The following is a 51,974-nucleotide window of genomic DNA, read 5'->3' on the forward strand; positions in this document are numbered from 1 at the left end:
GGGGGTGCCCCGAACAATCCTATTCGGTAAGGATTCACAGAGTTACCGATGGGCCAGGCACCACATCCGGCCCCCAGATGCCTCTGAGACGTCTCCCAGGGCTGCGGTCGGGAGTGAGAGCCCGTCGGCTCCTCCGCGGTCCGCCCGATACAGATCTAGTCAGCCAACTAGTACAGAGTCAGTCGCAAGCGCAAACACAGAAACACCGAAACACGGATACACTGAAACACTGATATTCAGGGGAAACAATCGCTGGCCAGCTTACCTCCCGGTGGTGGGTCGGTGATCCCTGGACAGGAGTCTCCAGATCTCGGTGGGACCTCCAAATGAAAGACCCCAGTGCTGGGCAGTCTTTCAGGCTGAGGAGACCCTCCCAAGGAACAGCGAGTCACTCTTCGGATGCAAATAGCAAGAGGCTTTATTTAATACACAGGTACCTGGGGCGGTTTAGTCTCTCGGAAGACAAGCGCGCGCCTGCAGACTGGGGGAAGGTCTTTTTATAGGAAAGAGGGCAGCAGAAGCAGATTACAGAAGCAAATGCATCGTTAGTGGTCAGTTGGAATGGGGCAAGGGGCACAGGTGGTTTTTCCTCTCCCAGCACAGATGTATGGGAACAGACATCCTGTTAATTGATGTCCTGTCCTAATCTATGGATATAAAGATCCTGTTTTGCAGCCAGGGACCCTGACCTTACTCTGCACTTACAGTCGTTCGTCAAAAGCTTTGTGAAATGACGTTACAGCAGATAAGCTGGGATCTTTCATAGGGGGAGTTGTCTTCTTCTGTGAATTACTGACATTCTAAGTTGGGCACATGTGCTGACTATAGGCATCCCGTTTCCCTAAGCAAACGGGATGTTCTCATTAGAGCAGGCCAGCTGCGGGTTCCTTATCGCTTGGGGCCAGGTGGCTGACCGGCTGACCGCAGATATCTTGCCTGGCTTCTCCGCCCTTGCTTTCAAGTCGAACTTCCCTGCTCTAATTACTTGCGTTGCTCCAAAGTTTAAGCCTTGCAAAATGGCATTACTGCTGCTTAGTGCGTGGGGGTCTTTCACTGGCACCCAGGAAAGTGTAGTAGGCTCCAGGAGCCAGAGAGGCTGAGAAGACACCAAGTTGTAGAGAAAAGACAAAATGGCTAGAGCAAGTGGAGGGGGAAAATAGCTGAGGAGATGGACTCTAAAATTTGGAGTCAAATATTGTGGGTGACAGAAGCCAGGAGAAAAAAATGACCTTAGGAGAGCCAAATCAGAAACTTGGTTCAGTTAGGAGAGGCTGAGCTGCTTGGGAGGGGGCACATATGTGCCCCTCCTGGGTTTAGTCACCAGATGAATTAAATAAGGACATAAACACTACAAGGTATGGTTGAAAACTTTCTTATTGTGGATATAAGGGAAAGCACAGTCAGAATCAGAAGCATCTGGAAAAGTCCAGAGCAGGGAAAGTGATAGACAGAACAAGGCCAGCAAATTGAAGCAGGCCATGGAGTGAGGGTGTGGGCAAAGGAAACCAAAAGAGGAGACAACAGAGAGGGGGCCATGGGAGGAAGGAGAGAGAGGAAGAGGGAGAGAGGGAAGAGAGGGAGGAGAGGGAGAGGGAGGAAGGAGAGGGAGAGGGAGGAAGGAGAGGGAGAGAGAGGGAAAGGGAGAGAGGAAACGAGAGGGAGGGAGGGAGGGAGGGAGGGGGGGAGGGAGGGGGGGGCAAAATAGGGTTAGAGAGGGAAGCATGTGAGCAGAATTTAGGAAAGGAGGCAGGTAAGAAGAGCTGAGAACCACCAGTACGGAGAGTCTGGAGGCCAGTATGTGCTTTGGTATGCTAATTGGCACCACACATAGCCTTTTGTCCCTTGTAGTGGTGAGGCAATGGCTCCTTTGGTAAACAGGTGCCAAAATATGGGGTGTGGAGTTTCTTTTGGCCCTGACAGTGTGACGATTAAGAATGTCTTAAAGAAGTGTGCTGTGGACTGCCATGAACATCTTTGGCTGCTGTTTCCTAGACTTAAGAACTATTTTCCTGGAGCTGGCTGCAGGATAAACTGCATCTTCATCACCAAACAGGCAGTGATCTTGGCCAAGTTACTTGCCTCCCTAATTCATTCTACAAACAAGACCTGAATCCGGGCTGCTGGGAGCAGAGACACGGGTTTGCAAAGGTTGGGTGTGGTGGGATCTGATCCTAAACGGTATGTTTGTTTCAGAAAGACGGACTCCACAAAGTGTTTAGTTCAAAGGTAAATTCTGAATAAATGCAATTATTAGAGTTTGCCCCTTTCCTTGCGAAATATTGGTAAACTCTCAATAAAAGTGAGTTATTCTACTAAGGTTTGCTGTCTAAAGGCAGCTTTCGAGTGGAAAGGATCCAACACCCATTCTCGGAGAAGCCGGGGCATTTCCAGGGACACACAAACTGTTCACCTAAACTCCTTTGCTGAGCTGTTGTTAATCCCACCAAGCAAGAGTAAGACCTCTACCTCGACTAGTCTGGGAGTGACTCCTCAGAGAGAATCTCGCCACAAAGTCAGGTCGCCCCACTGCCGCCTGGCCGAGATGGAGGTGGGGAGTAAGAGCCAGTACTGAAGAGACCCCGTGACTCAGGCATGGCCCACGCCCTTCAGGTTCCCGCCCTGCCTCACAGCCCCCGCAGAGCGCAGCCTGCCCAGGTAACAATGGCGCTCCTAAGGGCGGGGCCGGTAGAGGAAGGCTGAGCTGGGATCTGAGCAGGTCGGGCCGGGACTGAGGGCGAGGCCACGTGACGCAAGCCCCGCCCCTTCCGTCCTGCCGCTCCCACCCGGGGGAGCCAAAAGATGTCGTCTGCTCCGCTAAAGGCGGCCTTAGTAGGCCGGACCCGCGCCTCCAGCCTGCGAGCAGAGGGCGGAGGCGAGGTCGGGCTGGCGAGTCACGTGTCGCCGGCCCCGCCCACTAGGAGGCCTTCGTGGGGCCTCTGGTGCGGCGACAGCGGAAGTGACCACACGGCGTACTTTGCTGCGTGCGGCTACGTGGCGGAGCCGGCGGAAGTGGTTTCTTCCCTGGACCTGAGTGTTTGTGTTTTGGTTCGGGAAGGAGCTCGGCGGCGAGGGGAGGAGACGGAGGGAGGAGGAGGAAGAAGTCGGAACTCGAGCGCGGCGACGGCGGAGGAGGAGGACCGACGGAGGCGGAGCGGAGAGGCGGAGACGCGGCCCGGCAGGGGCGACTCGGGGCGCCCACCCCGCGCCGGCCAGTGTGAGAAGCAGCGAGCAGGCGACGCGGCTGCAGCTGCGGCGCCTCCGACCTCTGCGCCGTGCGTGGCCTCGCTGCCGGGAGCCCCAGGTGAGCCGCCGTCGGGGTCGCCCGGCCTTTGCGGGGCCTCAGCTCCAGACTCATCCTGCCGGCGGCTCCGAGCCTGGGATGCGGACACCCGCCGAGGGAGTGGCGGTGGCACCCTCTTCCCAAGATGGCGCCGTCGGCCGCGGCGGTGTCCGGCCCGGTTCCGGGGTCTCCCTCCTGGCCGGGCCGCGGCGGGGTTGAGAGGGTGGCTTAGGAGCACGGGCCCTGGGCCCGGTCGGGCTGCTGGGCCCGGCACCCCGACTTGGTTCTCGGGTGCTCCGGGAATCCAGGCCTACAGCAGGTGGGGTTGGGGAGCTCCGCCTACCTCTGACTGGCTTGGTCGAGCTTTGCGAATGGTGGGATCCTCCTGTCTCTTCCGTGGGAGGCGGTGAACCGAGGCCGCGGGGTTCCCTGCAAGCAGGTTAACATCCTGACACTTTGAGAAGTTTAAAGCTCTGACTGTCGCGCTTTGCATGTTTAGTTTTGCCTTACTGAAGTGGATTCAAAGTGCTGAATCAGTTGCCTTGCAGGTAACTAACCAAACAACAAAATCCCTATGTGTACGTCTCTCGGGACACTCAGGACTGCTCAGATCATTCTTAACGTAAAATGTGAACCCGTAGGGTTGTGAGCAAAGTACGCACAACAGTACCCGGCACAATTGAAGGACTCGGTAACTTTTTTAAGTAGAAGATAAGAACTGCATAAAATAATTATTTTTCGAGATATAATATGCAAGAGGTTTGTGCTGCCGGATAAGAAGTACAAGCAATAAGTACAAAGGGTTGTAAGTAGCGCGCCGAGGTGTGTGTGTGTGTGTTGCCGGGGGTTGAACTCAACCTGTGTGCTCAGGAGGAGCTCCCGTGAGCTACTCCCAGCCCTTGCACTTAATTTTTAGCATTAATACCGTGGTCAATGTGTGTATGTTTATAATTTGGCTTATTTCCTGTTTGAGGTCTTTGGAAGTAAAGATTCAGTAGCTTTGAACTTTAAAAGGCGCTGAATATGGAGGCACCCATCTGTCATCCCAGCATTCTGGAAGCTGAGGTAGGAGGATCCGGAGTTCCAGGCTATCCCTAACTTGCCCCTGTGCTTGCCTAGGCTACAAGATATAAGACTGTGTCTCAAAAAAGACGGGGTGGGAGGGGAGGAAATACTTCACAAAACAAAACTAAATACGAACTTTTGTTCAGTTTTTCTGTGAGAATCTGATGTTGCCCTGAAAATTTGGAAGCAGCAAGGACATTCGGAACAAGTTTTGCCCTGTATTTATTGTTTTGTAGGTAAGGAACTATTGGGAAATATTTAAGCTGAAAATGTATCTGGACATGTGTTGGGTGCATGACAGTCTATTGATCTACATCATTATCTCATCAAGAAGCCATTTAAATTGCCGATTTCAAACACCGTGTACTTAGAAGGCGCTGTATTACAAACTACATCTGTTGTCTTAATTTTCACAGTAACTATGCAATGGTAGAATATAATGGATATCAAGATTTGGAAAGTAAAACTTTGCTCTGGCAGAAATTGGCATAGCCAGGTTTAGACTTCAAAATCTGGTTTTGTGGGTTAGAAGAAATGGGAGCTATATTTATTTATTTTGAGACAAGCTCTCGCTGTGTAGCTCTGGATGACTTGAAACATGCATGTAGACCAGGCTGACCTGGAACTCAACAGAGATTCATCCATCTTCCTCTGGACCCAAGGTGATGGCATTAACAATCTTGAACTGCCAAGTCTTTGGGGGGTGGGGTTCGAGACAGGGTTTTCCTGTGTGGCTTAACTGTCTCAGAACTTGCTCTATAGGCCAGACGGACCTCAAACTCAGAGATATGCCTGCCCAATGCTGGGATTAAAGTAGTACACCACCCCCGGCCAACAACCATGTCTATTAGGGGGGAGGGGGACAAGGCTTTGATATCTCTGATGGACATGTTTTTATCTCTGCTTCCCAAGTGCTAGGACCACAGGCAAGCTCCATCATGCCAGGCTGGAATGGTAGTTTTGTGTTCTCTTGGTTAGAAGCAGCTTAAATATCTTTTCATCTGTAAATGTGTCAGTATTTATTGGTAGATATGCCATTATCAAGAGTGTTCCATGTAACAACTCAAATTTTATGGGGAGTACAAATTTCTTACCTGAAGTATAAATTAAATGTAGCTGCTTTGGGGCAGAGAATTTGGTGGGGGGGGGGATCCTTGATGAGTTTTGTTGTTAATAAACTTATAAGTCATATTTATTTTAGTTTGGATGTATGTGTATGTATACCTGTGTGAAGGTGAACATTTGTGTGGAGATCAAATGGACAATCTCAGGTCTTGGTCCTTACCTTTTCACCATACGTGGTTCCCAGAATCCAAACCCGTGCTTGCACTGCAAGTGCCTTACTCGGTGATTTTTTTTTCTCCCTTTTTCTGAAACAAGGACTTTATGTAGCCCAGGCTAACCTCAGGAACACTTCACAGCCCCTCTTCCTCCAGGTTCCTGGGTACTGGTATTGCCCCATCCAGGTTCCATATATTGATAAAAAAAAAGTTTGGACTAAACTATCAAAGTTGACTTGTAAGTGAACTGAAAAGGTTGTTTTAAAGATTTGCCAGTTCTACCAAGATTCAAAAAACTGGGTGTCTTGGTGCAGATCTTAAGAACTTGAAGTGGGAAGATCACCATCCTGTGCCACTTTCTCTAAAGAGGAGGAGAGGAGATTGTCACTCAGGCTTTTTCCAAATGCAATGTTAAACAGATAATACATATATTATTAGCCTAAAAACTACCCTCCAAAATTGCTGTAAGGAAATAACTCACGCCTAATCTTACCAGATAGAGAAATCCTTATCAGTCAGGCACATAAACTTGGGAGTTAAAAAATACTTGGTGTTTGGGAATTACGATTAAGTGAAAAATATATCACTTAATGGAGGCCTTCAAATATTTAAATTTGATGATTTGTTCTAAAAGCTTCTCATTTACTAGCATAATTTTCTGCAAAATCAATTTAATCCAAATAGTATGACATTAGAACCTGATTTTTTCTTTATTTTTAAAGATTTTTGTTGTTTTAGTTAATATGTCTGTTGGTGTGTGCATGTGAATGCCAGTGCCCAAGAAGGGCAGAGGAGGATGTCAGATCTCCCAGACTGGTATTACAGGTGGTTGTGAATCACCCTACAAGCTGAGCTCCTGTCACCTAGAATAGCAGTGCTCAGACTAAACTGCCATCTCTCAGCGCCCAAAGCCCTGATTCTTATTGACCTCTCAAATTGCTCTGTAACGTCAATGGAGTTACTTAACATTTCAGTACCTGTTTCCTCATTTATAAGAGTACTTGATACTGTTGAGTGGATGTATTAAGTATTTAAAATACTAATTGGCATAAAAGTCAAGTCTTTTTTAATTTTTATTTGTTTGTTTGTTTTGGACCTAGAGCCTTCTACTTGTTGGGCAAGCACTCTACTAGTCTTCAACCCCAAAGTCAAATTGTTGAAGGTTAGTTGTTTTGCTTTGCAGTCAGGTCTTACATGTTGTCTGTGGCTTTGAGCTCCTGCTTCAGCCTTCCCAAGGTTGGAATTGACGTTGCTACTACACCCCGCTAAATGCTTGCCTCTTTTTTTTTTTATTAAGTTGTTGTTGTTAACATACAAAGAGGTGGGTTACAGGTAATGTTTTCATTTGTGTCATTCTTCCCTGTTCTCTCTCATACCCTTCCTCTCTATAGATTGTCTCCTTTCTGCTTTCATGACTTACAGATATATAAATTCTATTACTTTCTCTTCTTCCAAGCGTTCTCGTTTCTTCGACTCCCCCAAAATAGGGTTTCTCTGTGGAACAGTCCTAGCTGTCCTAGAACTTACTCTGTAGACCAGGCTGGCCTCAAACTCACTGAGATCCACCCACCTCTGCCTTGCCTCCCAAGTGCTGGAATTAAAGTCATGAGCCATCACTGTCCAGCTCTCTTTTTCTTTAGACTTTTCACCCTTCTTTTGAAGGTTAATTTGAGGTGATTTTAGGCTCAAATCTTATGATACTATTTCCCTTGAAAAGTGATGAAACTAAATGACATTGGCTGTCTACTTGGTCATTTCAGTACTCTTGTATTAAACTGACTAAAAGTGACTAATACTGATTTACTTAGTTTTGATTTGCTTATTTAATTGTTATTTGTGTCTCCACAGGTATTTTCTCCAGAAAGAAAACAAAATTGATACCTTGCATCCTGGAAGTTCATTTAGAAATTTGAAATTAGGGACTTCTTTCAAATTTAGACATGGCTAATCGAGGAGCAACAAGACCCAATGGGCCAAATACTGGGAATAAAATATGCCAGTTCAAACTGGTACTTCTAGGAGAGTCTGCTGTTGGCAAATCAAGCCTGGTGCTTCGCTTTGTGAAGGGCCAATTTCATGAATTTCAAGAGAGTACCATTGGGGGTGAGATTCTTCTTTTCCTTTTTTTAATCATTTACATTAATAAATGTTCGTTCTAAATGTGATTTTGAATAACTAATTAGATCATGCAGGGAAGAAAAAACTTTCAGCAGAACTTGGACTTTAAAATATACTTTAATTTGGTGTTTTATTTTATTTGTAAACAAGGTATTGTACCCTAAGCTATCTGAAATTTTTATAAACTTACTCTTCTGCCTCCTCATTATTTGGATTACAGGTGTACACTACCAGGCCAGCATGGTTTGGGGGCTTAAACAATATTTAATGTGGAAAAACTTAAAACAAACTAGATGGGGTGGTTGGCACAAGCTTAGCATTCCAGAACCTGAAGAGGGAGGACTGTGAGTTTCAAACCAGTGGCTGTGACATAGTGAGAGCCTATCTCAAAAAAGGAAAACAAAACACAGAATTGAAACATCTTGTTTATTTAAGTAGGAAAGTCTTCTTTTCAAAGACAAGGTCTTGCCCTGATTCTCATACTGCCCATGAACTCTTAGTGATCCTACTTGCTTTAGCCAACAAGTGCTGGAGTTTCAGGTCTAGTCACCGTGCCTCACCTGTTTTGTTTGTGAGATAGGGTCTCAAACCTAACAAGACTTTATTTCATAGGCTTTTTTTTTAGGGGTGGGCTGGGGCAGGGGGACATTTGTAAAATAGGTTTCCTAGGCTGACCTAGAACTGAGCTAGGTAGTTGTGGAAGACTTTAAATGTTTGCCTATCTCCTGAATGTAGAGATTACAGGTAGGCCACTGTACCCTATGTTTGTGGTTGTGGGGATTTTATGTGTGATAGAAAAGCATACTACCAACTAAGGTACGTGTGTCTCAAAGCCTGAGTCTTTTTTTGTTGTTGTTGTTGCTTTTTTTTTTATTGAGAAAAGAAGAAAAAAAACATAAACAAAAAACCAAGTTTCCACCTCCTCCCAGCCTCCCATTTCCCTCCCCCTCCTCCCACCCCCTCCCCCTCCTCCCACCCCCTCCCCCTCCTCCCACCCCCTCCCCCTCCTCCCACCCTTCTCCCCCTCCCCCCACTCCTCTCCTCCTCCCTCTCCAGTCCACAGAGCAGTCCTGGTTCCCTGCCCTGTGGTAAGTCCTAGGTCCTCCCCTCTCCGTCCATATCTAGGAAGGTGAACATCCATACTGGCTAGGCTCCCACAAAGCCAGCACATTAAGTAGGATCAAAACCCCGTGCCATTGTCCTTGGTGTCTCATCAGCCCTCATTGTTCGCCATGTTCAGAGAGTCCGGTTTTATCCCATGCTTTTTCAGTCACAGTCCAGCTGGCCTTGGTGAGCTCCCAGTAGATCAGCTCCACTGTCTCAGTGGGTGGGTGCACGCCTCGTGGTCCCGACTTCTTTGCTCATGTTCTCCCTCCTTCTGCTCCTCATTGGGGCCTTGGGAGCTCAGTCCAGTGTTCCTGTGTGGGTCTCTGTTTCTATCGCCTCAGTCATTTTTAACACAATGTTTTTATCTTAAATCCTTCCTCTAGCAAATACTCCTTTTGTTAGGTTAGGGAAGTCACATGTTTATTTTCCTCTTACGTGAAACAGAAATAACAGTGCCTTGCCTGAAATGAAAACAGATGTCTTAATTAATGTCTTAAGTGGCAAGAGAATAAATGCTTAATAAGTGCATTTAAACACCAATCTAGCTTTTTTGCTGAGTCATTTCTAGCATTGTTGATATGTTATATAATAATATTTTGGGTGATAGCTGCTTAGTAGTTGATTTAGGATATTAAAGTTTTGTTTAAGTAGGGCCTGCAGAGATGGCTAAACAGTTAGGAGTACTGGTTTCTCTTACAGCCCAGACTTTCTTTACTTAGGGTAGTGGTTCTCACCCTATAGGTCGAAACCCCATCAGGGGTCAAATGATCCTTTCAGAAGGGTCAGATATATGATAGTTTCATTGAAATTTATAATAGTAGCAAAATTACAGTTACAAAGTGGTAACAAAATAATTTTTTGGTGGGTAGGGGTCACCACAACATGAGGAACTGTATTAAAGGATCATAGCGTTAGGAATAGGAAGGTTAAGACCAACTGACTTAGACAGTAAAGTGTCTTACTAAAATTTATAGTTGCTAGGCAGGGGCAGGTGCATCCCTTTAATCCTAGCATGAAAAGGCAGGGGCAGTGCATCCCTCTGAATTGGGAGGTGAAAGCAAGAGAATTGAAGTTCAGGCTATGAGTGTGACGCTAGCCAGCTTTGCATGAGATAGTGTGTCAAAATACAGTAGTACCATTAACAATGTGAGTGTGGCGTGTAGTCACACACCTTTAAATCCCAGCCATCAGAAGGCAAGCCACCACTGCATACTGAGACCATCTTACTTAGGGTTTTAATTCCCTCAGTAAAATATCAAGATCAAAAAGTTGGGGAGAAAAGGGTTTATTTGGCTTACATATTTCTGTTCATCGCTAAAGGAAGTCAGGACAGGAACTCAAACTGAGACTATAGTGTGTACCAGTACCATATCCTAGTTTTATTTAAAGCTACTTTTTAAGAAAATGGTAAAAGATACCAATGTGGGAAATGGGGTTATTATTTGAAACAAGGGTAGGTCACTGGCCGTGAATTCCAGGTCCTCTTGAGAGCTGGACCTGATTCATTTTATTGTTTTGCTTTCTGAAAAAAGATGCTTTTTTTCACTGTTTTTGTTGTTGCTGTTTGGTTTCTTATTTAGACTTTGAGATGCTGTCTATCTGTAGCCCAGGCAGCTTTTGATTTGCAGTGATCTTCCTGTCTCAGCTTCCGTGAGTGCTGAGACCATAGGTATGAGCCATCACAAATAATTTCTTGTGCTTTTTACTACAAAGATAAAGTTAGTGTACAGTGTCCATTGGTTTTAAGTGAAAGGATATTATCTTTATGAATAGTAGTATTTTCTCTTAGGACATTTATATCTGTGTGTTTGTAGGTTGTATTAGATGTTGGTAAAAATTTGAATTTTCATACTAGTTTGTGCACTTAAGAACTAAGGAGTTGATGTTTCAGTAATTGTATTATCAGTCCTCACTCTGTATAATTGAAATATCATTGTTGAGTAGGATTGATTGTAATTCTATGTCCTTTATAAATACATGGGCCCTGTTTACACATTTTATAAATGAGAGTATTGAATTGGATAAGGATTTCTAAAGAACACCTTTTATTGATGTTTTATTTTGCTTACAGTACTGGAGATTGAACGTAGAACCTCATGCCTTCTAGGCTGGTGCTCCACCGATGTGCTACATCTCCAACCCCAGGTGTTTGTTTAAATTGCTTATGATGGTGCACACTTTTAATTCCTGCAGTTGGGAAGCAGAAGCAGGCATATCTGAGTTTGGGACCAGATTGGTCTGCATAGTGAATTCCAGGATAGCCAGGGTTACACATTAAGACCCTGTATCAAAAAAACAAAAAAAAAAAATATGGGGCTATATTGCCTAGCATTCATAAGGTCTTAGTTTCAATACTCCCCCCCTTCCCCGTACCCCAGAAGATGGTCACATGCATATACACACCTAGTATGGTCAAGATTATTTAATGCAAAGAATCTTTATGAATCATGATTGTTCATTTTTTCCCTGTCTCAATTTTGTTAGAGTTAGGTTGGTGCTGTTAAAGTATTTGAAGCTGCCTAAATTGACTAAGGAGCTCTGAGCTAATGAACTTTGTTCACTTGACTGTTGTGTTGTATATTAGGCATAGTTGGTTGTCTGAAATTCATTACCTATCTCCAAACACTGTTCTACTTGAAATCACTTGTGATCTACCTGTTTTAGCTGAATATAATGGTTCATACCTATAATCCAAGCACTTGGGAGTTGGCAGAGAGGACAAGTTCAATACAAGCTTCAAGTATGTAGTAAGTATGAGGTCATGTCTCTATAAAAGGAAGTAATAATTCAGGAAACTTTTTGTGATTGGTATGTTTTTGAGATGAGGTCTCTTGTAGCCCAAGCTGCCTTTGAATTCACTATATAGTGATGACTGTTCCTTCTGTTTTTACCTTCCCAATGCGAGAATTATAGGCCAGTGAGCCTGGAGTATGTGGTGCAGAGGACTTAACCATGGATTACTACCACCTAAGCTACATTCTTGGCTCAGTTTGAGAAGTTTATGCTTTTTTTTTTTTTCGTATGTGTCAGTGTGGGTGCTCTGTTTTGGAGAGGGACTAATTTGGGGAATCAGCTCCTTTCTTTTGCTGTGTATTCTAGGGATGGAACTCCAGTCATCAGGCTTGTATGTATGGCAAACACCCACAACCATTTTGCTGGCACAGGTTTTTGTTTTTAAGTTATCAACTAGCTTGATGTAAGCATAAAGTCTAGCTACTTAATAGCTAATCCATCAAGAAGAGATTTTGATTTTTCAAGACAGGGTGTCTGTGTTACAGCTCTAACTATCCTGGAAATCACCTTGTAGACCAGGCTGGCCTAGAACTCATAGTGATCCGGTAGCCTCTGCTTCCCAAGCACTAGGATTAAAGGTATATGCCACCACAGCCTGGCTCAAAAAGAGATTTTTATTGGTATTGCATACTGGACTTTTTTTTTTTTTTGTATTGTTAACATTAAGGATTGAGCCTAGAGCCTTACTACTAAGGAGTGACGAGAACTGAACAAGTGCTCTGTCACTGAGTTACAACCTAGACAGTGTTTTTTCTCATTTTCATTCTGAGACAGGGTCTCCTTCAATTGTTCTGGCTGTCTTTCAACTCACTGTCTCAGAGCAGGACTTGAATTTTGAATCTTCCTCCAAAGTAACTGAGGGTTTTTTTTTTTTTTTTTTTTTAGATCTGGTCATATATTGGACTTTACAGATAATCCCGGTATTTTACAAACCTCTCTCTGCCTCTCTCTCTGCCTCTCCCTCCTTCCCTTTAATTTTTGAGACAGTCTTGCTGTGTAATCCAGGCTGGTCTTCATATCACAATTCTCTTGCTTCAACTCCTACTACTGAAATGACAGGGCACTGGGATGGAGGTTATGTTTGAAAAAATAAAACAACATAAAATAACAGGAGTATATTTGGGGACTTAATTGCATTTGTATCTAATTTTTAAGTTTCAGAAAGATACTACTTTACAGAAACGATTTATTGAGACAGGGTACCCCACTCATCCCATGTGCACTCATGGTATTTAATTTAGACTACGTATTTCCAGGTTTCGTCAGTACATTAGCATGGTTGTATAAAAACATTAATAGTTGAGGGAAGCACGGCAGTAACTTAAATAGTTTGTGTAAGGTTTTTGCGGTTGACTCAGAGCAGGTCCTTCTGTGCAACCATTGTTATATAAGTGTGCACATGCATCTTTTGTTGTTTTTGTTTTGTTTTTTGCAAGAAGTTGAGACTAGAAAATCAGTACACATAACAAGCATTGTGCTGTGTAATTGAATAATTGGAAGTTACTGACTCCTCTTTTATGTATCAGTTAAAGAAAATAATGTGAAGGTATTTTCAAATGCTTTGTCTTAGAAAAAGGAGGTGAGAAGGCTGGGTGCAGTGGCATATGCCTTTAATCCCAGCACTCTGAAGGCAGAGACAGACTCATCTCCAGGCCAGCCAAGACTGCATAATGACACCCTTTCTTAAGAAACGGGGGGGGGGGGGGGGGTAAGATAATAGTAAGATTTCCAGTGGGTCTCTGAGATACCACTTTATTGTCCTCCAGGGCCACTCTTTTCCTGCTCATCTCCATTTTGCAATTCTTACAGCTGTACATTATTTTACAAATTATGGTTGCATATGTTGGGATTAGAGAATGATTTGCAGGAGTTGTTCTCCTACCACCAAGTGGGTCCTTGGAATTTGGACTCAGTTGTAGCAAGCTGGCTTTTTATGTTTATTTCAGCCTAGGTTTTCCCTTAAAAGAGCTGAGTTGAAGCGTGAGTGTTATGAAAGTACCAGGTGGAAGGAAGATAGAGCTCAAGTTACAGTGTCAGTGCCAGTCATGGTGTAAGAAAAATGTAACGTAACACCATTGCTGGTAGGCCTCCTGGCACAGACAGTCTTCACTGTGAAGTCTTAGCAGAAGAACTTTCTTAGTTTTCTTTAGAACGGTCTATGACTGTTCCATCTTCTTTGTTAAATGCTAAAATTTATCAGTGTTTTTTTTATCGTACTTTTCTTTACTGTCTTGCCATCTCATTTTTGTGGTTTCTTGTTTTTTTCTTAGCTACCTTTACACTCACACGCACCTTCTCAGTGCTAGGGACCAAACCTAACATAGTGTTTATAAGTTACGCAAAGCACTCTGCTACTGAGTGAGCTATGTCCCCAGCTCCAGTCTCCAGTGTTAGCCCTGCTTTTCTGTTTGCAGTTTCAGGTTACAATCCAGTAGTAGATGTCATCTTCATATGTTTGTAATGTGATCCTTACATATGGTTACAAAACCCAAAAAGCTGAGATTTAAGGGGTTCCTAACTTTTTCAAAAGTTTTCTCCCTTAGAACATTGCTAGTTTCTATGGGTATCTAGACTTAATTCCTGTTAATTGGATAGATTTGGGGGGTTAATTTGTTGTTGTTTTGGACCAGAACTCAAAACATCCTCACACCCCAGCCTCCCAAGTACTGACATTATAGGGATGTGTGCCACCACCCACCTTCCTTATTTGTGCTTTCTTCCCTCTCTCTGCTGGGTGTGGTAGTGTAATCCTACCATTCAAGAGCCACAAACAGGTGGATTATTGCCAAATTCAGGGCCAATCTGGTCTCCCTTGTAGGCTAGCCATAGTTAGTTACGTAGCAAAACCCTGGTTTTGTTTATTTTTCAAGACTTTAAAAATATGTATGAGTATTTTGTTTGCTTGAAATGTGTATATCCACCTGCCTGCCTGGTGCCGGAGAACGGAAGGAGGGCATTGGATACCCTCCAACTGCGGTTACTAGTGGTTGTGAACTGCATGTGGGTGTTGTGAACCAATATAGGTCCTCTACAGAGGCTCTTAAACAGCTCCCAACCTCATAACTTTTTTTTTCTTTTGTTAAATTCTCAACTTGTATGCAAGCGGGGCTTGGTGGTGCACGCCTTTAATCCCAGCACTCGGGAGGCAGAGGCAGGTGGATCTCTGTGTGTACAGTGCTACCCTGTTCAATAGAGTTCTAGAACTGGCTCTGTAGCTACTGAGAAACCCTGTCCTGAAAAACAAAATGAATGATTGAATGCTAAAGTATTTTGTAGGCTTTTTCCACATATAGATAAACCGTTTAAGCCTAACTTTAAAACCGCTTAAAATTTTTTTGTGGTGTATGTTCAGGACTTAGATACTACTAAGTCTTGACTTTGGTCTTGTTTTTTTTTTTTTTTTACTACAAGGAAAAAATTTATTACTAGATAATAATATTATTATTATTATTATATTATTATATTATATTATATTATAAATGTTAAATGCCTAAGACTAATTTTAAAACCATATCCATGCATTCGCAGGTTTCCCCCATATGGTAATTTTCAAGCAATAACATGACTAGCTTTTGTCCCCTAACTAGGTGACTGCCTTAAAGAACTTTTTACATAATTTTCATTGTAGCACTCAGGAAGCTATGCTAGGAAGGGAGACCCTTGTTTCTCTGCTTCTCAACTGCCAAGGTCATAAGCATATGGGTTCATTCCTCTCTTTCTCTTTTTTCGTCTTTGCAGTATGAAAGATTAGACCCAGGCCTCTACTGTGGAGCCACTCTTCAGTCTAGTCCATCCATCTCTCTTTCTTGAAACAGAATTCACCATGTAGCCTTAAGTGCTCTGGAGCTCACTGTGTAGACCAGAATGGTCCCAGACTCACGAAAGTCCACCTGCCTCTGCCTCCTGAATACTGGTAGTAAAGAATGTCCCACCATGGCCGGGTCATCCAGTTTTTAATAATCTCAGTTGCTTTTGTGTTTTGGTAGCTATTGTGAACAGTATACAGACTGGGTTTTCTGTAAGAGCCGCTAGTACTTCTAATCACTGGATTATTTCTTCAGTTTGAGCTTTGTGCTGTATGCGGAACGGAAGTATTTTTTGAGGTCACCACTTGGTGACCCCAGACACCAACTGCCAGCATATTTTGGGACTTTTGATGTGAGAAAGGGTCTACCTGTGTAGGTGAGATTGACCTTCAGCTTCAGTTCCTCTTGTCTCATCCTCCCAAGTGCTTGGATTACAGGCAGGTGGCACCATGCTCAGTTTATAGGAGCTTTTTACACACTAAAATTCACTTCACATTCACCATAGGAATTTTTCTGAGTTTATTCGCCTGTGCATTTGGATGTTTCAAAACTTAGGAGTCTCAGATTTTTGTATAGTTAAATCCAATAGTCTTAAGGATTTTTTGTTTTGTTTTTGTTAATTCTGATAAAAAGTGATTTTTAGTTGAATTTGATACCTACCTTGGATACCTGGGGATGTAGCTTAGTGGTAGAGTGGCTAACCATGAGTGAAGCCAGGAGTTCTATCCTGAGCATTAAAAATAACCATCTTGGGGTGGAGTAGAATCAGTTTCTGTAGTTTTTCTGTTGCTTCTGTGTTTAATTGGTGCAGTTATAGGAGAGATTAACTCGTTTTTGGCATTCATTTGATGCCATCAGTTTGAATGCTTTCTCCCCCCTCTCGGTGGAGTACAGTGTCTTTTTTTCTTACATTTTATATTGAGTATTTCCAGACTCAGTAGTTACAGTTTCAGCCAGTGTTTAGCTCATACCTGTGATGCCTAATTTTTAGTAGCCGAGTCAAGTCTGCAATACAATAGAATTGTATTGACCTTATCTCTAAACAAAACAACTAAAATAGTAAGTCAGTAAGACAGTTGATCAGATGTAGAGCATATGCTCTACCTATGTGAATATGCCTGGCATGTGTTCCCCAGCACCAAAAGAAGGAAGTGTGAAACATCATGTAGGGAACTTTGGGAGCACATAACAAGAGTGACAGAAGGAGAGGTGAGCACGGCTGGTGTGTTCTTGCTACGGTTCATGGAAGGAACCCTTTCACATTTCAGGAAGTTTCATCTGCTTATTAGGCAGTGTTCCTTTATACAACTGCTGACTCAACACCAGTCAAGAACTCCTGTATTAGTTAAGCTGATATCTCTGTGTTTAAAATATTTTTGCATAACAATTTTATTATAGAGAAAATACTAATTAATATTAAATTATTGTGATGTGGGCATTATTCACAGTCAAAATTCCTAAGAACCTTGCTATTGGGTGATCTGCTAGTTTCATGATTATGAATAGATTAGTTGCTCTGTTTTAAGAAAGAACTCCAGTGTTTTTCATAGTTTGTCTAGATGAAAACGCTATTTGTTTTAGACTGCTTCTGAAAGAAACTCTTACTGAGTTATTGAGTTCTTTTAATGTATTTAGTATTTTTAGTATGTACTTGGCATTTTTAACATTTTGAAGATGATTGTCTTTCTAAATTTTTTAATTTATTTATTTATTAAAATTTTCCACATTGCCGGGTGGTGGTGACGCAGGCCTTTAATCCCAGCACTTGGGAGGCAGAGGCAGGTGGATCTCTGTGAGTTCGAGACCAGCCTGGTCTACAAGAGCTAGTTCCAGGACAGGCTCCAAAACCACAGAGAAACCCTGTCTCGGGGGAAAAAAAAAATTTCCACATCCTCCCATTTCCCTCCCTCTCCTCCCACTCCCCCTCCCCCTCACTCTCCAGTCCTAAGAGCAGTCAGGGTGCCCTGCCCTGTGGGAAGTCCAACCCCCCCCCCCCATCCAGGTCTAGGAAGGTGTGTATCCAAACAGACTAGACTCCCAAAAAGCTAGTACATGCAGTAGAATCAAAATCCGGTGTCATTATGTACTTTGATTTGTTTTTGTTTGTTTGTTTGGTTTGGGTTTTTTTTTTTGCCTAAATACATGTTTGTGTTGAGGATATCAGAAACTCTGGGACTAGAGTTACAAACAGTTGTGAACTACCATGTGGGTGTTGGGAATTGAAGCCAAGTCCTCTGGAACAGAAGCCAGTGTTTTTAACCACTGACCCATCTCTCTAACCTTTTTTGCTTTCTTTATTGTATACATGTGAGCATGCACCACAGTGGGTATAGTAATCAGAAGGATGACTTTTTCTCCTTCCTTGAGAGTTCCAGTAATGAAACTCAGATTTTTTTTTTTTGTCTGCTGAGCCATCTCTCACCTACCTAATAAATTAAGTGGTCATTTTTTATGACATAATTTGTTTGATAACTGGACTGAACTTTCATTGAGGTAAAGTAATTGACAGTTGTCTTCATGGACTTAGAATTGGTTCCTAGTTACACACATTGCTTTCCCTTTTTGGAGTTTTGGGTGGGGGTATTGAACAGGGTATTCTGTAGTGTTGTAATATGCCGTTCGTTGGTTCCCGACCGCTCAGCCCCAAAATAATCACACAGAAACCATGTTATTTGCAGTACTGTTTGGCCAATAGCTTAATATTTCTGGCTAATTCTTACATCTTAATTTAACCCATATCCATTAATCTGTGTATCACCATGAGGTCACAGCCTACCAGCAAAGTTTCAGCGTGTCTGTCTTGGGCGGAGGCTCCATAACTTCTCTCTGACTCCGCCCTTCTTTCACCCATCATTCAGTTTGGTTTTCCCCACCTACCTAAATTCTGCCCTATCAACAGGCCAAGGCAGTTTCTTTATTCATTAATGATAATCAAAGCATACAGAGGGGACTCCTATATCGCTGTAGCCCAAGCTGTCTTGAAACTCCCAGTGTATCCCAGGCTAGCTACAAGCTTATAATAGTCCTTTTTTTGAGTGCTAACATAACAGGTGCTATGCCTGCCTCTGCCTCTTAATTCTTGGCTTTTTGAGACAGGATTTCATTCTGCATCTCAGGATCTCAATAGATAATCCAAAGCTGGCCTGGACAGCAGTCCTCCTGCCCCAGACACTACTGATGTTGATATTACAGGCATGTGCCACCACACTAGGCTAAAGTGGAATATTCCGTAGGATATTTTCTAGTACCAAAGTTAAAGAAGGAGAGGAATTGCAGAAAATCAAGTTTATTTCCCACCATCTTCTCACATAGACCAGCACACACAATAAACATACGAAAATGACCCTTGGGGGGATGGAGAGGTCCTGAGTTCAATTCCCAGCAACCACATGGTGGCTCACAACCATCTGTAATGGGGTCTGGTGCCCTCTTCGGGCCTGCAGACATACACACAGACAGAATATTGTATACATATTAAATAAATAAATATTTTTTAAAAAATGACCCTTGGGCATCATGGCACACCTTTAATTCTGACATTCGTCTGGCAGAGGCAGATGGGTCATTAAATTTGAGGCCAGCCAGGGCTACATAGTGAGAGCTTGTGTGTGTGTAATATAATTTTTTCTTTTTAAAATTAGAGGGGATCTAGTGACCTGAGTTTAAATTCTCACAATGGTCTTCTCAACTAAGCCATACACAAAAAATATAATAAATTTGTTTTTAAAAAGAACATAGGATCTCACAGAGACTAACAACATGCACAAGAACTGTATAAGTTCAAGTCTGACGGAACCCCAGCAAGAAGGAAAAGTCTCATCTCATCCCTAACTACAAAGAAGCTATTTTTCAGTTGATGATGGGGAAAGGGAAAATGAATTTCATCCAGTGGGTGACACTGGGTATTAGCAGGTACATTCTAGCACATGCACCCTGCCTAAGAGTAGTTGACCAATATAAATGGACTTCATGGTTTTTTTTTTTATGTTTTGTTTTGTCTTACTGGATTTGTTTAGATTTGACTGGATTTTCAGTTTTTTGAGCGGAGAACGTGAAGTTTGGGGGTATGGAGAATATGGAGGAAATTGGGAGGGTGTCTTAGTTCGGGTTTCTATTGCTACAACAAACACCATAGCATCCTCCTTGGAGAGGAAAGATTTATTTGGCTTACTCTTTCTGATCAGAGTCCATCATTGGAGGAAGTTAGAACAGGAATTCAAGTGGGACTGGAGGCAGGAGCTGATGAAGGGGCCATGGAGGGGAGCTGGTTATTGGCTTGCTCAGCCTGCTTTCTTATAAAACCCAGACCATCTGTCCAGGGATGGCACCATGCATGTTAGACTGGACTCTCTTCCCCATTGATCACTAGTTGAGAAAATGCCTTACAGCTGCATCTCATTGAGGCATTTCCTCACCTGAGACTCCTCTGATGGCTCTAGCTTGTGTCAAGTTGACACACAAAACCAGCCTATACAACGAAGAAAATATCATACGAAAAAATTAATTTTAAAGGGGGATATTGATTTTTGACAAATCGGATCTCTTCTGAAGCAATGAGTGTGTGTGTGTGTGTGTGTGTGTGTGTGTGTGTGTGTGTGTACGTGTGTGTACGCCTAGATATGTGTAAGGGCTTGGTTTTGGAAACACACGCTCTTTATATGTTTATTGTTTGTGGGTAATTGTGTACATCTGTGGGGGTTTTGCGGGAGAGGGTGATTGGTTTTGTGATGCCTCTTGTGGACCAGGATGGCCTTGAACTTAACTATATACCCATTATTGACTTTGAATTTCTAGTCATCCTGCCTTCCACCTTAGTGGGTTAGGCTTACCATCATACACCACTGTACCCAGCTTAACATGCCGCTGGGAAGCTAACCTAGTTTTGTATGTGCTGGGCAAGTACTCTACCTACTAAGCTACATTATCAGCACCTTCCTCTTACTTTCAGTCACCTCTAGATACTTATAATACCTGAAACAATGTAAATGCTATATAACAATGTGGTAAAAGTGTTGTGTGCGCATTATTTTTCCCCCCAAATGTTTTCAATCCATGTTTGGTTGAAAGCATGGATTCAGAAGACTGGATGTATTAGTTTTTTCTCTGTTTCTTAAATTGTAAAGCTGTTCTTTTGTTTTGTTTTGTTTGTTTGTTGGGTATTAAACTGAAGTTTGGGGTAGACTAGGCAAGCATTGCTTGCCATATAATTTTAAAATGTAAGAAAGAACTTAATCTAATTTCACCATTAAGGTCTTTTATGAAGAAATGTACTTATCTAGCTTTTAAGCAAGTTTACTAGGTTTACAGGGTTGGGGCTATCAGGTTGCTTAGCAGGACCTGAGTTTGTTCTCTTTTGTCTCCCATAGTATAATAAGAACGTTAATTCTTGATAGTAGTGTATATCCATCGATTACACAATAAATAGAATTTTTCTTTAAGTTGATAGTCTGGGATTTGGTTATGTTGGTAGAGCTTTTGTCTAGCATGCATGAAGCCCCAAGTTCCATCCCCAGCACTAGACAAACTGCTTATGATGTGGCACCCCAATGAAGATGTAAAGGCAGGAGAATCAAAAGTTAAAGGTCATCCTTGACTATGAAGTGAATTCCAGGTCAACCTGGCCTTCATTCATGTCTTATCAAAAAGTTGAGTAAAAGGATAAACTTACCACAGATACTTTCTTTTTCAGCTGCCTTTCTAACCCAAACTGTGTGTCTTGATGACACAACAGTAAAATTTGAAATATGGGATACAGCTGGCCAAGAACGGTACCATAGCCTAGCACCAATGTACTACCGAGGAGCGCAAGCAGCCATAGTTGTGTATGATATCACAAATGAGGTGGGTATAAAATCTACCCTGAAACCAGTTTGAATAATCATCTTAGTATTCAGAATTTGGTTAAAGATTTTTGGAAATTCCTTTGTAGCCAGTCATAACATTTCTGCCAAAGCTTTTGTGAGTGAGATATATATGAAGCTATCTAATTGATACAGGAGTCCTAAGGATTTTCTTCCCAGAGAGTCAGGCTAGACTAGTGCTCTCAACCTATGGGTCACAACCCCATTATGGGTATGATTGACCCTTTAACGGGGGTCACCTAAGACCATCCTGGATATCAGATACTGACGTTATGGATCATACAGTAGCAAAATTACAGTTATGAAGTAGCAATAAAAATAATTTTATGGTTGGGGATCACCACAACATGAGGAACTATATTAAAGGTTCACAGCATTAGGAAGATTGAGAACCACTGCTCTAGAATTTTTCAGCCTTGTCTTATAGGAGCTGCTTCTTAACTGTTTTGAGCCTGTGCCAAATAACTTTTTCTTTATTTAACCAGGAGTCCTTTGCAAGAGCAAAAAACTGGGTTAAAGAACTTCAGAGGCAAGCAAGTCCTAATATTGTGATAGCTTTGTCAGGAAACAAGGCTGACCTAGCAAATAAAAGAGCTGTAGACTTCCAGGTATGTGCATATTTACTTTAACTTACAAGCATATTTTTTATAAATACTTTTAAACCATGAAAATAGTTGAAAACGCAGGCTTTTAAAAAAACAAATACAAAATACATACATACATACATACATAGTGTCAGGGATATAGCTCAAATGTAGGCAGGTGGATGGATGGGTGAGTGGGTGGGTAGATAGGTAGCATTTGTCTAGCATGTATGTGTGTGCCTTGGGTTCTATTCTGAGCCACTGCATAAACCAGAGATTGTAGCACATAATAACCAGGGGAAATAGAAGCAGGAAGATAGTCTGGGCCACATGACACCCTGTCTCTTAACCAAAAAATAATTTCATGAAAGATTGGAGAAATACTACTCTGTACCTTCCATCCCTCCACTCTCATATACACACCTGAGAAAGACTAATGTTCTTCAGCTTTCTCATGTACTACATATTACTTATGTACTATATATATTACTACACGTACACACAGACATATGCATGCACATTTAGATAGCTATCCTTTAAAAGAAATTAAAAAATAGAAGTTCAACTGCTCTTCATTCGATGCCCAGCAATGTGACTAGCACATAAAGGTACTGAGTTCTATGCCTAGAAATGCAGATTGTCCTCTAACCTCCATATGCATACTGGCACATACATACCCCAAGCAAAGGCATACATATATGCATACACACATACATCTAAATAAATAATAGTATTGTGTATGTGTCAGGCATGACAGTGCATCCCTATTATCCTACCACTTGGGTGGCAGAGGTAGGAGGATTACTACAAGTTTTAGACCAGCTTGGTCTTCTGCATAGTTACATGGCAATCAGGGCTGCACCCATCTCAGAAGAAGAAGTGGAGAAGCCTCAAGTGTATGAGAGGCCTCATGGGCAAAGGTACTGTCAGTCATGACATTCTGAATTTCTGGAACTGAATACTGACTGCCTGCAAGTTGTCATCTGACCTCTAGTGTGGTCTCCTTTATCTCCAAATAAATTAGTGTAAAAAAAATTTTTTTAAGACTTCCAATTTGTGTATATGTAAGATAATTAATTCAGAATGTCCTCCACTATAAAAGAGTGTATAAATGAATGCTAGTCATTTAAAAACAAAACAAATGGTTCTAGATTTATAAAAACTTTCTATTTCTTTCTCATAGCTGTTGCCTAATATGTAGATCAGTGACAGAATTCTTTCTTCCTGACATTACAGGGATAGAGAGAAAGGAAGCTACTGTTGCATGTTAATCAGAACACTTTGCACTTGTAGCTTCATTTAATTCTTAAGACAGCCATGTGAAGTCTGTTTTCTGCTATGCTGTCCAGTCAGTTAAGCTCCCCAACAAACATGTTAGAGAGCTTCAGTTATGTTCAAAAGTGGCCCTGTGCTCTAACAGCTCAAAGGGGCCTCAGTTGTTCCTGTTCAGAAGAGCTGTGGGGACCAAAGGCAACAATATAGGTAAGTTGGAAAGTGTGACAGAAATACAGGGCAGTTTTAATTTTGAAGGGAATTGTTCATAATATAGTTGGAATTTTAATACTGTATGTCATTAAAAATTAAACATGAGGTTATTCAGTAGTTGTTACAGTATTAAGATATTGGATTTCCATTTTTAGTGCAAAGTCTATCTTTATCTTTAAAGGGCATAATAAAAATTGCCATTGAAATTGAAGTGATGACCAAAAGTCTCATAGGCAAAAAGTTAATGTTAAAAAAAATATATGGTGAGCTGGGTGGTGGTGGGCACTCCTTTAGAGTGAGGCAGAGGCAGGTGGATCTCTGTGAGTTCAAGGCCAACTTGGTCTGCAAGAGCTAGTTCCAGGACAGGCTCAAAGGTACAGAAAAACCCTGTCTCAAAAAAACAATCAGCAACAAAAAATTATTGTACTTGTTGTTTCTTCTTTTGCCACAGCATAGTCTCTGGCTGTTAGTAATAATCAAGTAAGAGAGTCTATAAAATAAAGCAGGTACAGTATATGTTCAAGGGAAAAATCTTTTTTTTATGAACAGGAAGCACAGTCCTATGCAGATGACAACAGTTTATTATTCATGGAGACATCAGCTAAAACATCAATGAATGTAAATGAAATATTCATGGCAATAGGTAAGATTAATATTTTCAAATGATAAGCAAAATATATTGGATATTTGGTTCATGCCCTCTAAAACATTACTTGGTTTTCTTAACTGATTATACTGTTTTTTTTTTTTTAGATCCTTTCCACTAAGCACTGTTTTGTTAGGAATGCTGTAAAGACTGGTTGGGAAGCAGGACATAGTGGCCAGCCTGTATATAAGACCCTACCTCTTAGTATGGTCTTAATGGAGTCTTAGAGTGGGGGAAGAAGAAAAGATTTGATGGACTGTCAGAAGGTTGCTCCTCCTCTCCCCTCCCCCCTTTCCAATTTTATGAATTAAACTGAGGGTCTCCAGCAATCCCTGTGCCTACCACTGACCTAAATTCCCAGCCCCAGTATTGTCAAATTTATCCATGAATTCAGTGAATATTGGGTTATATAATACAGATGAATTAAAAGTTGATCTCATAGATTAGAGGTAGATTTTCCAAAGGTTACACTGAAAAGTCCGAGCAAATAAGAGTTTTTCTGTGTACAATAGTACCTCTTATCTACAGGGATGCCTGAAACTGTGGGTAGCTTAACAAGCTTTTAATTTGGTACTTTTTCTGTCCTAAGTATATCAAGAGATGGAATAGCAAAAATAGCATAGATTTCATTCTTCCCATTTTTACAAAGATTCTCTTCTGCCTGGGAAAGGGATCAGACCCCAAACTTTAAATATGGTTGTCAAGTGCTATACTATTGAACTACATCTGGGTGTTGAAAATTGTTTTCCAAATTTGAGTTTTGTTGATGGCTGAGTTTGAGTTTAGTCTTGGTATCTATCTAGGCTGGACTAGAATTTGTGCCTCAGACTCCTCAGCGCTGGGTTTATAGGTGTACCAACAGGCCTGGCATGGAAGTTTCCTTTTTATTGTATTTATTCTTTATTTTGATTGTTCTGTTGTTGCTTTGGGATAGGATCTGAGGATGACCTTGTACTTGTAAAGTTTTGTTTTGTTTTTCCGAGACCTGGTTTCTCTGTAGCTTTGGAGCACGTCCTAGAACTCTTGTAGATCAGGTTGGCCTTGAACTCAGAGATCCACCTGCCTCTGCCTCCCAAATGCTGGGATTAAAGGCATGGGTCACTACCACCTGGATTTTGTGCTTTAAAGGTCATTCTAAGTAAAATAAGTGTTACTTGAACTTGAACATTGTGATGCCAAGGTAGTCTGATAACCAAGCTGACTACAAGTAGGTAGGTAGTTGGTACATAGTATTGGTGTGTTAGACAATGATGGCAGGAAGGTGGAGACAATGTAGGAGTTCAGTATGTGTCTTTTGTTTCATACACACCTGCACACAAGTGCTCTTGTTTGTGTGAGTATACATAGAAGCCAGAGGTTAGCGTGGAGATGTTTTCTTGCACTATTTCTCCATGTTTGATTTTTAAACATTTATTTTGTGTGTGTTCCACAGCACCAATGCGGAGGGCTGAACAATTTCTGGAGGTCTACTCCTTAGACTATGTAGGTTCCAGATATGGAACTGATAGCATAAAGCTTAGCAGTAAGCACCTTTACCTCCTGAATCATTGTTTTGAGTCTGAGTCTTTCAATGAACTCTGAGTCATTGAAAATCCTAAGATCATTCTTTTCCTACATGGTCCACCCCCCAGTGCTGGAGTTACATGTTCATGTTTTTATATGGGTGCTGAGGATCCAAACTCAGAACTTAATGGTTACACAAAAGCATTCATTAAATGAATCACTGTATAGCCAAGGCTAGCCTGCAACTCCAGATCTTCCTGCCTCAGTCTCTAAAGTGCTGGGATAGTGGAATGGAGCCACCATCCCCACTTTACAGTTGTTTAAGACTTGTAGGCTGGGGAAGTAGCTTTATGCTACAGCACTTGTGTTGCATTCCCAACTTCCACAGTTTGTTTCAAATTAAACTCCCTTCTTTAAAGAAATCCCCAGTGTAAATGGAACCTTGCTCTTTCCTTGATAGTTAGCCTCTCAAATCACATGATACAGTCCAATTAACAGAAACTGTCCTTTTGCTGATTACTTCCTTCCTCCTCTTGATCTCAGTCAGATGTGAATAGAGAAAATCCTTAGAGCAGTAGGCTACAAGGAGAAATTATACACATTCCAAAACCCAACTCAGGCCGGGCAATGGTGGCGCACGCCTTTAATCCCAGCACTCGGGAGGCAGAGGCAGGTGGATCTCTGCAAGTTCGAGACCAGCCTAGTCTACAGAGCTAGTTCCAGGACAGGCTCCAAAGCCACAGAGAAACCCTGTCTCGAAAAACCAAAAAAAAAAAAACACCCAACTCAGTATTTATTTTAATACAGTCTTCAGTGAGTGCTAGCTTATTCTGTGTTCTTAGTACTATTGTTAATCCATTTCGTTGGCATTGCTTATAAATAACATCTGACTGAACGTTCGGGGTTTTTTTTGTTGTTGTTGTTGTTGTTTTTGGTTTTTTTTTTTTTTTTTTTTTTTTTTTTTGATTTTTCGAGACAGGGTTTCTCCGTAGCTTTTGGTTCCTGTCCTGGAACTAGCTCTTGTAGACCAGGCTGGCCTTGAACTCACAGAGATCCGCCTGCCTCTGCCTCCCGAGTACTGTTATTGTACTTTATGGTACCATTTCTATAGCCAAACATAGGGTGGCTCAGTGAAAACTTTTTTTACAAACGTCAGTGCTCACTGGACCTGCTTCTAGCACCTGAAATTCTGAAGATAATATTGATACAGGGAAAAAAAACGAAGGGTTAAAAAATGCAGGATGAGGGTGTATGGCTTGGTGGTAGCTGTTAACTGTGTAAAGTGTACAAGCCCCAGGTTTCCTAGCACAAAACAAACAGGGTCCAGAATTCCAGGTGGGAATTGGATATAAAGTACTATTCCTAGGAATATTGCTACTTTGTCTCAGGATTAAGCCATGGATCTAGCAGGTGAATTTTTAGTGGGGAACATACTCCACAGAACCACTATTAGTTGTATAGAACGCATAGAGCTATTTGTTGTATATATTAAGTCTCACTATTTGTAAATTAGATGGAGGTTCTAATAGCCCAAGAGGGAAAAACTTAGATGTTTGAAGGGTGTGGAAGCCAGGAAGGAAGTAAATGCTGTGTGTCATATAATTCTGTTTGCTGATTAGGTTGCACAGTAATGGACAGGTTTGGTTGGGTTGATGTGGTGGTTATATTGATAAAATTTGTTCATATCTTGACTTGTTCTCAGAATTATTTGGGACAAGCCAGAGAATGTTATGTGAGCTTCTTTATAAACTTTATAACTGGTCATGGTCTATTGACTGGATTCTATGTCTTGTTTGGTTTTGTTTTTTAAAATGGAGTCTTAATATGCTACTCAAAGCTAGTTTTAACCTCCTCAGCTCAACTGATTGTCACAATTCATTCTCCAGAATGAATCATGAGAATTACAGTCATGTCCCACCATGTCCACCAGATTGTATATAATAGAAATTTAATGATTATGAAAGTCTGAATGTAGCTAAGTGGTAGTGGTCTTGCCTAGTTTGCCCGTGAACCAGCACAACACAAAGTATTAATAATTAAGAAAAATATGTTATTTCTAAGGGAATTGATAAAAATTGCGTATAGTTGTAGTTAAATTTAAGTTTAAATGGTATGCTTACAGTTGGCCTCTACCTACTCCTTTGCAAACACTAAGCAATTAAATTCCTTTAGTACAGCAACCAGCAGGATCCTTTTTGTGGGTTATTTGGTGTTTTGCTTTGCTTTGTGGCATTTAGTAGATAAATAAGCTTTTGAAAAGAACAAACATAAGTCAATCACTTGAAACTTTGGAGATAACCCAACTGGAAAAGTGTATTATAAATAAGCAGGTCTAAGTGATTTTAATATGAATATTATAATTTTATTTTGGTCCTTTCTTTCATAGCTAAAAAGCTGCCAAAGAATGAACCACAGAATCTAGGCACAAACTCGGCCAGAGGACGAGGAGTAGACCTTACTGAGCCTGCACAGCCAGCCAGAAGCCAGTGTTGTAGTAACTGAACTCCAGTGTGAACTTCCTAAATGGCAAAACCCGTGAAGTGGAAGCATTTAGCCGGCCCAGTGTGACTTCAAAAAAGAGACTTTTGGTAGAATCAAGTTTCTAATACTGAATTATTTTGAGTGTTTTGACTTAATTTTTAATAACATGCATGTGTTCTTCCGACTAATGTTTCGGCAGTAGAAGGGGAAATGAGAACTGTGTACAATTTGTTCCATGGGAAAGTGGATAAAAGGGGAACCATTTATCTCCAGTGGGTGTGGACCCACACTTAACCCAACCAGTCTTCAAACTGGTATAATAGTCAGGTGTGAAAAGAATTACTAATGTGAGCTTTAGAAAAACGTTTTTAGAAGACTAAAAATATTTATGCTTAGCAACAGAAGCCAAGCAAATGGTAATAATTTCTTCTATTGTCTAAAAAGTGTACATTCCACATAATAATAAAATAATCCTAAGAAAACAGTCCTACATCTCCAGAAAGAATGAATATTAGTGATATCTTACTCAGTCCTGTTATTTCTTAATATTTGATTGAAAAGAAGTCATGTGTAACCCCATCTTGTTTTAGGAATATAAAACTGATAAATGCATTTTAATGGGTAGTGGTCCCTTCATGTGAGCTCTTCAACAAAGTGGAAACAAACCAGGTGTCTGATTTCTCTTTAATCACTGTTGGCCATAACATAGAGGTCTGTCTGGAGCAGGGAAGGAGCTCTGGTTCCTTTTGGACGTGATTAGTCAGTGCACTAACAATTATGTACATTCAAACTTGATTTTAAATATGATCTTCAGCTGTACTGTAAATAGAGTACTGCATTGTAGTTTCCATGTTTGTTATTTTCTGTAATATTTAAGAATTACCTAAGCATATACAAAATGTACAGTTACTAAAACAGCTAATTATTTGTCTCCTATAAAAGGAAGGGGCTTTGCTGTTCTTTCATGGCTCAAACCATAATAAACACTGTACCTGCAATTTGTAACATAAGTATTACAATGTTCTTAGTAATAATCTTGAAACATTGTTTTTCAAAGTCCATTTAATTTTGATCAGTATATTGCACTAATTATTTTAGGTATTTTCATTATATGAAATCTACCATGTGTCAGATGATTTAATCTATTTAAGTGTTGATCTGCTAGCAGAACTTGTACATTTTACAGTAACTCAAAATTAGTAAGGAAAACAGTTCACCAGTGTTTAGTTTTATATTGAGGTGCTCAGGTTGGAATAAAGTGGTATAAAAAGCAACACTGAGGTTTTTTTTTCTCTTTACATAAAGAAGTGAGCATAACACACATGGTATGTAACTGGAAGCTTTTGTATTTTCTTCCTGTTCTTATGAATGAATCTCACAGTCATGATCTATCCTAGAGTCTAGAGCACTGAAATCTTTGTGGTACTGTTTGCTGCTCTGGGTCTTGGAATGTTTTTATGTCAGCAGCTGATACTCACTCCCATTGAGTAACATTACCATAACAGTGATGCTGTCTCTGGAACCACCTTCTAAAGCAGCACTTACAAGTTCACAGCCAATGTACTCAGCTGCATCTTCATAGAAATTCTTAGCATATAGTTCTTTCTTGCTTCCCTTCTTACTGTCTATATTAGGTAAACTGTTAGTTTCTTTTTTGCTACAAGGGTCATAATTACTCCCTTCTGGAGAAAATGTTTCTGCATTTTTAGCCTGATGAATGCAAGCTTCAGAATATATTGAATCAGATGACCTTTTCATTAGATTAGTAGTTGACATACCTTCTTCATATTCAGGTTTGTACTGGAACAGCACTCGGATGTTACTGTCTGATGGGGAAAGAGGCTTGTTAGATAGCCAGGACTTGTTTTTAGGGCCAGAAACATATGTATCTTTATATGAATGAAACAAGGTTATTACTAGTGCGGTGACTTCCTTCTTGTCCAGAACTTCCCAAAGCCCATTAGTGGCTACGATGAGAAACTGACATAGATCATCCAGAGGGACAGAAATTGTTTGGGGTGCTGGAATAATGAACTTCTTCAACGTGAGGTTCCCATGAAATCCAAGACCTCTGGTGGTTTTTATGAGCCCTTCCAGGAGGCCATTTGAACTGATGACTGCTCCTCTCTGAAGGACTCTTCTTCTCTCCTTGATGTTTCGTGTCGAGTGTTCTTTTGTCAGGCAGAACCCTTTTCCATTTCTGCATAAGACTGCTTGCACGTTACCTAAAAGGAAAGGATGGGTTTTTTTTTTAAAAAAGAGAGTTCTAATTATCAGTTTGTGTAAAAATATGCTACTTATTCTATTTCAATACTAAACACAAAGTATACCATGTAAATATCTTTAGAATACATAAGCTCAGCACTGCACAAATATGATTTTAAACTGGGAAACCACCTAATATTTGAATATCAGTGATAACCCAGTAGCATTTAAAATAACTAAAACTACAGGTCTTGAAAATTAACTTCTAAATCAAATTTTTATGAAACTATTAAAATATGATTTTTACTATTAACATCTATGTAGCAGATTTTTGAAATATTCAAATAAAGATTTTTAATGACTAAATTATGTGTATGTGTGGGTATGTGCACATGAGGAGGGCAGAGGCCAGAAGAGAGTATTGGATCCCCAGAGCTGAAGTTATAGTTGGTTGTGAGCTACCCAATATGGATGCTGGGAACTGAACTCTAATCCTCTGGGAAAGCAGCAGGTGTTCTTAAAGACTGAAACATCTTTACAGCAGCAGATACTTTTTTTAGTTAAAAAAACAAAACAACACAAAAGTTTGAGGATTGGAGAGAGAACCCAGCAGTAAAGAGCACACCAGTGGCAGAGGAAAACTTCAGGTCTAAGAAAATCTGATGCCCTTGGCCTCTGTACCTGTATTTGTGTGTACAGACCCCCACACATACACATAAAAATAACAAATCCTTAAAGGAAAGTTGCCAAGCCTGATAAACATGAGTTCCATTTTAGGATCTCACGTGGTGAAAACTGGCTTCTGCGAGTTGTCCTCTGACCTCCATACATACATACATAGGTGCACACAGAGACACACAAAGTTAAAAAAAAAATGTAATTGGTCAAAGTTAAAACCCGAATTTATTTAGGATGTGGATGATAAAATTGTTTTCTGTACCATAAGTTCTATAAAAATTCCTGTAAGGGAAATAGGCAACCACATTAAATCCTGCAGTTGAAAACTGATGGCAGTATAATATGATTGTAGTTGAAATGGTGTTTACATCATACTGCTTCGTTGACTAAAAGAAGAGTGAAACAAAGCATAGTCCCAGTGGACTGAAAAGATGAGTCAGCAATCACCTGGCATAAAACCAGATAAAGAAATTCTCTGAAGCAGCCACAAGGGGGATCCACATTCTGAAGAGAAGAGCAAGAGTAACCGCAATGCCAGCCAGGCCAAATGGAAGCAGGTTCCAGCAACAGAAAATCCCGCCAATCGAATTCCACACCAGGTTGAGTATTTTGAAAATGAGAGGCAAATGATATGAGTGGTGGACGCCGTTTTACTTAGTACTTAAGAGGCTGAAGCAAGTGGATAGCGATGAGGTTTAGGGCATCCTGGGTTACACAGTGAGTTACAGGACAGTCAGGGATATATAGTAGAGAAACTGTCTCAAAAAAAACAAAAATTTATCACCAGGAGACAGACATCACAGAGACCAAGGACATCCTCCAGATGAGAAACACCAGATGAACAAGTCTAAAAAGGAGTTAAGAACAAGAGGAGTATGAGTTCCTAAAGGATGCAACATTTTTTTTCTTATTGAAATATATAAAAATAATGGGCTGTTGTGGTAGTTTGAATATAGTTGGCACCCATAAACTCAGGGAGTGGCATTATTAGGTGTGGCCTTAGTGGAAGAAGTGTCTGTGGAGGCGGCCCTGCCCAGTGAGACAGTCCACGTCCTATATCTTGTAAGATGTAGGACTCTTGAGCCACCCTTCCAGCACCATGTCTGCCTGCACACAGCCATGCACCATCATCATGATAATGAACAGAACCTCTGAACTCGTGAGCTGCCACCTTTATTTTAAATGTTTTCCTTTATAAATAGAGTTGGTGTGGTCATGGTATCTTCACAGCAATAGAAACCCAAATCAAGACAACTGCTGAAAAATCTAATACTATGCAGAATATGTAAGTATACATCATACAAACATTTACAAACAAATATGTAATCAAAATAATGGCTGAGCCATACACACCTGTAATCCCAGCACTCTGGAATCAGAGATTCCAGGATACCCTAAGACACCTAGAAAGAGTCAATACAAAATATGGTGCAGAGAGCTGGAGCAGGGGTAAACTGCTTTAGGCGATGTTGAAGAAACATGGACAAATAGAACTTTTAGCTATTGCTAAATGAATAGTGTCATGGCATCACCATTCTGGAAAACTGATAGTTTCACTCCCAGTATATGTATTTTTGTATTTTAATCCTGTAAGCATTTAATGAAGTAAAGAAATAGAAGATCAAGAAAAATTATTAGAATATAAATGATAAGGACAAAAACTTAGGCAGAGCTGATTATAGGCTGGCATTCCAGTTTAAAGAGGCTAACGTAGCAGGATTACAAATTCAAGACCATCCTTGAAATGTAGTGAAATCCCATGCTAAAGCGAAAACAACAAAGTGGGCTGGAAATGTAGCTTGGGGGGTTTGCCCAGCATCTTAGCCAGTAGAAAGCCAGGAAAACTGAAGGAAAAATGGCTATTCTACTGTTTGACACAACGTGACGGCTGAGTATGAAAACAATCGGTGCTTGACCAGCATGCACAAAGGTTGTACTAGCAGTACCAAGAATTGTGGCATATGTCTGTAACTCCAGCTCTCGCTCTCAGGAAGTAGAGGCAGGAGGATCAGAAGTTCGATGAGATCCTCCTGGGTTACGTAGTGAGTCTGAGGCCAGCCTGGGATACAAGACTCCTGGCACTAAAAGTTGTCCTAACAGTTATAATGGACCAATCTGAGCAAGTATGCTGAGAAAAATCAACTTTGCAGTCTCCACAAAGAAGGCAGTGGGTTCCTTATGTCTGTTTTTTGTTTTGATCTAGCTTTCATAGGTATTCATTTTTCACATATATCAACATCTCTATTACTACCTCATTTGGAAATTTTTTAACTAAAGTATACATGTGTATATATGTGTATACACTAAATTTTCATATATATGTATATGTATACAAGTAAATGTATATATACATAAATATGTGTATATATGTACAATATATGTGAGAAAATGTGTGTATGTGTGTGTGTGTGTGTGTATCCATCTGAAGAAGTCAGAGGTCAATTTAGGACTCAGCGCTGTTCTTCCAACATGGTTTCAGGGATTGAACTCAGGATCAGACTTGGCAGCAAGTACTTTAACCATTTGGAAAAGTTAATGCTTTGTCACATTGGACATGACGTATAACATTTTCCTTCAAGGCTGAAACATTCCATCCTGCAAAGACCACTCCTTAAGCAGAAAGGCAACAACTCAAAATAGCTTCAGGAAGTTCTTGCAATTTACCAGACTCATTAGGCCCCTCCTTCCCAGCGTAAGCTATAAAGCTGCCAAGAGTCACACTCTGACAAACCAAGCTGCAAAGATGAGACAAGTTGCAAAAAGGCGGTGAGGCCAGACCAGCTACTTAGAAGAAGCAGAAACTAGCCTATCTGCCTGGAAAAGGTTTAGAAAAGAGTCACTTGGAAAGGACACTCTTCAACCTGTTGAGCTGCCTTCAGGTTGTGCAGTGTGCTCCAAGTTCCCAGCTTTTGTGAGTGTGTTGGTGTGGGCTTTGGTGACGCAGCTGGCTGTGAATTATTTCTGCTCCTGTAAGTAACTCTTTATCCGTATTCCTGTAATTTACCCCAGTAAAGCTCATTGGATCACCAAGTTGGACTTTGATGGTATCAGTACTTTGCTCTATTATGGGTCCCTTATCTAGGGTGAGTAGATGTGTGTGTTGTGTCTCCTGAAGAAGAGTTTTGTCACATAGTAATATCAGTGCCTATAAAATAGTTAAAAAATTATTTTTGTTCCTGAAATCTGTATTTAAACTGAGGTTTTTGTTTCTTAATTGTTAAATGCAATGTCTAGGTATTAATAAATCACTAAGTGACTAATTCTAGAAGCAAGAGAGGTTTTCTGTGGGCATTTACAATATTTAGGTGTCAAGGATACACACCAGCATTTGCAATGTGTAGTACCCCAGAGATGATCTGTGAGGTCTTCTGGGAATGAAAACTCTCAACGCCCTGCTGGTCTGTTTTTGTCAAGTCCTTGCTAGTATATGGGTTCTTAATTGCAGCCTCTACGATACAAGTGAGTGCAGAGCAGCCACTCCACCGAACCCGAGAAACCTCATTCCTTCCGAGCCGCAGAAGCCTGTCCATCCTCCAGAACGCCTTTGCAAAGACTTTGTGTATCTCCTCATATTCCCGTCTATGGGTTCTGAAGGTTTTGTATATGGAAGAGATAGCCTCTTCTTTGGCTCTGTATTCTTCCCTGAACACAGTCTGAAAGGAATCAATCAGTTGCTGCTGCTCAGCTGTCATTTGGTAGGAAGGATCATGTTTAGACAGTTGATGGAGAAGTAAAACCTGGAACTCCTTTGATGCCATGTCTGCTGCTGCACTGCCATGATGGCCATCGAACAAGCCAAAAAAGCACACATTGGCTTTACCACCAAAATCATTCGTGACTGTGAATTTACCATTCGGGTCAGCTTTCCAGGTGGAATTGCTGTTGCCACAGACAGCTACCCCTTTAATCACCAGATGGGAGATGTTTGGAGAATGCGTGGAAGTGTGGCCAACCTTATCACAAAGTCTGAAGTATGATGGGACTTGTTTTTTCCAAAGCAGCTCAAACGCATAATTCATACTCTGAAGGACTTTTTCACTGAACATGAAGGATGTCAGTAGTTTAGAAATCACAAACTGTCTCTGCATACTGATCACTGAGGGCTTTGGTTTCTTCCCTCCCATCCACTGGAAACCCAGCATACTCAGAGCATTGTGATGTTTCTTATGGAGAAAAGTTCCAGCTGTGTTGATTTCTTGGTGGCAGACAGAGCAGGGGAACGTGACCTCTTGACAGTTACTCAGCTGCTTGATAGACTCCTCATGGTCACTGGGGGTTCTTGGTATCTTAGGCTTTCCTTTTTTAACACGCTTTTTTTTACTTTGTGTCAGCAACTTGTCCGAAGCAAATGTTGAAGTTTTTTTATTCCACTCTTTTGATCTCCAAAATACTCTGCAAGAAAGGTGAAATATGTTTACGGATCAGGAACTAGAGAGGTAGCTCAGTGGTTTGGAGCACCTGTTCTTACATGGGACCCACATGAGGTCCATAACCATCAATAACTCATTCCAGGACCTTCTGACCGCTGTGGACACTACTGCATGCACATGCAGACAAACCAAAGGGTGTTCAATTAAAATAGTTAAGTCTCAAGTAAAAAAGTAGGACCTTTTGGTCACTACTGGACCTAGGGCCTTGTATGTGGTGGGCAAGTGCAGTTTTTCTTTGGTATTTGGAGACAGGGTTCCTCTGTGTAACTTTGGAGCCTGTCCTGGAACTTGCTTTGTAGCCCAGACTGGCTTCGAACTCAAGAGATTCAACTGCCTCTGCCTCCTGAGTGCTGGACCAAGGCCAACATCCCTTTCTCTTGGGGAGAGGACCAATAGTGAGCTTTTGACAAAATAAAAAGAGCCCTCCTTTCGGCCTCCCGCTTTGAGTCTCTCTGACATCACCAAATCATTCACCTTATATGTGGATGAGAATAAGGGGGTGGCAAAAGGGGTGCTAACTCAGGCTGGGGCCCTGGAAGAAGCCAGTGGCCTATATCTCCAAAAAGATGGACAATGTGGCAACAGGATGGCCCCCTTGCCTCTGTATGGTGGCCGCAGTAGCCACCCTGGTCAAAGATGCAGATAAATTGACCATTGACTATAATAGCACTCTATGCCATAGAGACAGTTATCCTCCAACCTCCTGACAGATGGCTCTCGAATGCCTGAATAACCCACTACCAGTCACTATTACTCAACCCTGAACCCTGAACCCTGAACGGGAATGCGACATCACTAAACCCAGCCACCCTGCTCCCCAATTTGGAACCTACTGTTTGTGTACCTCATGACTGCCATCAGATACTGGCTGAATACCATGGAACCAGGGGAGATTTGACCGATTGCCAGCTTCATGATGCAGATCATACCTAGTTCACGGATGGCAGCAGTTTCCTCAAAGAAGGTGAGCGTAAGGCAGGGACAGCTGTGGTAGATGGACAGACAGACACTGCCACCAGGGACCAAGGCAGGGATAGCTGTGGTAGATGGACAGACAGACACTGCCACCGGGGACCAAGGCAGGGACAGCTGTGGTAGATGGACAGACAGACACTGCCACCGGGGACCAAGGCAGGGACAGCTGTGGTAGATGGACAGACAGACACTGCCACCAGGGACCTCTGCTCAAAAAGCAGAGCTAATAGCCCTTACCAAGGCCTTGGAACTAGCAAAAGGACAAAAAGTAAACATCTATACAGACATGCATTTGCAACTGCCCACTTTCACAGGGAAACTTATAAAAGGAGGGGATTACTAACCTCAGCTGGAAAAGAGATTTAAAATAAGACTCAAATCCTGGCATTATTGAGGGCCCTCTTCCTGCCAAAGAAGGTGAGCACTATTCATTGCCCAGGGCATCAAAAGGGCAATGATACCATTTCCAAGGGAAACCGGATGGCCAATGAGACGGCTAAAAAGGCCGCGTTGAACTCAGAAATATTAACCCTGGCAGAGGCACCTCCCTCCACAGATTATTTCCAATATTCCGCCCAGGATCTAGAGACTCTCCAGAAACTTAATGAGAACTTTGATGAACAACAAAAAACTTGGAAATACCAGGAGAATCGTGTTACCCAAGAAAGATGCCTTTGAGCTGGTCAGCCAAATGCATCGATGGACTCATTTAGGACACAAAAAGATTAAATCTCTAGGGGCTGGAGAGATGGCTCAGCGGTTAAGAGCACTGACTGCTCTTCCAGAGGACCCGGGTTCGATTCCCAGCACCCACATGGCAGCTCACAACTGTCTGAAAATGCAGTTCCATGAGATCTGACACCTTCACACCAACAAACATAATAAAGTTAAATAAATAAAAAAAAAGTTTTTTTAAAAAAAAAGATTAAATCTCTAATGAAAAAGACAGATTTTTATATTCCAGGTCTTAACTCCCTCATACAGAAGGCAATGTCAACTTGCTTCCCCTGCACCAAGGTAAATGCAGGGCGTCAAAATGCCCCGGAGGGCATAAGAATAAGGGGAGACCGACCTGGTACTCATTGGGAAGTAGACTTCACCAACAAAACTGGGAAAATATGGTAATAAATATCTCCTAGTTTTTATAGACACCTCTGGTTGGACAGAAGCTTTTCCCACCAAACGAGAGACGGCCCAATTGGTAAAGAAGATACTCCTAATGCCGGGTACTTGGTTCCTGATTCAGGAAGATGGTGGGCTTGTAATATGGGCCTGACGCCTTGTGTGGCAACTTTTGTTTTTTTGATAACTCCAAAGATTACTGTATGCTCGTTCAACTAGTACTTAGGGTCTTTTATGATTCCGCTGACACATTTGAAGATGAATTTGATGAGCACCTGAACCACTATCAGCGGGAGCCTATCTCCCTGACTCTAGCAGTAATCTTAGGCCTTGGAGTTGCAGCCAGTGTCAGCACTGGTATTGCTGCTCTGGTGGAGGCTCCCCAATATTATAATGAATTAAGGACAGCCATGAATGAAGACTTAAAAGCCCTAGAACAGTCCATCTCTAAGCTTGAAGAGTCGATGACCTCATTCTCTGAGGTGATGTTACAGAATAGGTGTGGATTAGACTTGTTGTTTCTCCAAGAAGGAGGACTCTGTGCTGCCCTAAAAGAACAATGTTGTTTTTACATAGATCATTCTGGTGTAATCAAGGATTCCATGGCTAAGCTCAGAAATAGGTTAGATAAACGACAGCAAAATAGAGAGGCACAGCAAGGCTGGTATGAAGGATGGTTTAATAGCTCCCCCTGGCTCACAACCCTCACCTCCACTATCACTGGTCCCTTAATCATTCTGCTGCTTCTTTTAACCTTTGGACCCTGCATCTTCAACCAACTCCTGATGTTCGTTACTCAAGCTTTAATATTAACCCAGCAATACCAGACCCTTAGAAGAGATTCCAAAAAAAAAAAAAAAAAATCCCAAGATTGGGATATGACCCAGTCAAAGGGGACGGGAGTGGGGGGGATGGGGGTGAAAGACTCTGGCTGGGCCATATCAGCTAAACCGCCCCTAATCCTTCCCTACTCCTCCTCTGGGAACCAGGAACCTGAGAATCACCCACACATGCGCTAGCTTTGGGTACTTGTGAGTGTGTGTGTGTACGAATGTGTGTGTATATGTGAGTGTGCGTGTGTGAATGTGTGTGTGAGTGTATGTGTGTGAGTGTGTGTGTATGTGTGTGAATGTGTGTGTGAGTGTATGTGTGTGAGTGTGTGTGTGAGTATGTGTGTGAATGTATGTGAGTGTGTGTGAGTGTGTGTGTGTGAGTGTGTGTGTGTGAGTGTGTGTGAATGTATGTGAGTGTGTGTGAGTGTGTGTGTGAATGTGAGTGTGTGTGAGTGTGTGTGTAAGTGTGAGTGTGTTTGAGTGTGTGTGAGTGTGTGTGTGTGAGTGTATCTTTCCCCCAGAATTTTCTATCCCTTTTGTAGGTTTTCCTCAATAGACTTAGGCCCTGTGACTGGGGTAAAACAACATACAGATGTTTCTCCTTGTTCAACCAACCCAGTGATCACCATAGCAACCACCCATCAGTTAGCTGACCACTGAGCTGGTCACAGTGGCTGACAAACGACTTCAGCACTCCCTTTTTTTTTCTTTTTTGTTAGTTCTGCATTTTTTCTCTTTAAAAGAAGCCTGTGGTAGTTCTTCGAGGTCCTTCACCTGCTGAGGGACCTCTAGCATCAGAATAAAAGTTCCTCTTGCTATTGCATCAACTGAGGTGTGAGTGGTCTCTTGGAGTGACTCCACCCTGGTGATTGGACTCCAGGGTCCAAAACCACCTAAACTATATCTTCAGCCCCAAAGGTTTTAAGCTATTTTGAATAAAATGTATATAAAATTTTCACTTGCTTTAAAAAATAATATGCATGTAGAGTATATAGTTTTACGAGCTATGATGGCCTTCGGGGACATAATACGAAATAATAAAACTTCACCAGAAGTTACTCCCTACGTCAGAACTTCAATTTTCCATGTTTATGGGATAGCTATGACATAGCTTTGTCAAAAATGGAGCCATACTTAGAATGAAAACATCAGTCATAGCTCAGTGTGGTGGTGCATGCTTGTAATTCCAGCACCAGGGAAGCTAAAAACGACGGTTGCTGCAAGTTCAAAGCCAACCTGGGATATATAGTTTAAGGATAGCTGGGCTCCAGAATGATACCTTAGCTCAAAAAATAAAACAAAGTATAGCTAAATTAAGAGCACAGAGAAAGGAATTAGGTACAGTGATAAATACCTGTCTCCCAGGGCTAGGGAAGTGAAAGTAGTAGTATCTGAAGTTCATGGTTAAACTGGACTATGTGAGATCCTGCCAAAACAAAGCAAGCAAACAAGCCAGGAAGCAAGTAAGTAAGCAAGCAGGTGAGAATGAAGGGGGGTGAGGGAGGGAAAAGGGAGAAAAGTGGTGGCAGCGGGGAGGCTATGCCAGAATCTCTCTTTTGGACAAGGTAAAGGAGTAGCTCATTCATTCCTAAATCTGCATAGTCTAACAGGAAGACAAAGATTCATCTATTGCTAAGAGAGTGAAGAAAAAAAAATAAAGAATGCTGTAAGCAAGTCAAACAGTGGTGGCATACACCTTTGATCCCAGCATTAGGGGTATAAGGAGAGTGGACCTCATTGAATTAAAGGGCAGCCTGGTCTACAGATTGGGTTCTAGGACACCCAGGTCTACACAGAGAAATACTGTCTCAAAACAAAATCGGAAAGAATACTGCAGACTTACATATGTGAGAGAAATCTAACTGCAGTCAATAAATAATGGGAGAGACAATGCTTCAACTAAACATTTTTCACTGCAAAGTGGAACTTCCAGTGCCAAGGATGGGTTACTTCTAATTGAGCCATTGGCCAAAGAGGCCTGAGGGAAATCTGAAAACCACGGGTTATTGCCAAAGCTATCGGTTCTCTCTGAAAACTGGTGGTAAAGCCCTATTATTGAAGACAACACGTATACCATCACTGAACATGGTGACCACCTAGAGCCTTTACCCCTGCTGACTAGTGCTCCTCATCTTAGAAGGTACTCTGCATGGTACCAAAGGACAAAGCTAAACACCAACTGAGCTACAAACCCTGAGGATACAGTGGTGACCTCCTGCATGTTCCACTGGTGCAATAGTGGCACAAATGTTGTGGGAGTAGCCTGCCACTGCCTGAACAGATTTACTGCTCACTCCCTGAGTCCTAATTAGAAACCCATGGCTAACCTGAAACTAGATAGATAATGGGCCTAGGGGAGAACCAAATACTATTGTTCTGCTAAAAGAACATAGCAATAAAATGACCCTTAATGACATTTTGCTATACCTATATGTCAGTATTTCATTTGACCACCATCAAAAAAGCTTCTTCCTGCAATAGATGGGAATTAGTACACAGACTACAAATAACCAATGTGTAGAGAGAAAGATTTTGGAACACTCAGTCCAAAATAGGACACATCCGTTAAACTGCTTCCTTTGATGTTCCGGGATATATACAGAAGAAGTGGAAAAACCATAGAAGTCAGAAGTAATGGATAACTCAAAGGAGTCAGTGATATCAGAAACAATAGGTCAATAATGAGGCATTTGAGGTTCAGCCCCAAGTTCCTCTTCAAGGTTCAGATCGGATACTACAGGAAGTGAAATGAACTTTTTTCTTCATTGTATTTGAGGGAGAATGAATCCTCTCACTCCATGCTGTTCTAAACAAGTCTCTTTATTCTTTTGTCTCTATTATAATTCTCCTGTCCTAATTCTAATTCCTCCTAGCTTCTCCTCTAGCCTAAAACCTCTCTTTTTACAGGAGGCTTGGAGCAACAAAAAATTTACAAAAGTTAACCTCTCAATTGTCAAAAGCACATTCCTAGGGTAAGCAATAAGTAGCTGAGCCATTTACCATGGCAACACAAGATTCTAAAGTTACAGGAGTAAGACTGTAATCAGAGCCCAGTGGCACAGTGTCCATAGGTCTTTTATCAGCTAGACTTGGCAAGCGAAGAATTGGCATGCTTTTCTTAGGGTGCTTTGTGTAGCAACCTTGGTTGGACACCTGTGACTCTGACCTTGTGCATAGGTGTGAAGCTTTCAACTTATTATCTATTACAAGAAGCCTTTAGTCTAATTTATACTTGCCCTGAGGTGAAAGTGAGCTAATTGTGTGCAGTCAGTCTGAGCAAAAAGAACAAAGCAGTCTTTTAAGTATCTACGATTCTTGTGGGACAAATAGATCTAGTTATGAAGCATGTTCTAATATATTTTCTATATTTCAATATTGTACAATAAATGAAAAGTCATCTTCCTGACCACCCACAATAAAACTGAGATGTGATTATGAGATTACATATACACATCACATGAGAGTACACACTACAATCCAGTTGGTATTGGGGAGACACCAAGATGCTTTGGCAAATGTGAATAACAGTTTCCAGAGTTGATGGTTCAGCAGCCCTTGCCTGGACAGGATTAACCTCCACCAGAGAACCCCTCCTCTGCTGGGTTGACTACATACCACTTTTCATCTGCAGTAACTCTCACGGCTTCTGACAGTCTTACATACATGTTTACAGAGACCATGACAGCATGCACAGGACCTGCACAAGTCCAAACCACACAGGGTCCCATTGAAGGATAAGAACAAACTCCATTTTGAGAAAGAACTCCATTTTAGACAGGGCCTAACTAAGGGGGTAAATGTAGCCCAGCAAAGTCATAAGCATTCCCAAGAAACTGTGCCTGCCCTGGTCAAAGTGACCCAGCAGGCTATCCAAGCAACATCTGTTTGCTTCAAACCTCCTTGTAGGTCCTGATTGACCACTGTTTTGACTGTTTTGAAATTCCCCTATACCCCAACCAACAAATTCAAAAGTTGTATACTTTTATCCAATCCCAAAATGCCAAGGTTTGTGCTACCCTACCTTGCAGTTGGTGTGTTGGATAGTTGTCTGAGTGAGCTAACTTGTAATCAATAAACCCCAGTGTATTTGCATTCAATGCTGGCTCTGTGATGGTCTTTGGGGGCCCCATGACATGGGCATAACACCAGTGCTAAGAGGGAGAAGAAGATGGAAGCCCCTATTCCAAAGATAGAAGCTATCACCAATTGACAATTGCCTGCAAAGAGAAAGCTAACTTTCTCCAAAGGGGTCTCTTGCTGAATATATATATATATATATATATATATATATATATATATATATATATATGGAATATATATATATGGAATATATATATATACGCCCACATCAGGGCAAACCTCAACACACAACAGTAGATGGCCAAGACAAAATGAACTCAAAGGTATTTCTGCAACTATTTTTTTTAACTTTGTTTGAGCATTTTTTGAATCTTACCAGTCTTTTGCTATGCATTATGGTTTTTGATTTTATATTTTTATGGGGTTTGTATTGTGTGCTTCTTGAACTTTTGATTTGTTTTTATTCTATTTTTTATTTGTTTTTTTTGTAGTTTGTGGGGTTTTTGTTTGTTTGTTTGTTTTTTTGGCCTGTTTTCTAAAGAGAAAGAAAAAGAAAGTGTGGAATTGGGTGGGTAGGGGAGTGGAGAGGATATAGAAGGTGAGGGAAGGGAACCATAATCAGAATATACTGTATAAAAATTATTTTCCATTAAATACTGAAAAAAGAATATTGTGGATATAATTATCTAATGATGATATTTACTATCCAACTAGGTTTTAATGTAAAAATATTTATTATTTATCTGTGTGTATATGTGTGGATGTGCATAGATCACAGCCCAAGTGTGAAAATCAGAGGAATTTCTCCTTCCACTATGTAGTTGGGAAACAAATTCAGACAGACTATCAGGGTAGGTGGCAAGTGCCATCTTAGGCCCTTTGTAGCTTAGGGATTTTGTTTGTTTTGCTTTGGTTTTTACAACAGGATCTTATACAACACTAACATGATAGGTTAGTCAAGTCTGGCCTTGAATTTCTGATCCTCCTGTGAATCATTCTGCCTGGCCTTCAAGTTTTCATTTCATTTCTTTTCTTTCTCTCTTTTTGTAAAATTGTCAGACTTTACCAATGGCTCACATCTATAATCCTAGTACTGAAGAGGCTGAAGAAGGTGGATTATTATGATGTCAAATCAGCCTGGCTAACAGAATGAGGGATACTGGAAAGATAGCTTAATGGTTACAAATGTCCAGAGTTCTCTCAGAGAACCTAAGTGAAGTTCCCAACACCCATTCTGGTCTACTTCTGAGAAAATTTTACATCTCTGGTCTTATGTGCAAATACCCACACATATACATAATTTCAAATGTGAACTGGCCTGGGTGCTGGTGGTGCACGCCTTTAATCCAAGCACTCAAGCAACTGAGTTCAAGGCTGGCCTGGTTTACAGGGTGAGTTACAGGACATCCAGCGATACCAAAAAACCTGTCTCAGAAAAAAAAAAAGAAAGAAAGAAAGAAAGAAAGAAAGAAAGATAGATAGATAGATGTGGGCATGGTGGCACAAGTCTTTAACCCCAGCCCTCAGGATCATAGGCTAGCAGATAGGCCAACCTGATCTACATAATTGGTGAACGCAAGGTCAGTCAGGGCACCACAGCAAACAAACAACAACAAAATTAAGTTAAATAAGGGCTGTAGACTTGACTTAGCAGTTATACTTGATACTCTTGCAGAGACTGTGGGTTCAGCTCCCAGTACCCACATGGCTCCAGTTCCACGAGATCTGACACCCTCTTTTCAGCTTCAGAAGATGCCAAGCATGCACACGCTTGCCAGATAAACAGCCATACACATTAAATTAAAAAATAGAAAATAAGCCGTGTGGTGGTGGTGCATGCCTTTAATCCCAGCACTCAGGAGGTGGAGGCAGGCGGATCTCTGTAAATTCAAGGTCAGCCTACTGAGCCTGAACTCAATAGCCTTCCAGGACAGACTCCAAAATAACAGAGAAACCCTGTCTCGAACAAAAAAAAAAAAAGAAAGAAAGAAGGAAGGAAGGAAGGAAGGAAGGAAAAAAGAAAGGAAAGAAAGAAAGAAAGAAAGAAAGAAAGAAAGAAAGAAAGAAAAGTTAAAATGGGGAGGGTGTAAAAACTTGAAAAACTGTGGGGTACTTACCACACAAGCCTGCTAACCTGAGCTCCATTCCACAAGTGCACAGGTGGAATCTGTCCTTTGCTCTCCATGTGTGCACCAATGGTATGTATGCACACACACACCTCATGAGCACAAATATATACTATAATAATACATTTTAAGGCTAGCCTGTTATACATAGCAAGTTCCAGAACAGCCAGAACTACAGAGAGAGATCATAAGTCAAAAAACCAAAATGATAGTAACAATATATTTTAATATTTTAGGGGACTAGAGAGATAGCTCTGCAGTTAAGAGTGCTTACTGCTCTTGTACAGAGCCTGATTTCAACTCCAGCCCCCATGTTAGGTTGCTCATAACTGCCTATAACTCCAGTTCTAGAGAAACCTGATATGTTTCTTCTTCTGAACACCTTGGGCACCTGCATACACACACACACACACACACACACACACACACACACACACACCACATATACACATAATTAAAAAACAAATCTTTAAAAAATTCATCAAAACATCCAGGTGGTGGTTGCTCACGCCTTTAATCCCTTTAATCGCAGGATTTAGGAGGCAGAGGCAGGCTGATCTCTGTGAGTTCAAGGCCAACCTGGTCTACGAGAGCTAGTTACGGGACAGGCTCCAAGGCTACAAAGAAACCTTGTCTCAAACAAACAAACAAACAAAGAAAAATTAATCAAAACAGATGACTCAGAGGTTAAGCGCACTTGCTGAGCAATTGTAAGATTCCAGCACCCACTAAACAACTGGGTGTCACATGCATACCCATAACCCCAACGCCAAGGACCGTAAAGATAGGAAGATCACTAGAGCTTGCTCGCTTACAGTCCAGACAAGAAAACCCAAAGTTCAGGGTCAGGAAGTGGTGCCTCAATAGCAACAGGCAAGGAGTGATGGGGAAGGACATTTGATGCTCTCTTTTGGCCCCATGGAAACATGCACATATCAATCAATCACTCTTTTTAAGAGTCAAAATAAATAAATACCTTAAAGCACTAGTCAGGTCCATTTCCATGTTTCTTTGGACGCAATACTTTTCTCTGTTCTTAGTTTACTCCAGTCTCAGAGCGTTTGTTCTTCTATCTTGTGCACAGGTGGAGGAAGACAAGGAGTATAAGGAGGATGGGAAGAGGAAAAAAGGAGGCGTGAAGAAGCGATTATGGCAAACAGTGAAGGGGATGGGGATGGAGGAGGTGAGGTCTTCCCTGATTAATGGAGGCTCCCTGTTAGAATGTTGACCATCTCACCTAGAATTCCAGCCACAGCAACCTTTGTGATCCAGGATCTAAAACAGTAGGTCCCAAGAGTGTTAGCCAACTTCCCAATGGGGTTTCTAAAGGAGGCTCAAGCTTGAAATGCACCATCTCACACCTATTCCACAGAATAAAACTATCAGAGGTTGGCTTTCTTATTTTATTTCTGGTTAATTGTGGGATTTTGAAAACAATGATTATGGGAGACTAGAGAAATGACTCAGGGGTTAAGAGCACTGGACCCAAGTTTGATTCCCTCTCCCCAAATGGTGGCTCCCAACCACCTGTAACTCCAGTCTCAGGGGACCTGGCACTCTTCTGTCCTCCTCGGCCATCACCATGCAGGCACACGCACACAGACTCTGCAGAAATAGCTGTAGGGGGAGGGGGTCATGCGGCTCACGATTCCAGATGATGGTCTGTCACAACTGGAAAATCTAGACAATAGGAACTTGTAATAATCAGAGAGCAGGCCAGTGAGATGGCTTGCTGGTCGCATCACAGTCAGAAGGGAGGGCTGGCCAGTGAGATGACTCAGTAGCCTTTGGTAAGCCTGACAACCTAAGCTGGACCTCAGAATCCACATAGTAAGAGAAAGCAAACTCTGCTATGTTGTCTCTGACCACACACACACAGAAAGAGAGAGAGAGAGAGAAAGAGGGGAAGAATGGGAGAGAGATGTTTTTTAGGAGAGATTAGTGATTTATAACCTGTCCTTTCCTCTCCAACTTGCTTTTGGTCATAGAGTTTTATCACAGCAACAGAAACCTTAATTAGGGGCTGGAGAGATGGCTCAGTGGTTAAGAGCATTGCCTGCTCTTCCAAAGGTCCTGAGTTCAATTCCCGGCAACCACATGGTGGCTCACAACCATCTGTAATGAGGTCTGGTGCCCTCTTCTGACTTGCAGACATACACACAGACAGAATATTATATACATAATAAATAAATAAATTTTTTAAAAAAGAAACCTTAATTAAAACATATGGATTTGGCTTGTAGACACGTCATTTGCCTAAGTAGTCTAGTCTATCCTGAACTTGCTGTTCTGCCTCTACTTCTAAGGGATTACACCACCTACTCCCTACTCCTTGTCATGTGATGCCCTGAACCACCCTGTGACTCAGTCAGGAAGAATTCTGTCTCCCAAGTCATCTGTCTTGTGGTAATCCTCCCCAAAGTCCTGGGGCTGCAAGAATATACCAACATATATATACCAATGAAAACCAGCCTGTAAACTTCTTTCTGTAGTTAAAAAGAAAAAAAAAACAGAAGAAAGAAATCATTATGATGTTTTCCAAACTGCTAAATTGAGTTTCATCTTTAGGACTGAAAGATATAAGTCAAATATAGCACTTGTTAGCATATGTGAGGCTCTCGAGTTATTCTAAGCACCACATTTTAAAAGTGTAGTATATACACCTCTAATCCTATAGCCCAGCAGGGAGGCAGGGGGAGCAGAAAGAGTTCAAACCCACTAGGCTGCACAGCTACATGGCACCTCCTCAAAAACAAATGAATAATAAAAAAAAGCAATTCTATAACCCAAGCAGGACAATCAGATCATCCTTGGGAGAAAATAATAATTTTAAATTTTAAAACAAAACAAAAGGTTGGAGAGACAGTTCAGTAGTTGAGAGTATACAGTACTCTTGCTGAAGACTGGAGTTTGATTTCCAGCACCCACTGTGGGCTAAAAAATCACCTGTAATTCTAGTTTCAGGAATTATGACCTCTTCTGGCCTCTATGTGCAACTGCACACATGTGCACATATACACACACTTATAATAGATAACAAAATAAAAAGGTTTACCATTGAGTTTCATTCCCAATCATTAGATTTTTGGGGATTTGGGGTTTTTGTTTTGTTGGTTTGATTTGGTTTGGTTTTTAAGACAGGGTTTCTCTGTAACTTTGGAGCCTGTCCTGAAACTCGTTCTTGTAGACCAGAGTGGCCTCAAACTCTCAGAGGTCTGCCTGCATTAGTTTTGAGACAATATCTTGTAATGTATCTAGCCTAGCCTTGAGTTCCGTCTTGGCCTCCACTTGTCAGGATTGTAGGTTATAACACTATGTCTTACTCTTTTAAACACATTACATATAAACTTTAATGAATTTCTGTCTTTTGAAAACAACCCATTTTGGTTTGGTGGTAAAGGTCTATGATCTAAGTACATGGACTGTGGGTAGGAGAATGTCATGTTCTAGGCCATCTTAGGCTGCATGAGACTTTGTTTCAAAAATAACTAAGTGAGCTGAGTGCTGGTGATGCCCACTTTTAATCCTACCATGCAGGGGAGACAGAGACAGATCTCTTTCTGATCTCAAAAGGGAGAGCCCAGGACAGCCAAGGCTACATACAGAAAAAAAAACAACCAATCAATCAACAAATAGAAAATAAATCACCGAGGATGTGAAACATTGGCCTTGAGTTTGATTATATAATTTATATTGATATATTTTTAAAGTTTAATTTTAAAACCTTTTGAAATTGGGGCTTGCTCAGTGGTTAAGAGCACTTGCTGCTCTTATAGAGGATCTGAGTTCAGTTCCCAGCACCCACACAGGGCAGCTTACAACTCCAGTTCCAGAAGACCCAACATCTCATACTTTTGCAGGCACCTGTGTAGATGGAGCGGAGGTGGGCCGCTTCCCGCGGCCTGGCTCCCAGCTAGCTTTACCCAAAATAATTACGTGGAAACTGTATTCTTTTAAACACTGCCTGGCCCATTAGTTCCAGCCTCTTATTGGCTAGCTCTTACATATTGATCTAACCCATTTCTAATAATCTGTGTAACACTACAAGGTGGCTTACCAGGAAAGATCTTAACCTGCGTCTGTCTGGAGTGGAAGAATCATGGCGACTGCCTGGCTCGGCTTCTTTCTCCCAGCATTCTGTTCTGTCTACTCCGCCTACCTAATTTTCTGTCCTATCAGGCCAAGCAGTTTTCTTTATTAGTTAACCAATGAAAGCAACAGATAAGATACAAGACCCACCTCCATCACACCTGAACACAGATACACGGACACACATATAGACATAGTTAAGAATAATAAAAATAAATTTTGTTAGGACATAAAACTTCAGTGACTTAGGCTTGATCTCATCTGACAGCTTCTTTCCTGTAGTCCAGCTTCTATAGTGCCAGAAAGTACTCTGCAAATTGCCAGGAGAAGAAAGCAATCCATAGCCCTCTAGCTATGTTATCTATGAGCCACAATAATGGTCAGCATGGCCAGATATTCTAAAAGGTGAAATGGTGGCACTTGTATTTTGGTGACAACCAAAAGTTGTCAAATTGTACTTAAGACCCAGACAACAAAAGAAACCTAGCCTGCTATCCAGGGATAATGAGTCATGGATCTAAGAAGTGAACCTACCACTTTATTAGAGGAGCATAATTCATAACTACATTCTAAAAGTCATCCTTATAATCACAGGTAATTATAACTTTACCCTTCATCAAATAAGTTTCTCTTTACATCAGATAGAGATAATTACAAAAAAAAAAATCACAACTGGATACAACACAGAGTTCAACCAATCTTGGGAAGTTAGCCTGGCCCAGTGGTTGCGTCTACAGTACAATGCCTATACTTGAGGCTAAGGAAATATCTAGGAAGAGAGGGCAAAAAGTCCGTAAAAAGCAAAAGGCTGGATGTGGTGGCACACACATTTAATCACAGCACTTGGGAGGCAGAATTCGACAGATCTGAATGTGAGGCCAGCCTGGTCTACAAAGAGAGTTCCAGGACAACCAGAGCTACATAGAGAAACCTGTCAGGAGCCATTTCCCCCCAAAATATTGCAGGGACCATTGTCCTGGGGAGTTTGCAGAGAGCCCCACACCCCAACAGTATTTAGAACTGTTTTGTTGGCAGAGCCTACCCCACACCCAACTATCTTGAGAGCTATCTGTTAGCAGAACCTGCCCCACATTACAACTATCTAGAGAACTAGGTGTGTCAGCTCGTGACCTCCTGACCGAGGAATCGTGACCTGACCGATCGTAACCTCCTGGCAGATGACCGATCATGACCAGCTAGAACTATCGCTGCAATATTCCTTCCTGCCCATACCCCTGCCTCCCATCCCAACCCAAATTCCTCATCTAGGGGCTATATAAGCGGTAGCCATGACGCTAATAAACGGAGGCTTTGACAAAAGAATTTTGCTTGGCCTTCTTCCTCTCTCCCGCCCATGTCTTTTCAGATAGCTCCTCTCCGGGACCCTGGAATAACTGACCTGTCAGGCGGGTTACAACCCCTAGACTAACTGACCCACCAGGGCGGTCTACAGAAACCCTCTGTCATAAACCAAACAAACAAATAAATGAAATGATTGTAATAGCAGAAGGACCGGGAAGTCTAACGTGAGACTAGGTTTCCTAGAAATGACTGTCTTAGTAATGTTCACCAGAGACAACTGCTCAGATGTGGATCCAAGACAAAGTCTTTATCAGATGGCCAGCAACACTGGGTGTTCAGGATCACAGCGTAGCACTGGGCATTTCTCAGGGTGGGCTTTTAAGCACACATGCACACACACACACACACACACATATATACACATACACATGTATGTTCTGGGTTGACATATTTTAGTTAATTAGAACAGTTAGTCAGAAGTGGAACTACAGAAGCAAAAAGTCAATGTTAGTACACTTTGAGATTTTCCCAGAACTACATAGACTTTGATGGATTTGACCTTTTAGTTTGGGCAGGTGGAACTGTCTATATACTGAGTTTTACAACCTGAATGTTACTTCCATCATGGGGTCAGTTGTGTTAAGGTTTGGGAGTCTAATAAATTATGGGGCCCTGTTACAGTAATACCTAAACAGTAACAATATCAATAGAAATGCTAGTTCAGAAGCTAGGAAATTTCACAGGCAACTATACACAGATATCCAGACAACTAATGACTCCTGAGAGAAGGGCAATTAATCTTTCCTAGGGATGACACCCTTAATTTGTTATCCAATACAAAGTGATAAGCCCTGAAATCATATACACACAAACAACAAAAATGGACCCAGCAGATTGTATTATATATGTGTGTATCTCTCACTATATATAAAATAATAATGAAAAAAGGTCAAGAATTTAAAGAGGGCATGGAAAGGTTGGAGGGAGGAAAGGGAAAAGAGACATGATGTAATCAATACATATACATATATATATGAAAACACCAAATAATTTTGCTTAGGGACAGATCTCATGTAGCCCTGTCTGGCCTAGAAGAAACAAGGTCTCATCCACCCCGTCTGACAGTCACTATGTGCTTACTGCTCTAGCTGTATCAATCCCACTGGAAGAGTATAAAGACCATTAGCCAAATTCATTTGGTCAAATTAAGCAAGCTTTATTTTCTGACAGTCAGGGCTATGTCCCTAAAGCAGAATTTGAGAAACTAGCAGTGACCATATGAGACAGTGGGTTCATATAGCCCAAAACAAAGTGTAAGACTAGGCAGTTTTCAAGGTTAGAGGATTTCAAGATGAATTTTGGTTACATAAGAATTTGACTTAAGGGCTGGAGAGATGGCTCAGAGGTTAAGAGCATTGCCTGCTCTTTAAAGGTCCTGAGTTCAATTCCCAGCAACCACATGGTGGCTCACAATCATCTGTAATTGGGTCTGGTGCCCTCTTCTGGCCTGCAGGCATACACACAGACAGAATATTGTATACATAATGAATAAATAAATATTTTAAAAAAAGAATTTGACTTAACACTTCAAGATACTTAGCAGAACATCTTGTAAGGGTGGTGGTCAGGGCACAGTGTGTGGAAAATATCACATTCCAGAAAATGGGTCAAGACCTGGTCCAACCCAAGTTTAAAAAAAAAAACAGGAATGAATTCATTTTGATCTTGGAACAAGAGGACTTTCAATCTTAAGACGGATTTAGGCTGGTCATCAGTTGAAAGCATGAATCTGGGAGAGTGGAGTCTAAAATTGAGGTGGACTAAAGTTTCAGGATATAGCCAACTTTACTCAGAACATTAGACAATTTATTCTCTGAGTGTTAATTAAGAAAGGTCAACTGAGTAAAGTCTCATGAGTTCAAGTCATAATGAGTATTTAATCACAAGGACAAGATGCATGTGGCAAAAATATGTTTTTCCATAGAAGCATAGAAACAAATAATAATAGCCTGCTGTAAACTCACTCTTATCCACTATACCAGGGAGGGCACAAACGCACAGTCCAAGAACAATTCCGTGTTTTTAAAGAAACTGAGGTCACAGGACTCGCCTTGTTTTGTCACAA

The 51,974-nt window shown here is 41.4% G+C and overlaps 2 protein-coding genes across 5 annotated transcripts; one reads left to right on the plus strand and one right to left on the minus strand.

Moving 5' to 3' along the window:
- The first annotated feature begins 3,001 nt into the window (after positions 1 to 3,001).
- Positions 3,002 to 29,283, plus strand: Rab5a (RAB5A, member RAS oncogene family). 4 transcript variants are annotated; one of them, XM_041655689.1, is made up of 9 exons: positions 3,002 to 3,301; positions 4,254 to 4,345; positions 4,492 to 4,581; positions 6,726 to 6,787; positions 7,474 to 7,728; positions 21,139 to 21,290; positions 21,796 to 21,918; positions 23,929 to 24,022; positions 27,915 to 29,283. In XM_041655689.1, exons 5-9 carry the CDS (start codon positions 7,566 to 7,568, stop codon positions 28,028 to 28,030), a joined length of 648 nt encoding a protein of 215 aa, XP_041511623.1. In that variant the 5' UTR covers positions 3,002 to 3,301; positions 4,254 to 4,345; positions 4,492 to 4,581; positions 6,726 to 6,787; positions 7,474 to 7,565; the 3' UTR covers positions 28,031 to 29,283. The 4 variants fall into 4 exon arrangements, with proteins under 4 accessions (XP_041511623.1, XP_041511624.1, XP_041511625.1 ...); XM_041655690.1 differs by lacking the exon at positions 4,492 to 4,581; XM_041655691.1 differs by lacking the exons at positions 4,254 to 4,345; positions 4,492 to 4,581.
- Positions 29,284 to 29,464: 181 nt separating this feature from the next.
- Positions 29,465 to 36,249, minus strand: Pp2d1 (protein phosphatase 2C like domain containing 1). Its single transcript, XM_041655137.1, has 3 exons — positions 36,167 to 36,249; positions 34,215 to 35,284; positions 29,465 to 30,234 (listed from the first exon to the last, which is right to left on the minus strand). The coding sequence occupies exons 1-3, from the start codon at positions 36,247 to 36,249 to the stop codon at positions 29,465 to 29,467; spliced, it is 1,923 nt and encodes a 640-aa protein (XP_041511071.1).
- Between the last annotated feature and the right edge of the window lie 15,725 nt (positions 36,250 to 51,974).

This window comes from Microtus oregoni, unplaced genomic scaffold (assembly GCF_018167655.1).
Source record: "Microtus oregoni isolate MIOR12 unplaced genomic scaffold, Mior012 000007F_ref0000211, whole genome shotgun sequence".
NCBI classification, from domain to species: Eukaryota; Metazoa; Chordata; class Mammalia; order Rodentia; family Cricetidae; genus Microtus; species Microtus oregoni.

Bases quoted from the DNA above. Each gene is read 5' to 3' on its own strand.
- Rab5a (XM_041655689.1), top strand. From the start codon at position 7,566: ATGGCTAATCGAGGAGCAACAAGACCCAATGGGCCAAATACTGGGAAT. The intron at 21,291-21,795 runs GTGGGTATAAAA...TTATTTAACCAG, and splicing joins TGTATGATATCACAAATGAG to GAGTCCTTTGCAAGAGCAAA. The intron at 24,023-27,914 runs GTAAGATTAATA...TTTCTTTCATAG, and splicing joins TGAAATATTCATGGCAATAG to CTAAAAAGCTGCCAAAGAAT.
- Pp2d1 (XM_041655137.1), bottom strand. From the start codon at position 36,249: ATGATCTGCATCATGAAGCTGGCAATCGGTCAAATCTCCCCTGGTTCC. The intron at 35,285-36,166 runs GTACACAAACAG...CCTTTCTTGCAG, and splicing joins TATCTGATGGCAGTCATGAG to AGTATTTTGGAGATCAAAAG. The intron at 30,235-34,214 runs GTGTGTATCCTT...CTTTCCTTTTAG, and splicing joins ACTACACATTGCAAATGCTG to GTAACGTGCAAGCAGTCTTA.